This window comes from Spermophilus citellus (assembly GCF_964194105.1).
Source record: "Spermophilus citellus genome assembly, chromosome: 10".
NCBI classification, from domain to species: Eukaryota; Metazoa; Chordata; class Mammalia; order Rodentia; family Sciuridae; genus Spermophilus; species Spermophilus citellus.
Window position 1 is genome coordinate 51,281,162 of NC_138197.1, and position 72,089 is coordinate 51,353,250.

Genomic DNA, 72,089 nt, shown 5'->3' on the forward strand with positions numbered 1-72,089 from the left:
GAGTTTGCATATTGAGTCTAGATATTCTTTGGAAGTTGATATTTATCCTGTATCACAGTTGCTTACCATCTTCCCAGTTGCTTATGTCAGATAGATACTTGGGCACTGTTTTATATCTTCTCTCATTCCCAGTTCCATTGCCCTGTTCAAGCTGCCATCTTGTATTTGCTGACTTATCACAGTAACCTCCTGCTTTAGTCCCTGCCTGTATTCTTTCCCTCCATCAGTCCATTATCTACGCTGTAGCCAGGTAACATGTTCATAATATAAATTCAACCATGTTATATTCTGCTCAAATATTTGTCATAACTTTATTACCTTAAGAAAGAAGTCCAGGGCTGGGGTCATGGCTCAGTGGTAGAGCACTTGCCTAGCATGTGTGAGACACTGGGTTTGATTCTCAGCACCACATATAAATAAATAAAATAAAGGCCAATTGACAACTAAAAAACAATATTTTTTTAAAAAGAATGAAGTCCAAATTTCTTTTATGACATTACAAGGCTCTCCATATTGGATTCACTCTTTTTTAAAAATATTTTTTTAGTTGTTGATAGACTTTTATTTTATTTATTTATACACAGTGCTGAGAATTGAACTCAGTGCCTCACACATGCCAGGTGAGCACTCTACCACTGAGCCACAGCCTCAGCTCCCTGGATTCACTTTTAAATAACAATACAAGAAGAGATGGAGATAGATTTTTTTTTAAGTTCAGAATATAAAACTATTCAGATCGGTGACTGAAGGAGTATAAAATTGTGGTAGGATCCAATGAGAAGATTTAAAAAAAATTGGCTTTATGAGGCACAACACATTATTTTAATGCTTTTACTATGTTATTCCTACCTGTCCCTTGGTGAATCTCTGAGAATGACTGAACACTAGCATTTCACTTTTAAGTCACTTTCTATTTCAGCCAAAGCTCATGGAGCCCTAGATATGGGATTGGTTGCTACATAGCTCTGGATATTCAGAAAAATACTGGGCCACGTTGGTCTGCATCTCTAATGCTTAGAGGTACTCAACCTTGACCCATCATGCTTCCCAGTGGACAGACGGCATCATCCTTGAGGAGGGTTTAGAAAGTGATGGAAGCTCCCAGGCATGATGTGGAGCCATTCAGCACAACCTGCAGCTTCTCTTCCCAGCATGGAGCTCCTGTTTCTTCCTTCTCTTCTTGGGCTTATATGAAAGGGCTGCCTGGGGCCCTTGGGAACCAGAAGTCTTAGAGCATTCCAGTCATGACTCCTTTGGATGCAAAGAGCAGAAATCCCCAATACTATAAAACAGAAAAGTCAGGAACTGGAGCTAGTTTCTCCAGATCATAAGTGCCACATGGATTGTCTCTCGACATCTGCATCTGACTTTGTGCTCTGCTCATATACTCCAGCCAGCTGTCTACTTACTTATCTTGCACAACAGCCAACATGGCACCCTCCAATTCTATACATATCACGACAATTCATCTGACATTTACTAACAGGCTTAATTGCTCATTTCCCCCAATTCCAGATTTTCTAATATGATTGTTCTAAATTGTCATTTGAGCAATAGCCATCTCATAATGGTGTGTGTGTGTGTGTGTGTGTGTGTGTGTGCATGCATGCACACAAGCACTTGCATGCTTAGTATAAGATATGTAGGTGCCAACAATGATAAAGATGGAAATCTGTAGCATAGACTGGGGTAAATGAAGGAGGACTATGGGTGGACTGTTTATAAAAAAACTACCTGGATATAAGGTGAAACCCAGCTCAACTGGGAAGATGTGAGAAGGAAAGCAAATTTAATGATCACACTAAGAATGTATTCTGAACTCTCAGATAAAATTTTGGAGACAGAAATACAGGACAGGTTAGAGAGAAGAGGGCAAAAGGGAAGAGAATGGATGTGACTCGGGTGCAGACACATACCTGATGGTATAGCTCAAGAAGCTCGTGTACCTTTGGGGCCTGGGCATCTTCCATGCAGGTCTGCAACAGGGTTGGACCCTGGTCTGTTCTCCCTGTTAGTGCAACTGGTGCAGGATAAAAACCAGAATGCCTCCTCAGGAATTTAAGTATATTAGACACTTTACAGATTGATATTGGTGCTCACATCTGGACCAGATTAAATCATTCACTCTTCAAATATGTATTTAGTACTTGCTATATGTATTGAACTACACCCCAGACTTTGCTGGGGATGCAGCAATGAACACGTCTATTTGTTCTGATTAGGGTTCAGAGACTCAGACTTACAACCTAGAAGGAGTACAACATTACTCAAAGGTGACAATGACCTGAGAACTTCCAAAGGAGAAGCTTTGGGAAAGAGCTTGAGGACCACAGCTAGTTTAGGCTAGGAGTCAAGGTGGGCTACCTGGAGGAAACCACAAAGGCTGCATAGGTGCATAGGGAACAAGAGTGTCCCAGGAATGGGGAGCCAGGTGCTTGAAGCTTAGTGGCAAAGAGAGCAGTGCCTGAGGAGCACTGGCTGGGGAGGAGGTAGAGAGGAGAAGGTGAAGGCAGAGGGACCAGGACAGAGGTCACGCTAGGGGGCAGTCACTAGATACTAAGGGCAATGGAAAGGGGTAGAAGAGATTAGTGTCTCTTGGGGACTGGATCTCATACTGATGGATTGCTCATTTCTGTTTTGATGGGGACAGGAGCCAGGCACTATGAGGAAGGAGCCATGGCACCATGAGGGCAAAAGAGGATTCCAAAACAAGAAGGGTCTGTGAGCAAAGCCTCATCTACGTCACAATTGACCTAGGGGCCCCGTGTTCCCACCAGTCAACACAGCTATGCCTGAGTATGTTCAGTTTCTCATGTCTACACCTACATAGCATCAGAAGCATTGGTTCTGCTATATAGACCTGGTCTCAAATGCCCCCTAAGAGGCCCTACCAAATGAAGCCAGAAGACTATATGACGGCCATGAAAAACAACCAACCAAATTCCATGCCCCTTAGTGTCAGGCTGTCTGTTAAAGGAGGCAAGAACCCAGTCCAGTTGTGTACCACTCAGTAGTTACTTACAACTCGACATGTATATGGACGGTGTTGCAGAATCTCTGATGATATTCACACTTAGGTCATTGAAACCCTCAGATAATTGATCTTATTTTTAGCCAGGCTTTTAAAATTTATTTATTTATTTGCAATTCCATAGTAAAATGTTTACTTAGGCTGTTGACTTTTTGTATGAGAAAGTTACTATTAGTCCTTACTGGGACAAACTGTGTGCTGTGTGCTTTTCTGATGGCACAGAGAAGACTGCTCTCCTGAGTCCTCCTGACTTTCCCACAACCTGTCTTGGAATCAGAGAACCAGCAAGAGAAGGATGGAGTTGGGAAAGGTTGATGAATTTATGTTTCATCTTCCTTCTCCGCTTCTCCTCCGGGAGGTGTGAACAAATAATGAAACTGCTAAAAAGAAAGGCAGCATGAAAGATAAAGAGGCTGCACAATTGGCCCTTGAAAATTCAAACTCCAGATCATTAGCTGTGAATCTGAGAGGAGGTGTTGAATATTCATTCACACGATCGTGCACATTGCAGCCAGATTTCTTTTCTTGACACAATGAACAGTGTCCTGACACCTCTAGACCATTAGGGTGCTTGCAGAACCTTGCCAAGGTGACAACAAGGGAAGGGACTTTCACTTCACCTCCCGTACTACCACCAAAGTGGCGCCACCTTGCAAAATCACATGTGCCATCATCTCCTGCCACAAAACATAAACTAACCACTGCATTTAAGAAGTTCCATTCCACCCCTCTAACTGTCCCCTGTGAATTCTGAGTACACAATGAATTTTCCTCCAATCTGCAAATGAGCCTCAAAGTTTACTGTTTAATAACTAAGTGACTTAAATCAAGATATATGTTCTGCAGTACAAGAAACATAATTTTAAGATACACAGAAACTTGAAATGTACTGGAAGTCTTTAGAGAAGAATGGGGAGAAAATCAGACATTTGCATTTTATCTTGTTGAGAATCATACAGCATCTTCCTCTTGGTTTGGGACTCAACAGATGTGGAAGAAGTGTCACTCCAACACTCCAAGCTAAGACATTTGTCAAGTGTCCTTTGCATGAATAGAGCATACTGAAGGTAAGCAAGACACTGGAGAGATATTCAACAGAGTGTATTACTCTGAAAGGAAAGAATTTAAACTTTCCAAGAAGGAAACAACCCCCACTCTCTGCCAGGTCATTCCAAAGTATGCACTGGTCCACCTTCCAGAACCCTCCACGGTTGGGCTGTGCTCCAGGGAGACATTGTTAGAGGACAAGGAGCACAGGCTGAAAAGAAGCAGACTGAGTCTCCGGAGCTGCACAGAATCTCAAGCAAGCTTTACATCCGTGCTGTGTGTTTCAAGGAGATCTATTTTCACTCTCACTTAGGTTATATCAGCAAAGAAACCATGATCTCTGTGAAAATCTTTTTCCTTTTTTAAACTTTAGTACTCATCTTTTTTTTTTCCTTTTCTTTTATCCAAAGAAACCATTTTGTCTAAAGTTACTCAATATCCATTGGGGAAATTTTCACTTGATCCACTTCTTTGTTTATCAGAATTCTGTTATCTTCTATTTGAGGACATGATAGCAGCAAAAATACTGTTGTAAAAAAAAGTTAGTGTTTGAAATGGACCCAAGTCGATAGCTCCCTTATTGCTGAAGGGAGGCTGGTCAACAGTGGTAGCCCTCTTGCACCGTCGTATTTTTAAGAACATGTAATATTATAGTTGTTTTCTCAGTGGTGGCTTCAAAAGGGTCTATAGTGAGACTACATTTGAAAACCTCATTTCTCTTGGTGCTATGGGTCAGCTTTCAAAAGGCAGTTAGGTAGGAAATGCAATCCAAAAGCGTATGATTGTGTAAACAGACACTAATTATAGATCAAAGTTTAGTTACAGGTTTTGCTTTGTAGGATGACCTGAGCCAAACTCGTCTAGTGAGATAATCACCTGACAGACACCAGTAAACTAACCCAGGCATGTGGACGTCCTTCACTGGAGCACCTGTGAATAGACTATCACCCAGTATGACCTGGAAGTACAAAATTGAAGACTGTCCTTAAAGCAATCAGAACTTAGATGTAGAAACACACATTGTCCCTTTCAAAACGGACAGAGTTGTCATTGCTCAACGTACATTTATTAACTAGTTTTTGAGAATTGCTTTTAAATCCTTTGTGACACATTATTTTTAATATTCTATGCAGAAGCTAATAATATTCTCAAAGGACAGATTTAACACTGGGAACAACTGACAGTTTTTTGGAGGTGAGTGAGGCCTGTGGCAGGAAGAGAGGAGTCGATGACTAGGAGTGGCTCACTTGGCTTTGAGTCCAGCCCTGTCACCTGCAGTAGTGAGATCATGGTCAGGTGCAAAGGCTGATCTGGCCTCATCTGAAGCAGAGTCACTCACTCGTTCCACCATCTCCAGGTAATGTTCTTTGTTGAGCAATCACTATAGGAACAGAGAACAGGAGCTGAACGATGAAATAATTACCTCTGACTCCAAATTTCTTCCTTAGATTGATGACCAATCTTTTAAGAAAAATAAACAAAAGTAACAAGCTCAGTGTATACTAGCATTAATTAATAAGTATGATTATTTTGGGTGGCTTTTAAATTACCTTTGATGAAAGCTCCAAAGGTTTGTAAGTCCCTATAGTCTTACTAGGTAAAATTCTAACATTTTTTAATTGACAAAGGTGAAGCACCAGACTCATTTCTGGTGCATTTCTGATACCATCGATCCTAGATTGATTTATTTTCTTGCTTTCTCCTCCCTCCTCTCCTCTCTCCTTCTTTCTTTCTTTAGTTTTTCTTTTCCTTCTTTTCTTTCTTTCTTTTTTAATTTGGGACAATGACTTGCAGTTCTAGCCATGTATCAAAATTACATGGAGCTGGGCATGGTGGCCTAAGCCTGTAATCCAAGTGACTTGGGAGATGAAGGCAGGAGGATTATAAGTTTGAGGCCAGCCTCAGTAACTTAGGGAGATCCTGTTTCAAATAAAAACTTGAAAAACAACTGCTTATGGAATCTTTGAAAAGTACTGCTAGTGGACATCAACCCCCTTCTGGAAGTAGAAGCTCTAGGAAAGATCTCAGTCCCAGTGTTCAAAGTGTCTCATGAGTGATTCTGACACAGCCAGGGATGAGAACAGGAGCTTTCCATAACCACTTGTATCTTCAGAAATGTCTACCTTTATCTTAGCAAATTATACTATCTTTTCTTACAAAACTCTTTTAAGAAATATTATCTTAGAAACATCTTATTATGATTGAGATTGAATTAATATATGAAAATCTGATCCAGAGAGAATTTGTCCATCTACAAGTAGTCTTCTCTTTTTTTATTTTTAGAGAGAAATTTTAATATTTATTTTTTTTTTTAGTTTTCGGCGGACACATCTTTGTTTGTATGTGGTGCTGAGGATCGAACCCGGGCTGCACGCACGCCAGGTGAGCGCCTACCGCTTGAGCCACATCCCCAGCTCCAGTAGTCTTGTCTTTTTAATTGAGTACCCATTAAGTATCTAACTCTGTGTTTGTTGTTTAGGTAACTATAAAGGAAATTCAAGATCAGGCTCTACCCCCAAGGCCAATGTTAGGAATTGGGGAAGATGTTAATAGAATTATGGAAGGGGCTCTTGGAATACTCAGAGCCACAGAAAACCACAGCTATCCTTGCATGTGAATTTCCTGGCGGGGGGGGGGGGATGTGAACATGTAGGGAATGCTGTAAGTCTTCAGCTGGACTTTGGTCCCAAATACCACTGTAGCTTGCCCTGTGCTTCTCAGCTGGATCGCAAAGCCACCCCCAAACCCACATGATAAAATGCATCACAGCTTCTGTTTATCATTCCATACTGTGCTGTACTTGAGGGGATTACGTGAAAGGAAGAAAGTGGAAAAAAGAAGTCTCTGTAAATATGGACATTGGAGAAGTAGCTCCTGACCTAGTGTCCTGTCTTTGTTGATGAGTGAAAACTTGAGCAGAGAAGGAGAAAGAAGCACTCCAGCTTCTACCCACTGTGGTCTTTGGTCAGATTTTCAATTTAACTTTCAATGTGACAGCTGATTTGTGTGGGACCTGGAGTGTCACAAGCGTAAAGCAACTTCCTAGGGGTGGTGGTCAAGGTCTGAGGTGAGAAATGGGAAGCTTACTGCTCCAATGCTTGCAGAGGACAATCTGGAGGGCAAAGAGTAAGGTACACATTTGCTGGATTTGCAAAGCACTGCGTACATTTATAAATTGCAGTTACTTATTTCATTATATTCTAAGAGCCTGTTTTCTGCAATTTGGCTTATTCATGCTTTGTAGAGCTAACACAGTTCCTAGCACAGAGGGTAATCAGTAATGCCTTGTAAATGAATGAAAGACCTTCATAGAAGATAATAACAGGATATAAGACTATATAAATATAACTCGTGTGTTATACAAAATGCTATAGAAGTGCAAGAAAGAAATAGTTCAATGGCCTAGATAGTTAGGAAACTCTTAACAGAGAAGGTGGGCTTGGGATAAACACTTTTGCACAGTAAACGTTTTGTTTATTCAAAAGATGTCTGACCTGTGGCCAGTGCTGTGCACTCTCCTGGGATGTTGGAGGTGAGTCACAAATCAGCTGTCACTTTGAAAGTTACTGTAAGTTAAAAATCTGTCCAAAGACCATGCTTGGTCAACATCTAGATCATTTAGTGACATAGTTAATTTCTCTTCTAGATGAACATCAGCAGAGGAAAAGAGTATGATAGAAATTAGTGAACCAAAATTGCAACAGCTTATTTCATAGAGAGGAAGGGAACAAAAATGCAGCCTGTGGAAGAAATGAAGTGAATTTCTTTGGAAAACTAAGGATAGTTTTGTTGCGGTAGTTGTCTTACATGAAAATATAATGTGCACATCCAAGGAACATAAAATAGGAAGAAGAGGAATATATATATACCTTTAAAGTCCATCCGCCCCTCCTCCTTTCACCGAGTGCCTAGTCCTGGTCTGATTGTACTCCTGGTTCCCACGGGCAATGGACAAAAGTGTGAAACCAGGGGAAAGTGTCTGTAAGGCATAGGAATAGAGGAAGAGCTCTGTGCTGTGTAAAGAGACGAGGTCATTCTGAGATAATGTCCTGATTGAGCCAGTGGGTCTGACCCAGCACATTCCAGAGTCATCTCAGAGATAAATATCCACCAGGTGTGAAAGACCACACTGCTGTGCCAAGTCTGTGGGGTCATCACACCGCACATTTCCCAACTCCAGTCGATTGCCTGTGATTGTGACATGCTGCAGTAAAGTAACTTTGCCCTTTGTGCCTTACTGTACCTACGCACGATTCTGTCCTGGCACGTGTCACAATTTATTACCTCTCCTGAATCACGAGTCTCTCTCTCTCCAGTTGAATGGGATCTCCTTAAGGGAGGTTCCAGGGCCTGCCAGGTTGTGTGGCAATGTCAGGCAATTATTTAATATTTATGAACTAAATAAAGTATGCTGTGCAGGTAGCCCATTGCCGAGAAGAAATAAGTGAGGAGTAGCAGCCTCTAGAAAAGGGAATGTGACCTTTTGCCTTAAGGGGTGGCAAGAGTGTTGACCTCACCAGGCATGGTGGCACATATCTGTAACTCCAGGGATTCAGGAGGCTGAGGCAGGAGAATTGTGAGTTTGAGACTAGCCTGAGCAATTTATTTATGTGTTTATGTATTTGGTGGTTATTTCCTTTTGTATAAATTATTTTTCTCTGATATGCAGATTCTGACTCACAATGGGAGCAGGGTTTCACCAGATTGGACAGGGAAGAGTGGCAGGAAGGGAGGGTGAATTGGAATGTAAAAGACATTCCTATGTCCATATATGAATACACCTTCAGTGTAACTCCACATGAGGTACAACCACAAAAATGGAAACTTATACTCCATCTATTATGATATGTCGAAATTCATTCTACTTTCATGTAAAAATAAAAAGAACAAATAAAAAAATTTGTTCTAATCAGTTATACATGACAGAAGAATGCTCTTCGATTCATTGTACACAAATGGAGCACAATTTTTCACTTCTCTGGTGGTATACGAAGTAAAGTCACACCATTCATGCAATCATACATGTGCCCAGGGTAATGATGTCCATCTCATTCCACTATCTTTCCTGTCCCTATGCCCCCTGCTCTCCCATTCCTCCCCTTTGCCCAATCCAAAGTTCCTCCACTCATCCCATGCTCCCCCACCATTATGGATTAGCATCCACTTATCAGAGAATATATTCGGCCTTTGGTTTTGGGGGATTGGCTTACTTCACTTAGCATGATATTCTTCTACTCCATCCATTTGCCTGAAAATGCCATAATTTTATTCTCTTTAAATGCTGAGTAATATTCCATTGTGTATATGTACCACAGTTTCTATTTATTTATTTGCCACAGTTTCTTTATCCATTCATCTATTAAAGAGCATTAGGTTGGTTCCACGGTTTGACTATTGTGAATTGTGCTGCTATAAACATTGATGTGGCAGCCTTACTATAGTAGTGACGCTATAATAGTAGGAGTGGGATAACTGAGTCAAATGGTGGTTCCATTCCAAGCTTTCTAAGGAAGCTCCGTACTGTTTTTCAGATTGGTTGCACCAATTTGCAGTCCCACCAGGAATGTATGAGTGTGCCTTTTCCCCGACATCTTCACCAACACTTATTGTTGTCTGTATTCTTGATAACTGTCATTCTGACTGTAGCAGGTTGAAATCTTAGAGTAGTTTTGATTTGCATTTTCTAATTACCAGAGATGTTAAACTTTTTTTCATATATTTGTTGATGGATTGTGTAGCTTTTTCTGAGAAGTGTCTGCTTAGCCCCTTAGCCCATTTATTGATTGGGCTGTTTGTTTTTTTGGTGTTAAGTTTTTTGGGTTCTTTATATATCCTGGAGATTAGTGCTCTACCTGATGTGCATGTGGTGAAAATTTGCTTCCATTCTGTAGGCTCTGACTTAGCCTTATTGATGATTGCTTTCTGAGAAGAAGCTTTTTAGTTTGAATCCATCCCATTTATTGATTCTTGATTTATTTTAAATTAATTTATTTAATTATTTTAATTAGGAGTATTTGACAGCAGAATGTATTTTGATTCATTGCACATGATTGCAACACAACTTTTCATTTCTCTGGTTATAAAGATGTAGTGTTACACCATATGAGCAATAATATATGTACCTAGGGTAATGATGTCCATCTCATTATACCATCTTTCCTGCCCCCATTCCCCCTCTTGATTCTTTATTTTATTTCTTGTGCTTTAGGAGTCTTGTTAGAAAAGTCGGGGCCTAATCCGACATGATGAAGATTTGGACCTACTTTTTCTTCTATTAGGTGTAGGGTCTCTGGACTAATTCCTAGGTCCTTGATCCACTCTGAGTTGAGTTTCATGCATGGTGAGAGATAGGGGTTTAATTTCATTTTGCTGCATATGGATTTCCAGTTTTCCCAGCACCGTTTGTTGAAGAAGCTGTCTTTTCTCCAATGTATACTTTTTAACCTGGGAAATTTAGCAAGACCTAATTAGTCAATTAATTGATTTTAAAAGTGTTGAGCTTAGCTTGGAGTGTCCTGGGAAGGTTTTTAATAGGACTTAATCACTAGGACACATCCCAAACATGCAAAGACCCACACCACACTCCAAACACAACTAAACCAGGAATATAAAATGTGATTTAAATGTTTTAAGGTGCTTCTAACCTTCATCCCTGACTGAAGGCCAGTGTACACAAGTCTGTATCAGTACATCACTTCAGTTTTTAGAGTTAGACTAATGACAACTTCCAAAAACACTGTAAATAGACATCATAGAATGGCTTTGTATTTTCCTCCACAATTTGACAAAAAGTCTGTTATTTTCTGTATTCCTTTATTTCTAAAATTGAATTCACTGCTCATTTGTCACTTCCACATGTTTTGTTTTGCTCCTACAGCCCACTATTGCAGAGATAAGGACACTCAAGGGCAATGCTGTGATGTACCTGTGCAGGGGCCCAAGTCTGAGTACCTTCTACTTCAAGAGTCAGAAATAATTCTCTCCAACAAGAGGAGTATCTACTGGCTTGTTTATTTAACCATTTAACAATGTTCATTGAGCACCTACTGTAGGCCAAATATGGTGATGCAGTGGTGAATGAGACAGTCTCCTGCCTGAGGATGTTCAAGGAACTGGCTTCAGGCATAGTTGTTTTCCGATGCTCAAATAATATCATTCTCTCTCTCCCTGGATCCCTACACCCTACACTCATCTTCTTGGCTCTTTTAGACTGTTCTTCTTTGCACATTGACATTTTCCTCTTCTGTCATATAAAGTCCCCCTTTAAGTTGTGGGAATACAAGCAAGCTTACCATGGGCATCCCCTTTCCCAGAGGAAGAGAGGACCACAGCCTCCCCTGTAGCAGCCACTCCTTGTGCCTGATGGATGGATTCTATTCACCTTGCTCTGGATCAGTCCTCCATGTGCCCACTCCTTAGGCTCAGGGTAGGGCAGGGATACCTTTGATGTGTGATCTCTTCTGCTGTCATGGAGTGGGCAATTGTCTCATAGGATCATAGTGGAAGGGTCATTCCCCAGTCTAAGAAGAGGTTTTAGACCTCAAAAAGGATGCCCAACGTACCACGTGCAATATTTTAGAAAGCAAAACATTTGAAAAAAAATGTAAACATTTTTCTGCTAAGATATGATAGATTTAGCTTAATGTTAGATTATCCATATGTTTTTGAAGTGCCAGCAACTCAGTAACTTCTGTGAAATACTTTTAAATCAATTTTAGGAATCAAGAATGAAACCTCTGCTAATTTCAATATAACTGTCACAAAGTACATAGTACCTGGCCTGGGAGGCACTTTTATTTTGTACGGGGAATTGAACCCAGAGGCATTTAACCACTGAGCCACATCCCCAGCCCTTTTTATATTTTATTTTGAGACATGGTCTTGCTAAGTTGCTTAAGGTTTCTCTAAGTTGCTAAGACTGGCTTTGAACTTGCAATCCTCCTGCCTCAGCCTCCCAAGTTGCTGAGATTACAGGAATTCCACTGTACCCTGCTTGTGTGGGGACATTCTAAAAAAACAAAAACACCCTACAATCTGAAAAAATTCTCAATTATACAGTAGGTTGAGGATAGAGAAGGTAGTGGTAAAGAAAAATGAAATGATATTGTGAAGCAAAAAATAAAATTCTATTGCAAAGCACTAATTCCATGGTTGACACTTCAGAGATGAGGCAGTGAGTGTAAGAGATGACCAGGAAGAATTATACTTTTTGTGAAGTATGTTGGAGGAGAAATAATGAGGACAAAATTGCCAAAGAGAAACTGCAGAGAAAGAATGTGTAGAAAGGAAGAAGAGAATAAGAAGAATGTGTAGAAAGGAAGAAGTGAATAAGAAAAAAGGCAGAGTTAGGATAATAACTAACAAGTATTGGTTACTTATTTATAATTGATCCATTATTGATACCAGGAAGTGATCTGTATGCTGTTATCAACTTTTATTTGTATTGCATAGCAACCTTCTAAAGTAAGAACTTTAAACATTCACATTATACAAAAAAGAAACCAAGGTCTGGGGGAGGTCCAGGAACTTGTCCATTCCTAGTCACACTGCTGCTAAGATCAGAGCTAAGAATGGCAGTCTAAAATCTGTGCTTATCCATATAACCACATAAAAAGGAGAGAACTCAGAAATGAATTTAGGGAGGAAAAGAACAAGGCCTACAGGGTTTATCTCAGAGCCAAAGACGTCTTGAAAAGTGGTGATGAATAGATAAGGAATCACAGACAGTGGCATAATAGGATCAAAGGTGTCCTCTGGGCTTGGACACAGGTAATGACTCAGCCATTCACTGAGGAGGAGGATTAGAGGTCAAAATGAAAATGTTATCATTTGCATAGAACACATAGGATGTTTAAAATGACTCTGGTATGCTGGCACATCTGCACACGCCTGTAATCCCGGAGGCTTGGGAGGCTGAGGCAGGAGGATCACAAGTTCAAAGCCAGCCCCAGCAACAGAGAGGCACTAAAAACTCAGTAAGACACTGTATCTAAATAAAATATAAAATAGGGCTGGGAATGTGGCTAGGTGATTGAGGGCCCCTGAGTTCAATACATGGAACAACAACAACAAAAGACTTTGGTGTATTTTAATGTTGTTGTTTAGAAAATCTGATTATCACTCATCCAAAGTGTCTTGGTTGAGTTGTTCCTAAAGATTAATAATAAAGGAGAAATAAAATACAAAATTCAGAGATCTTAAAAAAAATGTCATTTACAGAAGAAATATCTGAATCCAGATAACTTTCTATGACTATTTAGGATTTATAAATATTTATTAGAATCATAAAGTGTCCTGAGTGCTGAGCCAGGTACTCTAGGAGTAGATATGACTGGGAAAGCATGGCAGCTGCCCCCACAGAGCTTATGGCCAAGACTCCCCTGGGTGTCGTTTTCCACTGCAGTGGCACAGGGCAGGGACATCTGTGCACAGCGCACTTACTCCCTTAACACACGTGGCTGCCTATATGTGCAATGTAGGAATAAATTTTTTCTGTACAGTGAAAAATCCAAGTCTTTCGAAATCAAATATACGTGGAAAGAGCACTAAATTTGAAGCAAGAAAACCTTGGTTAAAAAGCAGAAGACCTTGGATGAAAATAGCTGAGAACAAACTACTAAAGGACTTAGGAGAAATTCCCACCTCATAGGGTTTTAGTGAGATTGAAACAGATGATAATATTTAAGAATACTTTGTATCCTATACAAACACATAAACATCTCAAGCATTATTATTATTATTACTGTAATTGTCAGAAAATCTTGGTTTTGCCTAGTTTAGAGAAAATTTTCAGAAAATGATGTCATGACATTGGAACTATGTCTTTACTTATGATATCTTGCAATAAAATGTGCTGTGGCATTAGACGTGAAAGCAGAATGGCTCTGGAGCTAAAGTCTGCAGTATTTAGAAGAAAAATATCAATAGTACATTCATTGTATACATACCCCAGGCTACAGGTCAAGGACTCTCTCAGCTGCCTTCCCACCACCCCTGCAGACTTATCTGCATCCATTCTTTCTTTCTACCTCGGCCTGTGACAAACCTTTCCTTCAACAGCTCACCTCAATCAACTTGTCTGATCAATTGTTTCCTCCCCGAGGGAATCTTTATTAGCTTCTTTAGCACACAAACATATTCAAGTGTCTTCCACGAAGAAAAAGAATAAGAGGTGTGTTAGATTTCCATTGCTGTGACAAAATATCTGAGAAAATCAACTTCAAGGAGCAATGGTTTGTTCTGGCTCATGATTTCAGAGATGGTATAGTCCCTAGTGCTTTGGGGCTGTGGCAGCACAGTACATCATGGTGGGGAGTTTGCTCACCTCGTAGAGGCCAGGAAGCAAAAGAAGAAGAGAAGAGGGATGGGGTCTAAATTCCTTGAAGGGTAGAACCTCAGTGACCTAACTTCCTTCCACTAGGCCCCATCTCCTAAAGGTTCCACCACTTCCCAATAGTGCCACAGGCTGGGGACTGTGCCTTTAGCACGTGGGCCACTGGGGAACATTTAAGATCTACACCATGGCCAGGTGTGATGGTGCGCAACTATAATCCCAGCAACTGGGGAGGCGACGCAAGACGGTTACAAATTTGAGGCCAGTCTTAGCAATTTGGCAAGACCTTCAGCAACTAACTGAGATCCTGTCTCAAAATTAAAAATAAAAAGGACTGGGGATGTGGCTCAGTGATAAAGCACCCCAGTACAAGACCTACACCATAGTAAAAAGTAAACTTAATCACTGTTTGTTTGTTTTTTTTTTAATTTGTTTGTTTTACTGTTTTCTCCCCTTCAGAGGTTAGTGTCTCCATAGATTCCTTTACATGTATTCTTTTTTTCTGCCTCCAGTCCATTCTTTTTTGGGTGTGTGTGTGTGTGGTGCCAGGGATTGAACCCAAGGCCTTGTGCATGTGAGGCAAGCACTCTACCAACTAAGCTATATCCCCAGTCCCTCCTGTCCATTCTTGATCTCATAGAAATCTTGAAACTGCCAGATGGGATTGATCTGGCAAAGGTAGCCAGTGATCATCTTGTCACTGAAGACTTTGGATACTTTCCTTTTACTTGATTTCTCTGTGAGTTCAGGGATAGAGTGAGTTTAAAATACATCTGGGACTTTTAAATGGATATGTGAATGGGTATCTGCATTTGCAGAGGTAGTGCTAAGAAGAGCATTCTGGGTTCCTAAGATAGATTTGGTAGTCTTGAGCAAAGCCATAGAATATGTGGAATAAGAAGAGATAGAGGATAGGAAGGGAACCTGAGGAATAACCCATATTTAGGAAATCATGAAAGGAAATTTAGTCTACAGAGACACTTGAGATGGAAGGCATGATGGTTTAAAAATATCTTTAAGGGTTGGGGTTGTAGCTCAGCAGTAGAGTGCTTACCTCAAAAGTGTGAGGCACTGGGTTCGATTAAATAAATAAAATAAAGATATTTAAAAAAAATCTTTGATGCTCCTTGATTCTTTGATAGAATTCCTTTCAAAAGATAGATTTTAGTTCTTTTCACCTTCATTGTGGGCTAGACTTAGTCATAGTGACTCATTTCTCAAGACTGGAATGTAGCTCAGGTGTTACTGGGACCTCTGAGGAGTATCATGCAAAGGATAGCTTTTCATCTTGCTTCCTCAACCTCTGAACCTCTGCTTCTGGTTGGAGTGAGCCAGCTGCCAAGTTGGGAGGTGACAGCTGCAGCCCTGTGGAAGGCCCCCTGGAATAGAAAAGCCAGCCAGCCAGGTGAATGAGCCAAGCCACCCTGAAAGCAGAGCCTCCTGCCTCAGTAAAACCTTCCGATAATTCTAGGCCTCCAGATAACAGGAAAAAACAAACCATGCTGCTCTATGTCTGAATACTTGCCCCATGTAAACTATGGAATACTAAATAATTATTACTATTTCAAATTGCCAAGTTTTAGGGTGATTCATTATGCAGCAATAGATAATTAATACAGAGGAGTCACCAGGGCAAGAAAGAAGTGAGGAGAGTTTAGGCCAGAATTTAAACTTATCGCCACTTATGGAACTGTTAATTGCTGATGGATATCCACCAACTCCCTGTATTTTTTTTCTATTATATATTTTTAAATCAAGATGTAATTACATACAACATGCACAGATCTTAAATGTTCTTCATGGAGTTTTGTCAACGGTTTATACCCATGCAACCACCACACAAGATACAGAAGACTTAGTTCCATTGCTCAGAAAATCTTCTCTAGACCTTCCCAGTCAATTCTTTCATTTCAACTCCATAATCACTGTTCAAATTGTATTACTGTAGATTATCTTTGATTTTTAAATAAATTTATATCAATAGAATCATGCAGGAGGTATTATTTTGTCTCTGGTTTCATTTATTTAGGACACTGTTAGTGAGATTAATCCAAGTCATTGTCTATATTGATAGTTCATTCCTTTTCTTATTGGAAAGTCCTTTTCTACTGTCAAACATATTATAATATATTTATCTGTTATTCTGGCATTTATTAATTAATATAAATTTAGTTATTAATACCTCATCATATGTGGTCAAAACATCAAATTTACATGTTGAAAAATTTGAAATTATAAATACAAGGCAAATTTTGTAAATAGGTAAAATGCATGATGAAATAATTGACAATCATCACTTCTTTAGAATTTCATAGGATGAGAAAAATCCCAAGCCCACTGTTGACTATAAAGAGAACATTGCTTACATGACATTTAACTCAAAAATATAAACTGCCATGCAAAAATTATAAATGGGTCAATTCTTTTGAGAACAAAATAGGCCTAAAGACACATTTCAAATTAATGATGTCAAATATAAAATGGAAAACTATATGATAGTTTTTCTTTTTTTCTTTTCTACATGTATATATGGGCACAGACAAGGATCAGCATTAACCCTGGAGTCAATTTAGATATGGTGTCCAGTGAGATGTTTGGGGATAACGGTGTTGAATACGACAAACAAGTTCCTAATTATTCTCTGCAGTGTATTTGATACTCCTTTAAATCAAATCTAACTGGATGCTTTTGATATACTTAATTACATTTTACAGAAACTTGATATAAGCCTTAGAACTTTAATAATTTCTTTCTGAAATCTTTTTTGTTGTTGTTGTTCTTGGCCAATGCAAGTTATGTGCTCAGAAATGTTAGTTTAGATTCTTTTTAGTTGGATTTCCTAAGGACATTTTGTTAATGATGTTACTTTTAAAAGAGTTGTCATCTTCCCTAATCTAAGCTTCTGAGGCAAAAATACTTCAAAATAATGCTAAATTTGAGATATACTACAAAGATAGAGGTACTAAGTTTAATTTAAATTTTTTCCCTGAGAATCAAAATAATCTCAAACTACGTGTTAACTACTCTCCTGCAATTTCTAGTTTACAATCTCTATAAGTTTTGAGTTACGAGAATAACCAAGAATATCTGAAAACACTTTGTTTCTACTTTGCCTTTTCTCCCAATAATATAAGTGCATGAAGAAGCTATTACATACCCTACAAAACAGTGACATCATAATTTATGAATACTAAAGAAGCCCCAGTTTATTTCTGTGAAATCTATGATGAACTGGAAATGTGATTTTACTAGTAGAGAGGAGAGTTTTCTCATTCTGTCCTTAATGACCATCTAATTTCATTTCAAGCTTTGACTGCTCTCAATCACTAACCACTTGACAACAACTCTTCTCACCTTCTTCTTTGACTTTCCTATAGCATTCAAATGAAAATGCCATCCTCACCACTATTATCTTGTGATATTGCCAAGGGTGATTCCCCTCAAACACGGGTTTATCCAAGCTGCTGGAAATCTGAGCAGGAGTGAAGAACTAACTGTACATTACTGCCTCCTTTGCTAGAAGCTGAAAACTGAACTAGGCAGTTATAATCAGACTCAAAGGATTACAATTTATCTGGGATCTTGTTCACTGTTACTGGTTTCATTTGTAGCTAGTCTCAGCTAGGCAATTATAGTAAGTCTTTTTTATAAAACACACAATTATCCTCCGAATCCACAGTTTTGCTTTTTGAAAATTTTAAGTGGAAAATTCCAGAAATAAACAATTCATAAGTTTTAAGTAACTTTTATTGCAGTAATTATCTTAATCATTCTATTTTATTATTAATTTACTGTGCCTCATTTATAAATTAAACTTTATCACAGGAACGTATAGGGAAAAACAGTGTGTGTGTGTGTGTATGTGTGTATACATGGTTTGCTACTATTTGCAGTTTCAGGCATCCACTGAGGGTCTTTATATACATCATCAATAAGGGGGGACTAGTATATACACAACTTTAAATCATTCTAATTCTGAAACTTAGAAGACATGTACAGGAATACCCTATTTTCTTGTTTAACTACTATAACTTACATCAAACTTAATGTTTTAAGGAATAGAATAGTAATATTTTATTCCTAGCTAAATGCCAACCCAGCATTATCATCAACAAATAGAGCCTGTATCTAGTCCTCAATTGTTAATAACAGGAGTAATGATCTCCACCGATGTGTTAGTCAGCCTCCCCTTACTATAACAAATGCCCAAGATAAATCAACAGAAAAAGAGGAAAGGCTCAGAGTTTTGGAGGTTCCAGTCTATTCTGGATTGGTATCATTGCTTTGGGCCTGTAATGGCACAGTACATCACAGCAGGAGCACCTGACAGAAGACACCCATTTACCTTAGGATACAGAAGTGAAAGAGAAGAGGCCTGTTCCTAAATCCCCTTTCAGGGCACAACCACAATGATCTAACATCTTTGACTAAGCCCCATCTCTTAAAGCTTTCTACCACTTTCTAGTTGCACCAAGCTGAGGACCCAACATTTAAACATGGGCATTTGGGGAGTATTTATTCAAACCATAGCAATCGACTATTGTATATATTATGGTAGTACTTCAAGGTATTTTTGTAAAGTACTCAGATAGCCTTAGGCTCAAGATAACAGATGATTCTATGATAGAAAGAATAACACCTATGATAATTAAGTTGTTTAACGTCATAAACAATTTAAATAGTCCACCCACTTGTTTGTCCATAAGCAGTGTACATACAGGATTGATTAACAAAATAAGTACTCCACAAGGCCACTGACTTTGGATTTCACATTTGGTTTTCCTGATTCTCATCCCTACCTAGGTGAGTGACTTCTCAATGAGGTTACTTAATTCTGATAATCAATATTTTTCATCTTTAACAATGAAAACTATAATCATAAAGTGCTTATAAGGAAGTAATATGAAACACTGAATGTGCTTGCTACAGAATATTCAGTAATTGTCCCCATTTATTATTATTATTATTATTATTATTATTATTATTATTATTATTATTTGCAGGTGTTGGGGAGTGAACCCAAGGGTACTGTACCACTGAGCCACATTCCTCATCCTTTTTATTTTTTGAGACAGGGTTTCACTAAGTTTCTGCGGCTGGCCTCAAACTTGTAATTCTCCTGTCTTACCCTCTCCAGACTCTGGAATTAGAGGCATACTCCACTGTGTCTGGCTAGCTTTATTATTAATAAAAATGAATAATTAATTATAGGTAGTCAGTTGGCTTTCTATGTTCCATGGACCATATTTTTCTCACTTGTCCAAAAGGAAGGTATAAGTAAAACACTGAAGTTAATAAAATAAGTAAGGGTGAAGAATATATTTTATCTTCTCAAAGGTACTTTCGTGGGGAGTTGGCAGTTTATAAGGAGAGCTGATAACAATTTAATAATTTAATAATTCTGAGGAAACAGCAGGAAATGAGACTTTCTTTAAGCTAGTTGATTGAAAACAATTTACCTACCATCTTGGCAAATCATTTCTTTTTGAATACAGGTTTCTGGATGTTAAAATGACCATACCATAGGCATATAAATACCTGGAAGTGATGGTATCATTTCTTAGTGTTTTCACTGAAATTTGCTGTAAGCACTACTGAGTAGAGATATTATAATCAGCTTTATTCATTTGCTTTGTGACTTTGGGCCAACACCCTTCTATCCTAGCACATTGTAGGTGCTTAAATTTAACTTTTACTTGTTGTCTGGCTAAAACTGCCCCTCTCTAGGGTGGACTCTCCCCCTAGGCTCTGCTGTCTAGTTAAATGAAGACTGCCTGAGAACTCCATCTATTTTATTTTATTATTTTACTTTATTTTTTGAGACAGGGTCTCACCAAGTTGTTTACGGCCTCACCAAGTTGCTGGGGCTGGCCTTGAACTTGTGATCCTCCTGCTTCAGTCTCCCCACTTGCTAAGATTACAAGATTACAAGTGTGCACCATGGCCCTGACCCATGTACACTATTAATAGAGCTTTTAAAAATAACGGAGAATTCACCATTATCCCACCATCTCTACAAACAATTTTTCAAAAAGCAAATACCTCAATGGGGAAAATACCTTTATTTTTTGGTTGGATTATAGAATTTAGAAGAGCCCATTGTTGGAAAATAAGAACAATCTAACTTCTGGAAGTGACTTCACAGCTTGGAGTGCAGCAAAGCCTATTTCGGATTAAACTGTCTATTAATTAAACTCAAATGATTTAAACATTCATCACTTTGCATTGCACCTCCCAGAAAACAAAAACACAACAACAACAAACCTAGGGTTTTGAGTGAGGAAAACGGCCCCTGCGCGCGCGCACACACACACACACTACACATGTACACACTCCGCACTCACTCACTTACTCCACTCCTGTCTACAGTGCTCAGATTTTAGGAGGACTGAAGATTCGCGCAGGCTCCCACTGGCGATGGGAAACCCGCCCCGGGGCCCGTCAGGCGCTGCATCTCGGACCGTTGGCAGTTGGCGACCCCCCTTGAATCCCCCTCTGCAGCGGGCTCCCCGCGGCCTTTGGAGGCTCCGCGAGTCGGCTCCAAATGTTTTCCATATTTGTTCAGCCTCCGTAATTCGAATACCAGGGCAGGTTCAGCCCGCCCTGCGCCGCGCTCCCGGCCCAGGGCGCTGCTCACGCTCCCACCCCGCCACCCACCCCCGCGGCCGCCATGGGCAAGGACAAGCAGCCCCGCGGCCAGCAGAGGCAGGGGGGGCCGCCGGCCGCGGACACCGCCAGGCCCGACGACATGGGGCCGAAGAAGGGCAAAGGGGCCCCCAAGGAGTGCGGGGAGGAGGAGGCCCGGACGTGCTGCGGCTGCCGGTTCCCACTGCTGCTAGCCCTGCTGCAGCTGGCCCTGGGCATCGCCGTGACCGTGGTGGGCTTCCTCATGGCGAGCATCAGCTCCTCCCTGCTAGTCAGAGACACTCCATTTTGGGCTGGGATCATTGTAAGCATCGAGTCTGTTTTGCCTAAGCGCGTTTGCCAGACAGGAATGCAAAGCCGCATGGTCGAGTTCAGACTAACCCAACTGCATGCGCCCTTCCCAGCTCCACTCCTCTAACTCGCGCTCTGCTTGGTGACTAGTGCGGGGCACACTTGGCTTTCCCAGGGGTGAGGCTGGACGCGATCGGAGCCGTGCCCTTCTGCAGGTCGCTCCCAATGCCTCCAAGGGGACTGATGAACGCTCTGGAGCTGGGCAGGCGCTCTAAAGGCTGCGTGTTGTGGCCAAATTGTGGCTGTTAGCCTCAGGAGCTAACAGCAGATTCACTTTGACTTCTTCCTTATCTGATTCCTCAGGTGCCACCCCTGTCCCTAAATAAGTAGCAAAAAGTGAAGTTCATCTAACTAATCAAAGTAGATTAGTGAAAAGGCTGAAGTTGCCACTTTGGGTAGTATAATTGTGTTAAGTGAGGTTCCATTAGTAGGTTTTATGAAATAATGTTTCAAGGCAGGAAATGCGAATGCAACAAGAACAGCCTTAATCCACTGGAGTCTAACCTAGGGTAAGCAGGGCTCTGGCCCTGGCAGAAGTATATTTGGGAGTTTGCTAATGGATGTACTGTTCTAAGCAGAACAGTGCTCAGCTGTTAGGAGTGAGTGTTGAAACACGTAGCATACTTGGCTTCATTCAATGAATTCCTTAATGTAAGATGGGTGCCATTTATTGAGCACCAACTATGTGCCTGCCCTGCTGGAAGCCTTTTAGATATTATTTCTAATCCCTACATCTTCCTTATGGGGCAGTTATTTCTCAAATGAGGGAACCCAGGCGGGACTGGCCCAGGTTAGTGAGTCGACAAACATTCAGCAGATTGATTCCTTTCTACACCCGACTGTCTGCAATTTCTAATTGAGATCTGCTGCCCCACATTTGATTTGCAATTTTAATACCATGTTATATTACAGTGACTATGGCCAACTAAACTTTCATGTGCATTTATTTCATTTGAGCCATTAAATAACGTTTTGAGGTGGGAATTGTTATTCCTCTTTGGACAGGAGAAAACAGGCTAAGAAGTTAAACACATTCTCAAATCCAGAGAGTCAACAAGAGAGACTAGAATCCACACTTCTGATTCCTAGTTTCATCTTACATCATTACTGCCATCACTGACCATGAAACTATAACTCATAAAACAACCTCAAAATAATTTTTTATCAGAGACAGACATTAAAGTCACCTGATAAATATGCATCAATGCAGGTACTTTCTAATTAAGATTATTTGAATTAACAAATTCTTGCAGAGTAATTTAAAACTTTTAATTTGTGTACTAAGAATTCCCATGAAATTAACATGATTGGAGTTTTCTAAATCAAGTGATTTTAAAAATAGCTCTTCACTATACTGGGTATTTTCATCACCTCAATGGCTGTCAACATACTGTGTGTGGGGGGGAAGATCTGTTCTTTAAGGATAGGCAAATTAAAAGAAAAAAGGAACAAAATCCTTTCACTGAGTGTTTTTTAGTATTGTGTTTTAATGTGTCTTCTGTCTTTTATTTCAACTCCAAAAAGTCCCATACCAAAGAAGCAAATTAGATGGGGGAAAAACTTGTTGTAATGTTTATGGCATAACTTACAAAATATGCAATTTCATGAGTTAAAGTTCCTATGAGATATGATGTGCTTAATTGTCCTGGAAGCTCCCTGAGTGTGGTCGGAGCATTGCATATATCCCAGGTCTCTGATCTTTCTGATTTTCTTTTTTTATAATTTAGGATTCATTTGAAATTTGCTCATAGCATGTGGCCCAGATGGTACTTGTAATCTTGCGTTTTCTTTCAACAGAGAGACCTGAGACTAGTGAGGAGTTCTCTGAGAAATCAGACTAGGAACACCTCTCATCCCTCTGGGGCCAGAGCTATAGGCTCTGGCATTGTCTCACGCATGTACAGTGCTTGCCCTCACCACATGGGCTGTGGTTTGGTCACAGGGCACTCTTCCAAGTTTTCAGGGAAAGGGAAAGAAAGGGAGGCAGATGGTAAAGTGTAGATGTATAAACACTGTGCACAGTGTTGAGCCCCAGCTCAGACACTATTTGCTGAATCACTTTGGGAAGTTACTTAACTCTAGGTTTTCATTTCTTATGGAATCAGAATGACAATGGTAATTTCTACCTCTTAGAATTGTCCTGAGGATTATATAAGATAATGCATGTAAAGCCCTTGGAATAGTGTCAGCTGATGGTAAGCATACAACGAGTTAGCTCTTTTTATTAGCTTTCAGTGAAACAATCACTGGTAGTGGCATTCTTCAAAGTACAAGTGGCTGTATTTCATTTCTAGTCTAACAGAACAGTCATTTCTGACTTGCTCCATTTCTCAGACCCTTTTCGTCATCTCACCCTTCTCTGCTCTCAGCCAAGTTACTATTTAGCAGGTACCATGGTATTAGATTAGTGCAGTACTTTCTGAATCTCTCTGGAGGTTTCTAAAAATGAACTTGGAGGAGAGGGGCATCCTGAGGGTCATTTTCCCTTTGGAGTACAGGATGACTCTGATCTGGTATATCCTACCGGGACAACTGAAAAGTTTGCCCTATTGAGGAGACCCACCACACCAGAGCCAATCCATGAAGCTGAGGCAGAACCACGCCCACCTCCTGGACATAGGCAGACTGCTAGATCCACCCCCTCTACACTTTGTGTGCTTCACTCTTGTTGCCTCTTAATTGTGTGGCCGTGGCTTCATTTTTCAAGTGCTGCCATTCCCTTAACTTGGGATTTGGAGACTGCCATTTCCATTGTGGAAACTGGAAGTTAAGTTCACTTCGGTGACTTCTTTCTGGTTGATCAAAGCCTGAGTGACATGAATGTTCTGGGAACTTCTGTTTGTAGTCTGATAAAGCCATTGTTGATGTATGATCAGAGTTTTATGTGTAGTGAAATTTGAGGAAAACGATTAGGTTATATCTTATCTATCTTCCATATTTACCTATCCAAAATGTGACTCCACTCACTTGGTGGTGGTGGGGTGGGTGTTTGCAGGGGTGATTGAAGTCTTTTTACCTCACTTACAGAAGATTTCCATAAAAGAAAAGGGGATAGAGAAATGTGACCTGCACAAGTGCTGGTTTTGTTTGTTGTTTGGGAATGAACCCAGGGTTAATGATGATGATGGTGATTTTTATCACTGAACTACACCCTCGATCCTTCTTTTAATTTTTTATTTATTTTGAGTCAGGGTCTCTCTAAATTGCTAAAGGTCTTTCTAAGTTGCAGAGACTAGCCTGGAACTTGCCATCATCCTGTCTCAGCCCCACAGTCACAGGGATTACAGGCATCCTGTACTGTTTGAGGGTTGTAAGTAATACCACAATGATAATACAAAGTGAAAGAGCGTCTCTGAGGATGAACTTGGCTAGGGGCAAGGCATCCTAGGAAATAGAAATTGGTTCTGTATTTTTTCTTTTAATGGCTTGAATATCTGGGTCAGATAGGCATTCAAATTTGCTCATCATTTGGGAATTCTTATTGATAAAAAATGTATATGGATTTTAGGAATCTAAGAATTTGTGGCACTTCTTGTTCAAATGAATACTTCTGTTTTAGGTGAAGCATGTTTAAACTTGAGCTTATTTTTCTTCACTCAGAAACATTTTGGGGGGTGTCTGCTGCACTAGGCATTGATCTAGAAATAATGAATCATGTACCTGGAGGAGCTCTCCAGCTTCTGATGGACAAGTGCCCTTATCATACCTGACAGTAATGAATATTACCGATTAAAAAATTTAACCTACATGCATATTTTTAAAGACCATTTACCTTTTAAAGTAGTCACTTGCAGTGATTTATTTGCTTTGGCATCTCTACTCTGAAGTCAATTTAAGAGCAAATTCATGCTCCTCATCTCCAGTGGGGACATTCAGTATTTGTTAATATCTTGACCCTCTAAGGAGTATTCACATGGAAAGTGGGAATTTTCCTTGACTTCTGTTTTCTTTAAGCTTTCCTTCCTTTCCCTCAGTTGCTAACATATCCTAGCCAATGGAGTAAAAGCCCCATGAAATATACTTTATTAATCACATTAGAAAGTTTAAGTCAAGGACATAGGAAAAGGAACAGTATCCTTTATTTAATATCATTCACAAAATTATTATGTGAATCTACAATGATTAAAAGTCCTGTCAAGAATTTCAATAATATGTTAACTTACTCTAAAGAATTCAAAATGCAGATGTATTCAGATTTTGAAAATCTATTTTAAGTCTTAATAGAAGAGAAAACTGGAGTGGTTATTAATTTTGAAACCATACATATTGTGAAATTTACAAGTTGATATATGACATATAGAAAATAAGGATCATATATAATATTGTCCACAATTTATAAGTAAAAAAATGATTTATCAAACTGATGTGATCGTGGTTATAAAGAGAAACTGGAAGAGAGAAAGATTTGGCATTGAGGTTTTGATACACCCTTCAATAAGTCAAGAAGCTAAAAATGGTGTCAGTTTTCTATATAGTAGTTTTGACATTTGAAAAATTAAATCTGGAATTATATTTTTAGGAACACACTGCATAGTAATTCATTATTTTTCATATTGGGACTGTAATATGCTTCCAAAACCTAATGCAACACCTCATGTGCCCACTGGGGAATAAGTTTTATGATAGCGACTGTCATAGGATTGTTAGGAACTAAGAAGTGGTAATTACATGGCCTGATTCAACCTCCATTGAGTATGTATAATAGATAATGGCAGGAAAATTATCTTATAGTCACATGAATTTCTCATAGTAAGTATAAAAATGGAATGTAATTGAATTAATTTGGAAAAAATTAATTTTAATAAGTGCATGAAAATAAAATGGAATAGGCAAGAAGTTGGTGAAATGTTTTCCGAAGGAATTTCAGGAATAAAGAGTAAGGAAGATTGTGCTAAAGAGAAATGAGAAGGGTATGCTAAAGAGAAATGAGTTTTTAACCTTTTCCTGTAGTTTTATACTAGATATGCAAAGGCCAAAGAAATGAGGAATTTTTCTCTAAATATTCTTTTTTTTTAATAAGGAGAATTAAAACCCTGTATTAGAGTTATATTCAACTTAGGAACTTGATTCAGAATGCTAATCTCTGGAACATTTGAGATGTTAATCATTATTTTGGTGTAATTCTTTTGAATAATAGGAATAGTAATACATAGAGTTTTGGGATAATCAGATAAAAATAAACAAGGTATTCTTCTATTTTATGTGTACTTACTGCAGAGCTACTGTATATCCCCTGACACTTTGGGATACCAAGTGTGTTGAACTATCTATTTACTTCATACTTGACATTATTTGCATTTACATTTGAACTTGCATATACCCCATTTAAAGTATAAATACAGAGAAATTTAGATTTATTCATAACATATAACATATAACATAACTGAATAATAATAAAGAATATGTTGTTATTCCATTTTGGCTTTGGAGTATTTAAAATACTTAAATTTTACAGAAATTTTTTACAGAAGTATTTAAAACACTTTAACTCATCATTATCAAGATCTTTTATTGCGTGTTATGACTATAGGACTTTAAAAAGAGAGAAGCAGAGAAAAAAAGAGGTCATTTGACTGATTTTACATTCCCTTAATTGGAATAAATTAGGACATAATAGATGTAGCCAAATGCTAGATGTTTATATTACAATCATCTACCAAGGAAGCCATGGCATTAAGTTCCCTAATATAATTTCTGATGTGGGGTACACTTTCAATTTTTTTCAATTGATCTGAGGAAATGGATGGTGTCTAGACTTCTTTCCTTTCACCTTGTCCCTGACATTTCCATTAAGAATCTTCTTTAACTGTGTCCACTTGCATGTGCTGGGCTCTGGAGGGCTAGCATCAACATTAAAAGGAAGTACAGAAGGGTGTGCTAAAGAGTCCAGCAAGCATGTTTCTATGTTACTGTAGGACAGAAATGAAATCTACTCATTAAACTTTAATTGGGTCTCATTTTACTGCAAAATACTGTCATTTTTAGGGCCTAAAATCTGGCAAACTAGAGAAGTACTGGTCACAAGAGCCCATCAAGATCTGGGGCGGATGGGACCTCATTAAGTCATATTCTAACCTTCTAGTTATTACCTGCTCTGCGTGTTCAAGTCCAGGGTTATTATAATGCGTTCATAAACTGATAGTGAACTCTAAAAAAATAGATGTCAGGAATTGGATTTTTAGCACAGATTACATAAAAACCCATTTTGGAGGCACACTGTCTTTCAGATAGTTCAGATGTCATCTCAGATCTCCATGTATTGAGATCCACCTTGGCAGAGGGATCTGTAAGATGCCTCAGCAAGGCAGCTAACTCACACATCTTGGTTAATTTTCAAATTCACATGTGTACATCTACACGTGTTGTATTAACTAAAATACATTTTTGTTTATGTCTTAGTCTTCTTGAGTTGCCATAATAAAATGCATAGACTGGGTGGTTTAAACAGCAAGCATTCATTTTCTCACGGTTCTGAAAACTTGGAAGTCTAAGGTCAGGGTGTCAGCATGCTTGGGGTCTGGTGAAGGTTCTCTTCCAGGCTTGCAGATGGCTGCCTTCTTGTGTGCTCACCACAATCTCTTTCTTGGTTCATACACTTGGAGAGAAAGGAGATATTTATCCGCCTTTGTCTCTGTCTCTGTCTCTATCTCCCTCTCTCAAGCCATCGATTTGTCAGATTAGGATCCTACCCTTAAAACCTCCTTTAACCTTAATTACCTCCTAAAAGCCCTATCATCAAATACAGTTATTTTGGGAGTTAGGCTTTAACATATGCATTTCAGGGAGACACAGTTCAGTCCATAGCACTTTCCATGAGGGCTATACACTTGTACAACCACCTGTGATTCTTAAGCCCATTTCCCATCTTATTAATGAAAGCCCTCTGGCTTTTTGGGAATGGCTATGCATCTGAATGTTTCTGATGAAGATTCTGAGCCTATAAACTGACAAGTGGCAATACATCGGGAGGGGTGGCTCTGTGCTCATACCAGTAGTGAAACATTTGTAGGAGGATGCTTTCACTGCATCTACAAATTGCTTAAATTGCTTCTTTTGTCAAATTTCTGTAAAAATAAAATCAAGAAGATCCAGGTAGTCAATGCAATTCTAAGAGTGGCTTGGGAATTTTATTGACTGCATTAGCTTTTCAAGGCTTTAGCTTTTTAAGGTTTAGGAACCACAGAGTAGTAAATTCCTGCCTTCCTCCCCTGCTCCAGGGACTAACTGGCTGTTAAGATACAGCTAAATGACATCTTGGTTCTGAGGCATGGGTGGTTGGCTGACTGATACTGCTGGCAGATGCTCATATTTTCAACAGTTTGACCAGCCTGCTGTCCTGTGAGAGGCAGTGATTTATACTTGGTGTTTCTGGAGCTCAAAGGAAGCTGCCTTTCACCTCTTCTTTGTAATATTCAGCCATCATTTTCATTTTTGATGCTATGTAAAATTAGATAAATATTTTTTGTTCTGTGGAACGTGTCAGGATAAAACCCTGGATGTGTCCCACCCTGAACCTCATTATGTAAGAGCCTTTTGTACCAGAGGTACTTCCTTGTTAGATCCATACTTAGAAACTTGTTCAAGGGCTTCTCATGGGATTCTGTTGGTGCAGCTTAGAAATCCCAAACTGGGCTCTGCTTTTCCTTTACCCAGTGCTGCACAAATCCAAGGCATCTCAGAGGGAAAGGCAGGGGAGGTTGCTTAACACTGTCAAGTATGCAGCCCTTCAGAACAATTGCCCCATCTAAGTTCCAAAATGAGTAGCCAACAGAAAGCATGGTCACTTCTAAAGAACCAGAAGAATCCCATTATATCTCCGGTTTTATTTTTGAGCATAAAGTTGATGCTCTCTGTTCTAATATTGCTAGAGCCACAGCCCCTTCTTAGTAGTCATGAATGGGTTTCAGCTGTGGGGGCTGACAAAAGGCCAGCATGTGACTGGGCATTAGAAAGCAAAGGGTTTGTTCCCAGATGAGCATTCTCAATTTCTGCTGAAGATTCTGTTGGACTTGAGTCTGTCTTGCAGAAATGGCCAACTCTCCCCAGGTTGGGAGTGTCCTGTTGGTGGGAGAAGCTGTGAGCAATCTAGAGGAAGCTCTTTTAATGGCATCCCACTTAGTTGTTGTTTTTAAAGTGTTAGATCCAGCATTCATTATTCCAAGTTTTTAAAAACCTCCTTTAAGATAAGAGATATTATCAAGGCCTCTCTCTTGTATGGAGGATAATGACAGGAGACCAGAAAACAGGAGGAATTGTTAATGTGTTAGCTAGGCCCTGACTAGGAAGACAATTTTAGCTTTATTACAGGGAATGGGAGGATGACATAACACTTACTGGTCAACTTCTAAAGTATCAGGTGTGGGTCACAGGCTTCCTGAGGGTGGTACTTCATCTTCATGGTTGTACTTCAGGGCAGGGCCAGGTACCATTCTCAGGCAAGTGGATGGCTGGGCTACCCTCACCAGAGTGCAGAGCACCCAAGACTAGAGAAGAAAGCATAAACAAATTAGAATGAAGGAAAAAGATCTTCTTTCGACCACATACAGATGCGAGGCTGAATTTGAACACTGCAGTTTACAAGTTCTCTGCTCCATAAGTTTATGCCCTTCACTCTGCTAGTCTGATTCTGAAACAGAAGGACCAAAGCCACTCAGGTTGGCTTTGGCTCATAAGCTTTTCATTCGCAAGTAGTCTGGGATGCCTATTAAAGGGTTTCAGTCTGTACTAAGTGCTTTGAGACTGGCTATAATTTTTTAAATGAACCTTGGATGACCAAAACTATTGTGTCATAGAGCCTTCGATAAATAATTCTCATTCAGTCACCGAATCTAATGCGTCACAAATTTTTCCACCTTGAGACCTCCCTGAAGCCCTTCGCCCAGTCCTCACACCCACATCACAAAAAGCTCAGTGTTTGGCTAACCCATGTTGCGTGGGAGGCACACAGGACAGGCTGCAGGCTGCCTGGGGACACTGGCCTCCTCACACTGAAATGATAAAACGATGTTCAGATGAAAAGCAATATTTCTATGTATTGCTTAATGTTCCTTTATATCCTGTTTATTTTTAAAAGTACTCTCAAATGGAAAAGCCACTTGATAATATTTTTTAAAGGTTGAACATGATGGTTTCCTCATTTGTGCTACTGTTACAATGTTATATAATAGAATTTATATTGATTTACCATAGTTTCTATACACTGTACTAACACATTTCTATTTATTGTACTATTTCACATATATGAGCCCTGGGGCATTAATGGGAAATTATCTCTGCAGTCATTTCTAAAGCAGGGCCTATTTTGAGAGCCTCCTCAATTATGCCTGAGTAATGAAATCCAATCTATGACTGTACTTGGAGTAGACTAAATTCACATAACAAGATCCCTCTCCTTGTGAGGGCTTGAAAAATACCAAAGGGAAGCAAACAAACTATAAGTTATTTATTTTTTTTCACCATAAATACATAAATTTTGCTCCTCCTCTTGATTCATGAGAAAGACTGGGAAAATAATCTTTGTTTCGCCACATTCTTTGGCAATGGATTATTTTGCAAAAATAGGTATTTATTGATAGAACTTGGTGATTAGTCTCTGCTAAGTCACTGCAGGAGTGAGTTAAGTAATTGATAAGCAACAAGTCAGAAGCCTATAAAAGAAAGAGTACTTGTTAGTAAAATAGAAACTTCTTAGATATAGACACTCTCCCTCTGTATCTCCAGATGGCATCCCCTGCCCAGGTGTTTAATCTCTGGGAAAGGCAATGCAGGAAAAATAATTACATATAGTTTAAAAAGCCAGGTGTCCAGGCTGTGCCCTAAACCATGTTCAAAGGGGCAGGCATGAGCAACCCTGCAGGGGAGGATCAGCAAAGGCAAGGAGAGGAGAACTGAAATTGTAGGAGAGGCTCCAGCTTTGGAGTAAAAAGAGTATGGGAAGAGACCTGGCTCTACCAGTTTATAACCATTTTCCAAAACATGTTTGGTAATTACTTTTTATTTTCATTTTTATGTGAGTGTGAACAAGTACACACAATTCTATGACATTTTCAGTTTTGTATTGACAAGTAGAAAATAATAAGAACCATTTATCAATTCCTAACTTTGTCAAATTTTAATATTTTTATAATTGCTTTAGTGTTTTTTTTTTTTTTTTTAGAAAGAAACATTATGGTATACTGAAGTCCTCTGTGTTTCATTTCTTAATCACATTTTCCTACCTGCCTGTCTTCCCCAGAGGTGTCTACTGTCCTGAATTTGGCATTTGTCATGATTATGCTTGTCTCTTTTCATATTTTACAGCATGTACATATCCATAACCAATAATTATCTTGTTTTAAATTTCATATAAATGGTATTGTTTTTGTTGTTATTTGAGATTTATTTATAAAGATATTTGTTGTTATTTGAGATTTGTTTATAATAGTACATGGATACCACTCATTCATTTTTGCTACACTATATTTCATTTTAGGAATATATAATTATTCATCCACCTAATGATAAAAATTTAGGCTGTTTTCAAAAATGATTTTTTTTTCAGTTATGAAGTTTAACTAGACATTCTGGTCCATGGCTCCCTTTGCCTGTATTTCAGTTTCTTTAAGGCATATTCCCAGAAGTTAAGTTATTGGCTTGTACAATGTAGGCACCTTCAACTTACTAGAAATTGCCATGTCACTCCCAAAATCCCAAACTGTGCTAATTTATACTTAAATGAATGATAAATCAGAGTTTCTTTTCCCTGTCTTATTTGTGTACAGTAGCATTTTGTTTTAAGTTGCATTTTTTTCTGATTACTGCTGGAGTTGGACATATTTTATGTTGATTGGCCATTTATGTTTTTCTTCAAAAATATTTTCTATGGGTTGTTTGTTCCTCATTTCTTGACTAATAGGACTGTTTTTTTTTTTTTTTTTTTTTTTTTTTTTTTTTTTTACTTCTGTTACTTAATCTTTCTGGTTTTAAGTACTGAAAATATCTTTTCCTACTTGGTATCAAGTTTTGTTTATGGTGCATTTCTTATGAAAAATATTTAATTTGTATGTTTTTATAATTATCAATCTTTTTATGGTATGTTCTTTGATATATTTTAGAAAAGTTTCTCCTTACTCCAGGTCATAAGACATTATTCTATACAATTTTCTAAAAATGTTAAAGTTTTGCTTTTTCTATTTATATCTTTAATCTGGATACACTAACATTTTGCATAGGATATTAAGTAGGGTCCATACAGATGGCTAATTATTTTAGTACCATTTAATAAATGGTATTTGAGAATATTACTTGAGAATCAGTCTTTTAAATTCCAGGAAAAATACTGTGGTATTTTCATGGGATTTGTACTTTCTATAAATGAACGAAGAATAGCTTTCCATTTATTTGGGTCTTCCCTAACATTTTTTTGTGTGTGTGTGTGTGTGTGTGTGTGTGTGTGTGTGTGGTGCTGAGGATTGAACCCAGGGCCTTGTGCATGCAATTTGATTATTGATTTCAAACAAATTGGTTTGTGTTCCTTCTTAGGTAACATGCTCCTTCTTTATGATTGCTTTCCACATTTACTCTTTGTTTTGCAGTTTAACTACAGTGTATCTAAATATGGATTCTGCTTTTATGTATCCAACTGGGGCTGGTTTTATGAACCAAAGATTTTTGTTTTTAATCGATTCTAAATTCCAGCCATTTCCTTCCAAATCATGTGTCTGTCTTCATGTGATTCCCCAGTGTGGGACTGCTATAAGATGTATGTTTACAACCTTCTTCTATTTTCCTTATCTCCTAACCTTTTATTAGGTTTTATCTCTCTACCTCTCCATGCTGTGTCTTGGGTTAGTTCCTCAGATCTTTTAGTTCACGGTTTCCCTCTTCAGTTGACCTCAATCTGCCTATTACCTAGCCATTGAGTTTCTAATTCCATCAGTTTTCTTTTTCATTTCTGGAACTTCTATTTTGTTATCATTGTTAATATTTTTATATCATATATTCCTGCTGTTTTTACAAGTTCCCTCTTCTTTATTGATGTTTTCATTTCCTTCTTTCTTTATTCATGTTTTCAATTCCTCCTTTCATGTCTTTAATTGTTTAGAATATTCTTTTTTATAGTTTCTGTGCATTAGTTCCATTACTTGGATTTCTTAGGGCTTTAATTCTTAGAGAATGTGTGTTTATACATGTACATGTTGGCCTTCATTAGAGAATTAATTCTTCATATGTTTGCTCATTTTGATGTGTGGGGTCATCTTCCAGGAGGCCTTACAGATGGTTTTGTCTTGCCATGTGTCCCCTTGGTATCATCAGCCTAGAGCCACTTCTTTTTTTCATAGTCTATTTATCATAGAAGATTTCTTGCACACACAAAAGCAGATAAAATTGTATAATGAACCTCTGTGCTATTCCCATCACTCACCTTCAATGATTATTGTCTTGTGATCAACCTATTTCATCAATATGTTCCTATACTTCCTCCATACCCATATATCACACGCTGAATTATTTTAAGTAAATCCCAGACTTCATAACATTTCACTCATAAATATTTTCCTATATAAGTTAAATAATAAAGACTATAAAATAATCAAAATACCAATATTACATCTAACAAGTTAATTTCATCACAGGATCACACGAGTGTTCAAATATGCATTATTTACTCATGATTATGTCTTCACAGTTTGTTCCAACTCAGGATCCCAGTAAGATCCATATGCTGAAATTGGTTCATATATTTCTTTATTTCTTTATTTTTTTTAGTTGTAGTTGGACACAATACCTCTATTTCGTTTATTTATTTTTATGTGGTGCTGAGGATCGAATCTAGGGCCCCACACGTGGGAGGCAAGCACTCTACCGCTGAGCCACAACCCCAGCCCCTCTTTTGTCTTCTTTACTCAAGGATTTTCACTTTCTCTCTCCTTTCCATTATCTTTCTATTTCTCCCCACCCCCTTATTTTCTGACATAACCAAGTTTTTATACAAGGTCACTTTTATGTAACTTTCTCATCTTAATAGGATCCAGTATTGTGCAAATAGTTAAAATACCCCCAAACCCCTGAGCACAACAAGTTTTGTTGACATCCAGTGTAAGTGGGTTAATTATGTTCTAGTCTTGTAAGTGTGTGGTCATTTAAGAAGTCTACACAAATGCCATAGTCTTGGTTCCAACTATCTATCTGTAGACTCAGGTGTATTGTTGGCCTGTGTGGCCATTAAAACCAAGACTTTTCTGTTGTGAAGACTGACTATCATTCTCCCTGCATGCTACTCCCACCTTTCTTTGGGATTTTTGCTTTGTCAAATTTTTTCATTTTTTGGAAATTTTGATATTAATAAAAATGTGTTCTACATCTTATTCAGTATTTTACATCGCTTTATAAGGAGTTTTCTTATAATTTGGTTCTTAAATCATGCAGATATAAAACATCTTCTTGCTTTTAAAAATATTTTTTAGATTAACTTATAATTTTCTTAACCTTGCTGAGTCAAAATATTCTATATAATAGATGATGTCTTTTTATTTATTGTATAGTTTTAAGTAATAAATGAGCTAATATAAATAAAGTAATACATAAAAAAGACCTTTTCTGGATGAGAATATATTTGAGCAGGTTTAAAGAATGAATATGACTGAGTTTAAGGTACTTGAAGGAGGCACATTACACCAGGTGGATAAGAAAGTGAAGGGACATTTTAGGTCAAAGGGGCAACTGGTGACCTGTTAGCATTTAACTCAGTTTTCATCCACAACCAACATTACTGCTTCACAGTTCTGTTGTTTGTGTTGATTCAACCTTTTGAGTATATAATTGCAAAAATTCTCCATAGTTCCTATAAAATAAGAAAACTTAGATACACAAAACTGTTATAATATTAAAATGAGACCCCGCCCTCCATAAAGGATTCTATTTGGATGTTACAATAAATGAGGCACTGGGATGCTGTGGGATTGCTTTTCTCAGTTTTCTGTGAGTTGATGAAATATTCCTTAGGATTTATTGGCTTAAAATGATGAGTTATTTGCAATTATTTCCAATCAAGGATTTAGGAAGTTGTGAATTGTAGCAACTTGGTGCCCACACGCCTCTTGAACCTCTTCTAGCTCTCCACCAGAAAGTTTACTTTGGCTGAAACATCAAGGAAAGTGTACTCTATCCATAGGATTTAGGGGATTCACACTCATCTGATCCAGCTGCTGTTCACAAGTTCCAACTCATTTTTATTAGTTCCATTGAAGTACTTTTCTGATATAGTAGAAGCAATATACAAGGTTCAAGTGAACATCTGGACAGCACACTGTGTGCTGGGAAGTGGGACGGTCACTTAACAAACACGTTTGTCTTCCCATGTTTCTCTGCTTGTACAAAGATCTGGCTGAAGTACACAGCAACACAAAGTTCAAAGCAATACTGGTGGAAAAAATATTAGGGAAAATACATAATTTCAGTTATTGGATTGTTTCAAATCATGATAAAAGCCACCACTTTGAATTAGGAAGAATGTATCTAACCATACAAAGGATTTTAGTCTGGTATAGTTCTGCATGCTTCTTTCCCATCCAATCAGAACTTTGATCACAACAGAGGAAGTGAATGCACTCTCATGGCTGGAAATCACATGAGCAATAATTTATTTAAGAATACCTCACAAATTCTTAGAAATTTTATTTATTTCCAATTGATTTTGCATCTAGATTTAACAAAGCTGACGGTAAGGATCAGCCCACTTTTATATTTTAACATAATTAGCACATAAATCATTACTTTGGTTCAATTGCAATGTCTTTGCATACTCATCTATGAAGAGTTCATACATTATAGTAATTCAGACATACATCTGTCAAATATCAACTCCACAGGTAGAAGGACAATTATAACAACAATGGGGGAGAATAAAATTGACGAGATTTTGCAGACAGAGTAAACATAGGTATTGTTGAGCAAAGGTTTCTTCTCTTTAGATCCTTAAGAAAATTCTTTTCTGTGGTACAATTTATCATGTAGAATTGACTTCTCACTGAGAAACTTTGACCTAGATGTCTAATATTTGCTTCTTTAAAAAATAACCTCTTGGTGCATCTTTGCAAAGTAACTATTACAAATTCTTCGTTCAGTTTCACAGAAAAATATGGCAATGCAGAATTGAGGCTGTGTGTCAAAACCTGAACTCTCCGTGCACAGGCAGAACTTCGTTCTTTGGTAAAGAGAGGATTTCTGTGCTAGAAATTTTCAACAGCAGATTTTACTCTTAGCAGAAAAATTAACAATAAAGAGTAAAACTCAGTGAGGCTCTGGGATTGTAGTAGATTCCTAAGGCACGTGACAAGGCATCAGATATCTTCCTGATATATCACAGGCCAAATAAAACACTCATAAGCAGAAGTTCCTAGCTATAAAAAACTTTGCTAGCTAGAGTTTTCTTCATAGTGGAAAAGAAGCTACTATTTTGAGCTTAGTTTAATAAAACCAAGAAAAAATGTTTCAAGATTATAACTACTTTTAATTTCTGTACATTCATGTGCAGTGTTGAGAGATAGATTGTTACTCCCTTCCCCCTCATCTTCTGCCATAAAACCCTGGGTTGATTTTTAGTCTATATTTACACCCCTATCACTTCTTTAATCTGCCATGAATATCTTTTACACTGTTTGGCTGAAAGCTTCTTTTAAAAAAAAGTAACATTGACTTTAGATTTGTTAAGGACAGAATATATTTTTCAGTGAACAACTTTCTTTTTTTTTCAGAAATTGAATGCTTGTCTTTGTAAAACCACAATAGGGTAACTGAAGAAATATATATAGCTTGGCATGGTCACTAAGATTGGCATAGGTGGTGTTGAGCAAGGATTCCTGGGTAGTAGATAACAGGTATGAAGCAGAAATTTAAAAAAGCAGCAAAAGAAGTTATATATTTTATATATTTCTCAGGTATTTTCAAACTATTGTGTTAACATTACTGGAAAGATGCTTTAAAAGTGGAAACTATGAAAGCAAAACTAACCCAAGTAATGAGTTAGTTTTTAATCAATTTATTCAGTCAACAAATGTTTGTTGACTGTATATATGTGCTGGGTGTTATACTAAGCCCTTTACATTTGCTGTCTCATTTAATCCTTATGGCAACTTATGAAGTAGGCATCATTGATATCACCCTAGAGATGATGAACCAAGGCTTGAAAAGTTAACTTCTTCTCAATATCTAGAAAGATGGAGAGTTGGGTTTTGAACCCTTATCCAGCAAATCCAGAGCTAAGATGCATTGTCTCTATCTTTAGGTATGTGGTATGGCCCATTTTGCTGCAAAATCTTGCATAGTTACCCTTACTTGTCCCTTCTTCGGGTCTGTGTATTTTGCATCTGGAGCTGGGAGGTCTTATATGACATGGGTGGTGGGGGGGATACGTGTTGTTGAAATAATAGAGCCAGCAAGGCACTCTCAGAAACAACTGTGAGTTTGCTGTGCTGTTTCTTTCTTTTTGGAAGGACATTACCCAATTTATTTTTTTCCCAGAGGGACTTATCACTTTAAGGACTTATTGTTTGTGTTTTGCTAACCACTCTATGTCATGTTTGTTGGGGAATAAGTTAGGATAATAAGCGCTCCGTTCTCCATAGCTTGTCTCGACAGCTGACATCATAGATCTGCTTATTTTGTTCATGGTCTGCCTTTCCATTTGAAAACATGAGCCCTACCAAGGCTAGATTTTTGTCTCTTCTCTTCCCTGTGGTATTGCCAAGCCTCAGAGAGTACGTGGCACATGGTAGGTACACAATGAACATTTGTTAAAAGAACAGAATGAGACTATTTCCAAGATGTGATAGAGTGCTTACATTTACATATATTATTCATTTTCAGCTCAAATTTCAGAGTGAGTTACACTGGCACAGTTTGAGGTCATATGAGATGGAAAAAAATACCTACTACAATTACAGGCACATAACTTAAGATCCTTAAAAACAAATTATAAAGTAAGTATTATTTTCTCCATTTTGTGCATGATAAGACTGAGTCTCAATGACTGAGTCGTGGTCCCGCACCTTGGATGCTTGTTTGGACTTTAAGGATTTCCTCTTCACACTTTGCCTCAGGAGTAGTGCTTCAGCCATTCAGGAGAGGAGCAGAGGCTAGAACATTCTCCAAATCACTGCAGTTCTTGCTTGGAGTGCTAGTCAAGATTCCTCCAAGGAGGACTCCATGTTGTGTAGTAGCTAAAAGCCAGGTTCAGTACTCTGACAGGTATGGCTATCAACTTGGATATATATATATATATATGTTTTCTCTGTGAGTTTGGAGCATAAAACCTTTATGGCTCTTGTTTCCTTATCTATCAAATGGAATTAATAATGGGAGTATCTTGTAGGGTTTTTTATGAGTAAGGACTGAGATAATTTACACAGGATGCTTAGTAAGGTGCCTGGTATTAAAACTTCTCAATATTAGTATAAAAATGTCAAATAATCTAGACTTGGTGAGCTTTTCTTACATAAATATACAGATTACGCCAAGTGCTCACTTGTGCTAATACTAAGTAAATCCCATAATATTTGTAATCCAGACAGTATCAATTCTAAATATGGTTATGCTGATAATATAGTTAAGAGTCTTTAAATATACTCTAAACTTGGTCTACTCTAATAAACATATTAATTTCATTAATAATGTTAGTAATTACTACTAGTTATTCTGTACCTATAAGGTAGATATTATCCTAAACATTATCCTTGTTTATATTATCATTAATCTTCTTCTGATTAACCATTAAAACATTATTGTCTTCATTTTATAGGTAGGGATACTGAGGCCAAAAAGAATTAAATAACTTTGTCCAAGGTCATCTAACTTGTAAAGAAATAGAATCAAGATTTAAATTCTAAAGTCTGAATTTTTTTTCATTATGCAACTGTCTCCTTAATTATACTTATGGTTCTACACTTGATTTTAACAGAACCAAATAAGCATGATGTTTCATGTTTTTGAATGTTATTTTTTCCTTATCTCATTAGGAGAAAAGGTATGTTTCTGAATCTGTTTATTTTAGCTTTTACTTAAAAACATAATGAAAAATAATAATTAATAATCATGAATGTGGGAAGGGAATGTCCTTCATAATTTTAGCATATTTAAATCCTACTTGATTAACAGCAAAAATTTTGTCTTTTAAAAATAACACGTACTTAAAAAAATAATAAGAAAAAACCTAGATGATTCAGGGCTTCTTACATTAAAAAGATCTGGGTGGTTGATCAGTGAGGGGAGCCGAGTGAGCTGCTCTTGTCTGCTCATCTCACACCTGGCCCAGGTTGCCAAAGGATACTGCTCATGGCAATCAGCTTTTTTGTACCTCACTTCCTCTTCTGTAAAGTGGGCATTAAAGTATAAATTTCCATCTTCTTCAAACTCCCAGTTTCTATAACAATAAAGCTTTTAGTGATTTTACTTTTATTATAATCCCCAAAATCACTTGGGGAGTAATTCCCATATTGGAGTGACCATTAAATTATTATATATTCTGTATTAATATAAAATAACTTAGGGCGCAAGGAGTAGATACCTAAACGTTTGTATTTGTAAAGCCTCAGTTTTCTCTCCCTTGTGACAAGCCTCTGGAGGAATATATATAGTATTTAGTACAGGGCCTACCACTTTGTAAGTACCCATAGGTATCATTATTATTATATTATGATTGTTTATAATAAATAGCTCATTATAGGATACTCAACTAGTTATAGTACCAGTCTGGAACCCTAACCATTGTGATAAACCTCAAAGCAGGCATCAGCATTTGGAAGACTATGTTTATAACGTAGGTCAATGGTTCTCAAAGTGTGGCTATAGGACAAGCAACATCAGAATTTTCTAGGAATTTGTTAAGATGCAGATTTCTCAGTCTCTACCCCAGACCTATTAAATCAAAAATTCTGTGGATAAGACCAGTTTTGACCAAGACCTTTAAGTGATTCTGAAACACTGCCTTAAACCTTGTCTTCCTATAAGGCAATGTGATGAGAGTCTAGTAAAAATCTTAAATCATGCTAACATATTCTCTACAGTCCTGAAATCTTGATCACATAAGCAACCTTTAATATATCTTCTTGAAATGTTCTGTTTCATATTATTTAATTTTCTGGTACTTTATGTGTTAACAAGTCTCTTGAGTAAGACTACATTCAATTAACAGACTGTAATATGTTTATCATTTGTTGAAAATGATTTCTAATATTTTACCTTAAATTATATTAAATAAATGAAAATCCATAGAAATTGCCTTAAGAAATATCCATCAAAACATTTACAGTTCTACTACTTCCCTGGGTGATCAATTGACTGTGCAAACATGAGAAGAGAGTTCATCTTGTTACGATATTGATTGAATTAAAGCACTTTAAATACAAAGGTGGAAGTTGATTAACTTACAGAAATAGAGTCACATTTCAGGTTCACAAAGGAAAGGTAGGCATGGAAGGACAAGAGGATGCTGAAAGGCATTTGACAGGGGAAGGTTGTATTCCCTGGATAACCCTGTCAAGCAGCACCGTCGACACCAAAAAGAAGAAAACAAATAAATTGGAGGTTGTGTGAATGTCACAAGACCAGAATATAAATACGTAAGACATGGAAAGAAGTAAAAAACGATAATGCTTATTCTTAGAGAATGTTTAGGGGGATAACTTCTAGCTAGAACAAAATGAAAAGGAAAAAAAATGTAGATAAATCTCTGAGATACTGATCCTGCATCTACCTTATATTCACAATAAACCCACCTTTAAGAGATACCAGTGCAGGTGCCATAGGCCAAATCACAAAACAAAGTCAATGTGTGACAAAACTCAGGACTCCTGCATCTAGAAATGTACTTAACATTCTGAGAACATTTCAACCCTGTTTTGCTTTCCACCTCACAAGAGAGAATGCAGACTTCAGCCTGTGTAGACAGAAAATATCAAGACAGAATGTGGAATTTAGGACTTGGGTTTTCTTATTACACTGAACAAATGGTAGAAACACACATCTAAAAATTTCATGTTAAAATGATGTTTATCTTTTTTTTTCTCTTTTCCATTAAAAGTCACTGTAATATTTTCTTATCAATATAATATCTACCCATACATGGACTAAACCTTACTATGGTCTTAAACACTAGTTGTCCTGTTGCCTTCCCATCCCGGGTTTTCAGTGCCACCCATTTTCCACTTGGCATTATGCTCTGTGACACCACCTGTCCACCTCAGGCCTAGGTGTCTGGTCCAATGGATGCCTTCCTGAAAACCCCACATAATTGCCTGTTTCCTGTTCCGTGGGCTTCACCTCTATCTAATGGGAGTGCTGGCCTGGATTCCAGGAAAGTTGTGCCAGAAAAACCTGGCGGGTCTTGCTGCTCATTAACATCAACTCCCCCTTCCTTGCCTGGGAAACCAGAACACAGTGTCTTCCTGGCACGCCCATGTCCTGCCAGCTCAGGAAGCAAGACCCTTAGTCTGGCATGGAAAATCTGGTTTCCTCTCCATGGCCATAAAGCCTTCAGTTTTTAATGTTCAATAAATATCAATCTTCTAGAACATTCTTACACTCAATACAAATGAACTCTCTGATTTAAAAAAAAAAAATCACTGTTAAAACTTCAAAGCTGGGGTTGGGGTGATGGCTGAGTGGTAGAGCGCCTGCCCAGCATGTGCAAGGCACTGGGTTTGATTTTCAGCACCACATATAAATACATATAATAAAGGTCCATTGACAGCTAAAAAAGATTTTTAAAAATTTCAAAGCTGTAGGAAAGAAAATGAAACAATATCTAGAACCTATCAAGTTTTGTCATATGATTAAGAATTAAAATATGTTGAATTAATTCAATCTTTATAGCCAACAGCCGTTACAAGGACCTAGATAGAAGTGAAACTTTCAAAAATCTGAAAGGATAATCAGTTAAATAATTTTTACACATGGCATGATGTACAATCAAAATTTTAACAAGCATATTTGAGTTGTTTTCTGCTCAAAAGATTCTTCATAACTGGGTAACTTCCTGGGCCCTTTTGTTTCCACTAGTCTCTCTAGATGGGCCAGTGTTTCCTATGGCTTCATTAGCTTCACATAGGCTGATGACTCACAAATTCTCCATCCCAGACCTCATTCCTACACTGTAGGCCCACATGGCTGAGCTTCGAATCCATGTGGTATCATCATTTCCCACTTCCGTTCTGCTCCTCCTCATATGTCTTGTAGCTCATGAAATGTCAAAACCTGGCAGCTCAAGTCAGGTAAGCAACTGAGCACCTCCCTAATCCTTCTCTCCTTCAGCCCTAATATGGAATCCATCTTTAGATCCTATGGATTTTGTTTCCTTACTGTCACTCAAACTTACCATCTCTCTATCCTCACCTCTACCTAAGCTCATCAATTCCTTGCAGGAAAAGAATAGCTTCCTACAGGTCTACCCTCCACAAATATCATCACCCCCATTCATTTCATTCTTCGTAGTCAGGAGGACAATTCTAAAATGCAGAGTTGACTGTGCCGTAAGGTGCTTACTGTGCATTTCTCCATGCTTTGGTACCTACTAGTACCCTTTCTGCCCAGAATAGCTTTCCTCACATCCTCCTTCTACCTAATTCCTGCTTATCCTTTGAAACTTATATTGCTCCAGGACATTTCTCCAAGTCTCCTTCAGGTTAGTCACCCCTTCTGTGTATTCTCATAGCAGATGGGGTTTTAGTACCTAGATTATATTGTAACTTCACCCTTTTCTATTTTCCAACTGGAATAAGAGATCCTTGGAGGCGGGATTGTCCTTGGAGTAAAGAACTATGGTTTTTCATCTGTCAATTCTTAGTCATACAATAGCACAGGGTCTGCTATTGTAAATCCTCAATAAGGTTCTTCCGATTGAAGAAATGAAATGCTCTAGAATGAGGTCATGGGTTTCTATGCAACATCTTACTGGAAACCAGGTTAAATGAAGGCTACAAAGAATTAGATACTATTGAAAGGGGAAATTTTGTTCCAGCAGAGGCATTGAATCTGATTTTTAAAGATGCTGGTCAGTTAGGCCTGATTATTGGAAATGTGTCTCTTGTAAAGACAAAGAGGAAAGTCTTCGCAATTGCCAACCTCAGCACTGTAGTCTCTAGGGACCAAGACAGTTACATGAGAAAGATGTGCTTGTCCCATGCCTCTGCAGACAAAAACTATCAAGGGAGAACAGGAATATACTTTGGGATATAACAATCCCCATACAAGCAGTTTTAGAACCTTCAATCTGATTTGTTGCCATTAAACAAAAAGGAAAGAAGGTCTCTCCTCTGTTGTGTCAATTCTATAAATTCTTACTATGAGAATACATAGTACATCCACAAGGCTTTATTAAACATGTACCTTAATTTCTAGTTTTTTTTTAAGAGAGAGTGAGAGAGGAGAGAGAGAGAGAGAGAGAGAGAGAGAGAGAGAGAGAGAGAGAGAATTTTTTTAATATTTATTTTTTAGTTCTCGGCGGACACAACATCTTTGTTGGTATGTGGTGCTGAGGATCGAACCCGGGCCGCACGCACACCAGGCAAGCGCGCTACCGCTTGAGCCACATCCCCAGCCCAATTTCTAGTTTTTTAATGTGCTTAAAAACATTAAAACCCACCTCATTTCTGACTTGGAAATGTCAGCACATTATAAGCTACAAAACAACTTCAGTATCATTACCTGTTCACCTGCCAGCCCTCTGCTGAAAAGCTGCCTCCCTGGATTCTGCTTTGCTTTCCATCCACACCTCTCTAGTGCATGCCATGTTCACGTGCTTTAAGGCTGTGTCTCTCCACTGGAAACTTTATCTACTACTATTAAACCATGCATCGAGTCCTAATAACAGAAAACCCTGGAAACAAGTTGTATTAAAAGAAGGCTGGGATTTTGGCTTCATGGTCTAGTAGAAATCTGAACAACCTTCTACTTGGGAACAGATAAGGGCACAGGCAATTTATTGATTGTGTTAACACAAGATAAAAATAGAAGTGTTACCTTAAAGTGCTGTTGGCTTGCTTTGTAAGTTCCCAGTTCTACAAACCCAACAATCGTAGGGTAGTAGAGCTGGTAACATACAAAGCCAACATACCATTTTAAGATTTGAAGCTGGCCATGGTAGGGATTGTGAATATTACCAAATCAGTTGTTTACTTCTCAATGACTCTCAGCCACCCCTCCAATATCCATCTCTAGGAAAATTGTGCCTATTAGAAATGCAATTCTATTGTGTTATGTTTCCTATCTTCAGCAACATTTTAAACTTTCCAAAATTGAATGTGAACAGATTCACTTTGATTAGAAATTTCAAATCACAGTTTAAAAAATTCCAGTTCACAAAAAAGAAAATACAGTTTAACTAACAGAATCAGTGCATTTTCTCAAAGCCGCCACTCCTCCCACCAGCCTTTCTGTGAGGCACATCTACCTTCTGTCCATCATCTTCACTCAAGACCTTGGAAGTTGCTTTCCTCCCAGCATTCGTGCAATACATTACTACACCTTTTCCCTCCACTGCTCTATCTGAAGAAGTTGCCTGCAATCCCCTGAGCTCTGACCCACCTGATATGTTAATCTTGCTCAAGTTAGTAAAATAAAATCCTGATGTTCTCTTCCAACCCACCCAACATCACTGTTCATTTTCCCAGTCTCAAATCATGTCATTCCCTGTTTGAAAACTTTCAAGGAAGCTCCACGACTTACTAAACCAGCCCTGCATCCTCAAATCTTGGTCCTATTTTTTCTTCTCTACGTTTCATTCATTCAACTGTGCTCTTCTTTCAAAGTGCATGGCGCAGGTGCAGCTCCATGCTCCTGTGGCTGCTTTTTACCCGGCCTACCTGGTTTGCATCCTGGTTCCATTATTTACTTGCTTTATGCCTCTGCTTCCTCATTTACAACATACAATAGTACCTAGATTTTATGACGATTACAGGAGGAAGTACCTACAAAGCCCTTAGAAGAGCTCTAGCACATGGTGTTTAGTAAATGTTAGTGACCATTATTGTTATGTCTTTCAAAGGCCATTTTCAAATCCACTTGTTGAGCGAAACCTTTTGTCTTGCCTAACTCAGTGTAACTTCTTCCACTTTTTGTACTTCTCTGAATAGCATTTGACATATTAGGCCCTGCCACAGTGTAGTGCATGTATTTATTTTGGCCTGTACTGAACTGTACGCTGATTAATGTTGAGAAAACTTTATTCATCCTTGTACATGGGATCATCAAAAGGATATAATAAATACTAGCTTAATTGAAATAAATTGATTTTATTGTGTTCCACAAATTAAGCAAATACATATAAATAAGTAAAATGAAATGAACAGCTTGATAACATAGATGTTACTAGTGAAAGACACTGAGATGTCAGTAGAACCATGACTTGCCCCTGATAACATCCTTTATTCCATGTTCTGCATTTCAGGTCTGCTTAGTGGCCTATCTGGGCTTGTTTATGCTTTGTGTCTCATATCAAGTTGACGAACGGACATGTATCCAGTTTTCTATGAAAGTAAGTTGTTATTTTTCTTTTCTTTATCATCAATAGAAATACAAGTATAAAATAAAGGAGTGCTTTTTAAAGGGTTGCATATCTGATGTGTCTAGAAATTACATTTTCAGGCAGGCCAAAAAATGTTTTAGGAGGGCATTGATCCAGACCCAAAGGTAATAGTAGTCTTAATTTCCATGAGCTGGGCTGGCATGGAGTATGTGAAGTGTGTCCTTTAATGCCCTTAAAAGGAATATTGAGCATTCATCAGCTCAACAAAACACTTGGCCAGGGAAAGGTGGCTCTTTCAGTACCCACTTCCATATCTTGGGGGTTATTTGGAGTATTTTAATGAAGAAGCAATTTAAGTGCATTTCCCCTTGTAGGTGGGATCACTGAGACAGAAAAAGTACATTGGGTGCATCCAAATGATCTGTGCCAGGAGTCTGAGGGCAATGGTTGGGATATGCATGGCTTGGCAAGTGTGTGTTTCTTTCATTTATGTGAATTTTTTCTCTGTTAAGGACAGTGAATTTGCTTGGACTCAATTCAAATGCACAGCATTTTCGATGAACAGAATATTCTCCAAAGGGAAACACAGATACCTCCTTTTCAGAGTTTAAGGACATAAAACATTGAACCAAGTAATCAAAGTTAGTAGAAATCAAATTCCTACATTTTCTCTCAACTATTATAGCAAATAATAAAAAATTATCAATAACTTTTTTTCTATTCATACTATTTACTTTTCTTCTATAAGAAAACATAAAAACTTTATAAATATGTAACATCATTATATACAAATATAATGCACCCATAAAAATGTAAAAAGAGAAAAAAACATAAAAACTGGATGTTCTTTTGTTCACCTCAACTAGAATAAAATTAAGTCAACAATATTATTTGGAAATTATGAAGATGAAGACCATAAGATGTATTGGAATATTGTAGTATAATTGAAGCTGTTAATATAAAAGAGCAGAGTGCTGATGCTTTTTAAAATCATGCTGTAGTTGGATGTGGTGGAACACACCTGTAATTCCGTGACTTGGGAGGCTGAGGCAGGAGGATCACAAGTTCAAGGCCAGCCTGGGCAACTTAGTGAAATCCTATCTCAACATTAAAAAATAAGAAGGGCCAGGGATGTAGCTCAGTGGTAAAGCCCCTCTGGGTTCCATCCCTGTACTGCAAATAAGCAAACAGATAAATAAAATTTAAAAATCATGATGTAAAAAGGAAGTTAATGGAACAAAGAAAGTTTACATTTTATTAACTAATGAAAAAAGCTCGTTACAAAAAAATTATCATATGATTTCACAGAAGAAAGACTATCTTTCATTGTGCATAAAAAATAGTTACCCATGAGTGCAGGGATAAAGAGCAACATTTTGTAGTTTTCTCCAATTTTGAAATGTTCTCCAATAGTGAGATATCACTTTTCTAATTAAAAAGTAATAGATGCTGTTTTAAAAAAAATTGTGAAGAGTTAGAATTTTGGTACAAATATCTACATTTGAAAATTTTACTTTTTGTGTCTAAGGACTTTCCTTAAAAGAAGAAGCCTAGATAGAACAAAGCCTCAGTTCAAGTTTTTTTTGTTGCATTCTGACTAAAAGAAGGCTTGGTGATGGAAGGAAGCAAGCAAGCAAGCCTGGTAAAAATGGTCTGTTAAATAATAGGAACTTAATTCAGTAGGTGAAAAAAACCCTAAACTAGGTTTTCATTAATTTATGTGCAATACCCTCATTTTCCCTCACAGATGATCTCAGAAAACAGCAGAACGAAATGCCTCACTTTCAGAGAGACCCCTAAAGGCATCTCAATGTCTGCACCTTAGTTAAAATAAGGAGCAAGGTAGAAAAAAGGGAAAGAAAGAAAAAAGTCACTGCCAATGTCAGCCAGGTTGAGAATTTCCCACTAGGAAGATCTCATTAGTTACCTAATTTTTTCACCTGTGACAGACATTGATAAATACTGAGGCACTTTTCTCTTCCCCTGAATGTGACCTTTAGTGGTGCTTGCTGCCAGCAATCTAAGGTGCTGGCTTATAGTATCTTCAGGTCCAAAATCAGCTTCACTCATCTCCAGGTTTTCTAGTGGTCCAACAGGGCACAGTGATTTCCCCTCCCTTTTAGGAGGGGGCAGGAATGAAATGCATGTTAGGTGTTTCTTACCAGCACAATTGCATTTGAGTGCCCCCATGTTGGCACCCTGGCTTAAGCATTGTCTGAGAATTTCTTTCCTCCTGTTGAATGCTCAGATAGCCAGGGCAAGCAATCGGGCCATGATGACAGTCTCCTTGTGGTCAGAGAGAGCGAGAGCGAGGGAGAGCCAACACACACACACACACACACACACACACACACACCTTTTTCCTTTGGCAGGTCTTGGGTGCCACCAGTACTTTCCTCTTTCTCCCTGGCTTCTAACCCTGGGCTTGGTGTCTCTGGCTTCTAACCCTGGGCTTGGCGGTCCATCTTACTGTGGATTGCGCCTCCTGCCTTTCCCCGTGGCCCCTATTTCTGGGGGCGCACCTGAATTTTCAGAAATATGTTGAGTTCATGTGCTTGCGGGAACATTCCGGGGCACAGTCCCTCGTGCCCACATCTAGGAAGCCCCGGGGCTGCTGTGGCAGCCCGCTCTTGCGCGGTGTGCAGAGGGGACTTTACCATTCAGGCCACCGGGGAAGGTAATTAAATTGAAACAGAACCACCTTCTCCCGAAGTCACCGAATGTGAAAGCCTGAAAGCCGCAGCCGGGTACCAATTAGAGAGAGGCAGGGAACGGAGGAGCGAGGGAGCGAGACCCGCCTGGCGCTGCTGTTACATAAGCACCCGGGGCCACCGCGCCTCCGCCCGCCGCCCGAGCGCCAGACCGCTGCGCTGACACCCACAAGACGAATGCCTCCCGCGCGGGGCTGTTATCAAGATATATTTGCTCGGATCCCCAAGGTCATCGTACACACTTTCATTGATAGTTATTCGTGCTGTGTAGGTAAAACAAGCCACTTGATTTTAAATTATGGATTCTAACCCGTAAGCTTGTTGCTGTCAGATGAGTTTAAAGCCATGAAGGCAAAATGCTACAGCGTTGCAGATAAAGCCCACAGGCTTTGGCCGATTAAGTCTATATTTATGACCTAAAATGGATAAGAAACTCGATTCTGTGGCTTCTTCCTGTTTACTGATGCTTTTCTGAGTGGGAGAAGCGGAGGCACCTTTACGTGTATGTGAATTTGTTCATATTCAAAGGAGCTAAGGGGCATGCATAGCTTTTCTTGTACTCTTGCTGGCTTCTAACATATTTAAGAAGCTCAATTAAAATTGTTACACTGTTCTTGTGTAAATGTTTACATCCATTCCACAAGCCAAGTATGTATTGTTACTCCCACATGACAGAGAATAAGACAAAGACAATACCATTGATATGCTAAGGGTCCTGTGGACTGGCAATCCTTCCCCTTCTCTACTAATTTGTTTATTTATTTCACAAACACCTAAACAGCACTACTATGCACCAGACTCTGTTCTAAGCCCTTTGCAGATGTGAACTCTTTTGATTCTGATAATATTCCTATGAAGTCAGTGCTATTACGATTGTCATTCAAGTTTACAGATGAAGAAACACAGGTGCACATCGATTGATTAATTTGCCCAAGGACCACAGCTTTTGAGGGGACAGCCAAGTTCTATCTCAGACAGTCTGGCTCCTTGATTCATGCTCTTAACCATCACCCAGTACTGCTGTGCAAATCTTTTAATTTCTGAGTCAAGAAATTATCCGTTTTAAAAATAGGAAAAACTGTAGAGCATGGTGGCACACACATATAGTCCCAGTGACTTGGGTAGCTGAGACAGGGAGATCACAATTTCAAGGCCAGCTTCAGCTATTTAGCAAGATTTCTCAGTAACTTAGCAAGACCCTTTCTCAAAATAAAAAATAAAAAGGGCTGGGGATATGGATTAGTGGAAAAGGGCCCCTGGGCTCAATCCTTTACCCAGAGGCACTGAGAAGAAAAAAAAAAAGTAGATAAAATTTTCAATTTTAGCAAATGGACTTTTGTCTCCAATAAGTATTGCAGAAATCTACTATTTAAGGGTGTATGTCTGTGAGCGTGTTGAGGTAATTATATAAGATCTGCCCATTCCATTCATTGGTGGCAATAAAAAGAAAACTCCATTTGAGGTCCTTCTACTAGGCAGATGACTAGCCAGTAGGAAATTATCACCTTAACTTGAGTCTTTTCTGCTGGTAATTATGAATGAAGTACTGATGTTCCCAGAGCAAATAGGTCCCAGCTCTCTGCTGGCTGCACCAGAAACAGTTGCAATGGTATGCTCACACAACATGGCCAACACAGTTTGGCTCTTGGCATCAACTGTTTAAAGTCGATCACCAAGTCTAAATATTTCAGAGCAACCCAGAACATTTCAAGTATTCTGTTCCATTAGCTGCACACAATAAACCCATACTTTTAAACCAAAAGACTCCATTTTTGTATAAAATATAGTCACTAAATATACTGGGGACAGGAATAAAGCACTGCTTTCAATACAGCAAATTACATATTTCCTTTTTAAATTTTATAATACTGCCACTTTGTATTTATCTGGTTCACTTCCTCCAAGGAACACTAAACACAGTGACTATAAATTATCCTTGTTATGTGCCTGAGATATAAGATGCTTCTATAAACTGTTTCACAGATGAAGATTAACTTGGGCTACATCTGAAAACCCTATGAATGATTTGAAAAGATTATCTTTGATGAGAAGATTCAAAAAACTTATGTACTCCTTAAGATATACTAAGACAAAAATGATTTTAACCAGTTCCGCTCTCTTCCAGTGATCTCAGATATCCAATCAAGCTGTATGGAATCTAGGATAGATTTCTTCACAGGCAAACAGAAACACATGGTTAGGGCACCTGCAACCATGTGTGTGCACACACACAATACCTTAAATAAAAATTTTATTATTCCATATTTAAGATTTGAAAACACTTGAAATTGTCACTATGTGGGAAATCACTCATTTAGATGACTTTCATACATATATTTTATATTTTTATGTGTGTTTTTATTTTAATTGACATGTAATTGGAGGTGGAAGAAGGGCATAATCTTTTCTGAGCTACTTTAATCTGAAAAAAAGAATGGAACTAACCTTACCTTGGGGAGTCCCCATTCACCAGAACTAATCCTTTTAAAGAGTGACTTTGGACTGTGGTAACATAAATCTTAAACTACAAACTGTGGATGCTAGTTCCCAGGTCTGCAAAGTCTGATCCTTTCTAGATTCTCAGCAGGTGGACCACTAAGAGAAACATTACCAGTAGGTGAGTCTAATCACAAGAACATTTCTTGTCCTGTATGAGAGATTTTGCTGTGGCCATGTCAATGGGAACCAATGATTTTTGATCAAAACATTTCAGATGTAAGTAAGCCAAATGTTCTGAGGATCCACAGTTCTTTTGCAGAAGAATTAAAACTTAAACCACTTTCAATCCTGAGTCTAACAAGTAGGTTAACAGTGCTCAGAGCCTTGGGGACTGGGGAGCTATTTAGAGTTTATTTTCACTCCCAGGAACTACATGTTTTTAGCAGAATATGAGTGATGAAGCTAACATCAAGTCATCTGCCTTCTGGAGCCATAATTTTCTTCTCCCAGTAAACTCTTGCTTGGGTCCCTGGCTTTTATGGACATAGTTTGGCAGCCACCACATGGAACAGTCTTTTTTCATTAACCTGTATTTTTAGTTGATCAATTACTGATAATTTTGGCCCACACAGTGTTTGCCTTACAGAAACCCGTTCTTGACTTCCTAGTCTTGTTATCAGCAGCTCTTGATTTCAAAATAAGCCCAATATGTCATCCAGGAATGGCTATCTGATTTGGAATTTATTTTAAATGGCTTGCTACATCTAGACGTCAGCCATTCCACAACGAAGCTAATACAGCTGGCTCAGTTCTGTACGGCAGAAAGGGCTCAACATCTGTATGGCAAATGGTATTAGGATCAGGGTTTAAGGACTGCTTGCTAATAAATAAACACGAAAGTTATTTCCATGTCTTGGGTGCTGTGTCTCTGAGGAGATAGCCCTTCCATCGGAGAACTTCCTAAGAGAGAAGAAAAAAGAGTGGTGTTAATTAATTAGCTTTGCAAATAGTCATCCCATGTTCTTTGTAACCAGAAAGGTTTCATTCTGCTTTCTTGCAGCTGTTGTACTTTGTGCTGAGCGCCCTGGGCCTGACCGTCTGTGTGCTGGCCGTGGCATTTGCTGCCCACCACTATTCGCTGCTCGAACGGTTTACCTGTGAGACTGCACTTGACTCCTGCCAGTGCAAACTGCCCTCCTCGGAGCCGCTCAGCAGGACCTTTGTTTACCGGGATGTGACTGACTGTACCAGCGTCACTGACACTTTCAAACTGTTCTTACTCGTCCAGATGGTGCTGAACTTGGTCTGCGGCCTTGTGTGCTTGTTGGCCTGCTTTGTGATGTGGAAACATAGGTACCAGGTCTTTTATGTGGGTGTCAGGATGTGCTCTCTGACAACTTCAGAAGGCCAACAGCAAAAGGTCTAATAGTCTTGCTCAGAGGTGGAAAGAAAACAGCACATGGAGTAGCTGAGGGGGCAACAAAATTGTTTTTTTAGAAAGAAAGAAAAGTTTGACGATAAATACTATTCGCTATTCTAAATGAATGTTTTTATGTTTTTCAGGAAAACAAAAGAGCATTTCTTCAGGTTTCTATTGCATTTTTAAAATTCATTTGAGGAAAAACAAATCCAGATTGAGTTTTGGGAATATTAGAATTTAAAAGAACACTGAACCGGGAAAGAAGGGCACAGATCTTTTTTTGCAGTCTGGCGTTTATTCCTGACACTCATTTTATCCCTGACTTACAATACAACCTTCTTTCCTGTTAGTCCAGTTTTGGTGGTATGAATTGGCACTTTGGGGCCACTTGCTAGATTGTGTAGTATCTTCTGGTCCTTGCCACCTTGCACCACAGTTCTCATGGTATCTTAGAGAAAGGCAGGGTAGAGGAAGAGCCAAATGTCCAGGCTAAATCTTTTTATTTTCCCTGGTAGAGATGTCTTCAAGGCATGAAAGAGCTTTACAAAATCAGAGCAGAAAAGGAAGAGACTTTGCAAAAGGCTAAATAATTGTAACCACCTGGGCTGGGGCGGCGGCCTTTTTAGTTCCCTGGGTTTGGCTGTGTGAGTAGATCACTCTCCGAATGCTTTGGATGATCATCTGTTTCTCAATAATTGAAAGGTGGTGGTAGTTGTATTCTTAATGATGTAGAAGTTTTAAAAATAATTACATTATGCTTCTATTCTATCGTCTAAAACAAATCATTAAAACTAATTTCTAGCTAATTGTTAATTATGATTATGCTCAGAAGTCTATTTAATGAGCTGTACGTAGGTAGCACTGTCAGTGTTAAGAGAAATTACTCTCACAAGAGAAGACGCCTAAAGATCTTTTTTTTGGAAGCCAAGCATTATAAAAAAAGAAAAAAAATATTAATAGATTAAAAGCACTCAAACAAAAACAAGAGCATTTGTCATAGAAAATGTTCTACAAATGGCACATTAGTGATATGTTGAAAAGTATCTCTCTTGGCAACTGAGTACCTTTGAGGAAGATTGGGTACTGCAGATGAGTTCTATTCATAAAACTGTAGTTGATACATAATCCTATTATTGATTTATATGCATAGTGAACTTCAAGACTCAATGTTTTGAAGTGCTTATTTGAGAAATATGTCCAGTGATTTTTTTTGTTTTGTTTTGTTTTGTTTTTGAGGCAAGGTCTCACTATTTTGCCCAGGCTGGACTTGAACTCCTGTGCTCAAGTGATAGCCCATTTCCACCTCCAGAGTAGTGGGTGTTATAGGCATTTCCCACTGTAACCAGTTGTGTTTTGCTTTGTTTTTGACTCACTATGATTAAAAACAAGTAGCCTGTGATAGGGGACTTTGCTCTGTTTTTGCTATTATTATTATTATCATCATCATCACTATTATTAACTTCTGAATGATATAATTGTTTCAAAAAGGAGTTCAAAATGGAAATTCATGCAGCATAAATGCTATCAAGAACTTTCTCTATTAGTACACTCTGTTGAAAGAGAAGTGCAAGGTAATGATTGCGCTCAATATGCCTCTCTGCATTGCTTATTGATATACTTTAATAATCACAAAATTCAACCCCAAAATCAAATAGATTCTTTGAGGATAGATGAATAATTTCATTGCTTATGATAATCGTGTCAATGTCTGCATAACATAAATATCCAAATAAAAAAGTCACAGAGGATTGTAAATATATTTTTATATTCTCTAGATAAATCACTTGATTAACAGATGTTAAAACCTTTTTATGTTTTGACCTGATTTACAAATGGCCTTCCTACCCAGTAGGTCAGGCCAAGGAGGAACATTGGAGAGCTTAGTGGCCAAGAGTCTGGAGCAGGATTGACTATATTCAAAAATTTCACTGACAGAATACCAAGCCTCTGAGGATAACATGAAAAGTCCTTTGTGCCCTGTTAAGAAAAATCTCAATAACTTAATCCATTTTGGTTTTTGATAATGTTTGCTGCATGAAGAAGAAAATGACAGAGAATCTAGAATGTCCCAGGTTGCCCTTAAAAGAGTAAGAAAGGACTGAGTTAGTGCTAGTTACCATGAATCAGGCACCCCTGGAAGCACATCCTGAATACCTTTAGCAACTTTTTATAGCAAACACTACAGGTTTTTATATTAGGAAATTGAGATTCTACACATCAATTAAGGTGCTCTATGATTTCAAATGATTCACAGGGTATTCCAAATGGTAGAAAAACTTTAGCTTTTTTTTTTTGCTTCCTTTGTATAAATAATGTAACCAATAAAAGCTGACTTGGTAATAAGCTTGATATTAGTATGTTGAATACTCAGGAGATGTGTGTGTGTATGTGTGTGTGTGTGTGTGTGTATGTGTGTGTGTGTGTGGTGTAGTGGGGATTTTGCTATTGTGGAATAAAATCATTCCTAAATCCCCAGAGATAAAAATATAAATGAAAAGAAGGAACAAAACCAAAAAAAAAAAAAAAAAGATTCCTTTGCTGAGAGCTTGCTGTATATTGATATGTGTAAGAATTGTGTTGCATGAATAACAAACTGCTTTGGGCTGGATTTGAAGTATTTTGATGTTATGTTTTGCAAATATTGAAGTTACAATAAGGGCAACAGGAAAGGAACAGACACACAGCTTTATACTTAGCAAAATGTTACATTGAAAATCTGACAAGGAGCCAAGATGGTGACTGTCTCCTCTTTTAAACCATACAACAGTAAGATTTGCGCAATCCTCCTCCTCTCCCACCTCCTTCAGGAGTATTAAATGAATCAAGACTTTGGAAAGAAAGGGAAACAGCCGGGACTTGGCAGTACTTGAAATAGGAGGAATACAGCAGCCTAAATGTACAGACTTTGTCACAGAGCCCACTCGATGGGTCTGTGTCTTCACGTGACCGCCATCTGTGCCTCCCTTGCGCCATCCAAATGTGTGTAGGCAGAGACTTGGAGCCAAGCCTAAAAATACAGCTACACCAGGGCCCTGGAAACTGTAGTGAAGTAACAGGCCTAACTTTTTTTTCCTCGTTGGATTAAAAGTGTGGATGATCTCTTTGGAGGGGATTCCAGCCACACATATCAGAGTGTTGTTCTGACAGGAAGAATCCATTATATAGGCATTTTCTATTCCTGTCCAAGGCATGAGGATCTTTTGATATCCTTGTACTTCTCTTCTCACGTGCAGTATATTTGGCATACATTAATAAAATTGTAGTAAAGGCTAGGATAGAGGGTGTCCAAGGAAGATTCTCAAGGACAACTATGGTTACTGAAAAATAATAAAAAATCAATTTAAAAGCTGCCCTGCAAAACGAATGGCTTCTGTACCTAAAACATGCCTTTATATTTTCTAGTGATTATCTCTGAACTATAGCCATGTGGCCATCATTTCTGTAAATCTGCTGTCAGTTCTTACCATACTCAAAATTCTTGTCATGTTTTTAGGTGTGCACTGTATATTCGGGATATACGATGGACAAATAGTTTCACAGTGGAAACATTCATTTGGATCTTCGTCTTAATGGTTTAGCCTTTGACATAAATACCTTGATTTGGTTTTTTCCCCTGATTTTCTAGTACTTTATTATTCAAGTGATTTTTATCCCCTTCAAAAATAATGGTGTCTTACTTTGGAATTGTGGTTTATTCTTCTGGTCTTGATCACATAGTGAATAGAATACCAAGTGTTTCTACACATTTGAGGTTGTGGTTTTTAAAGGTGTTGTGTATAAGCAGATTTTCTTTATTAATAAAATTTCCATAGTCCTTGGACACACTGCATTGAGATGTGCTCTAAAGTGATTGGTGCACACAAAATCTTTCAGGTTAGTGTTTACTTAAAAAGTCTGACTTGGGAATCCACAAAAACCAGTATCATTTTGACTCTTTTGTCCCAGGGACTGTCCCTATTTGGGGACTCTGGTCCATCACAGATGTCAAGGTTATAATGACTCTCCAGGCAACGAGTCTGAACCGGGAAAAAAAAAAAATCTCTTGAAAGGTACCTGGAATGTTGCTTCTTGGTTTGTATGATCTAATGTCAAATAAAGCCTGGACTAAAGAATTAGATACATGCTGAGAGTTACACATTTGAGTCTTTTCCATTTCAAGTTGGAATTTGAAGACCTCTGCTTACCCACTCTGAGGCCATTGAAAGAGTTAATTATGTGGTAAGATGCAGTGGTTCTTTTGTTTAGTTTGAAAAACTTGTAGAATGCTTGCAGAGAAAGCTAACAATTTAGGACCTACTCTGCAAGCTGGATTGGCTGTCCTTGAGTTGGGGCTGTAGATTCCAGGCTGGGAAGCCTGGCTGCCATTTTCTTGCCTGTGTGACTTTGGACAAGCCATTGGCTTTTAGTTTCCTCATATGTAAAGTAGAGAAAAATCTAACTGCCTCACAGCATTACGGGGAAGGTTAAATGAAATAGCACTTAGCAAAAAGATGGTCTCCTAGAGAGCTCTTAGTACACATTTGGCTTCTTCCTTCTCTAGCGGATTCTATGTAGTGTGCGAAGCTTCTCCTCAGTGATACAGGTTTCTGCTCCCACATCAAACTAGAAAAGTAGCTCTGTTTTGTTGTCACCTTTTGTGAAATCATTTTAATACACCAGAAACAGAAAGAAATTTTGCTTTTAAAATAAGATAGCACCAACTTTTATTGCTAGACACAGAATGCACATAATTTTGGGCTGGTCTGATCCCTTTGTTGTTTTCTGTATGCGGATGTTTTTGAATGAGTTTATCTTTTCTCAGTTCTTCTCCCCGGCAGAAATAAAGCCTGATACATTTCTCTTATTTTTCATCTAAATTCTAACATAATGCAATAGAAATGTGTTTAACCCTAACTTGGTTTTTTTTTTTTTTTTTGGCAGGGGGGAGGGAGTACCAGGGATTGAACTTAGGGGCACTCGGCCACTAAGCCACATTCTCAGCCCTATTGTGTATTTTCTTTAGATACAGGCTCTCACTGAGTTGCTTAGCACCTCACTTTTGCTGAGGCTGGCTTTGAACCTGCAATCTTCCTGCCTCAGCCTCCTGAGCTGCTGGGATTACAAGCATGTGCCACTGAGTCCGGCTTTTTCTTTATTGAGCTTTTATATATTACCAGTCCACTGCATGTTAGGTCCTAGTGTACAATCCCTCATAGATTTAAAAACCAGCAGTCAAGCTTGTCTCTGAATCACCAGTTCTCATTCAAGAATCATAGAAGGTTTACTTCTGAGCATAGACAGAAAAAATGAAACGGGTCTTTATTCTCTAAGCTAGATCTGAAAACATTGATGCCAATCTTTAAATTTGAGGAAATTTAATTATTGAAGTTATACAGCCAGTAATATACTTTTTCCCTTGATAAAGTCTATCCATCTTAATAGGTCATGATAAATTATTATTTTTTTATTTAACACATTCATATCTTTTCTAAGTTTTTTATAAAGTATAAGACTATTAAATATTATGTTGTATTTTTAAAAATAAAAATTGAAAGTGAAAATAAAACTAACATGGGGATGACAGCCCAGAGACAACAATTTTTTCATTTTCCCCAACAAATATTTATATATTTATTGGTAATCCTTTTCAAAGCATGGGTGCTCAGAGGTAATCCTTTTTGTTTGGTAAATTGATTAGAAAAAATCCTTTAATCAATGGGATGTAGGACATATATTCATTGGTAATGGAAAAAGCAGATACCACCAGTAATCCAAAGGCAAAAGTTTCAGAGATAGGAAGTCGTTGGTTTAACAACCTTCTCTGAGGTTGCAGGGAATGAGGCCTGGAGTCTTCTGGAACCCATACTGGAGCTCTCTTTTGCACATAGAAGCCTGCTGGAAAGGGAGGGAGGGCCCCTGCAATTGGGTGAAGGTCCACCTGATGCTGCCAGGAATTGTAGGGGAGACTTGGGCAACACCCCAAGAGGGGACTGAATCATAAGAGGTCAGGTGGCACTGGAGACATTGGAGTACCCCTTTCTGAGCAGGGCATCCCAGCTACTCTATTTGACTTCCTGCCAAGACCCTTCTCCCCAGAAATTCTCACTGTCTTATCTCTGACTGCTCAGGGGGTGACTGTAGGGAGTGAGAGGATAACTCAAGAACCACAGAGGAAGGGGCAATGTGAACAGAGAAAATAACTGTGATCTTGTGACATCCACCCCCAATTGGTCTCCTACATCTTCCTAAACACACAGATCTGTTAGACCATCAGTGTCCCAGGGAAGACCTGAAAGTGATGTGCCAACCAGAGTGGACTGTCACAGACAGAGACCAGAATGGAGAAACGTGAAGTTCAAGTCATTACTGACCTCAACAGATTATTTTAAATTCCCTTCCACTCAGGATAGAACTCACATATCATTCCCTCAGATAGCTTTGCCTCAGATAGCTTTATTCTTCCATTAATTTCCCCTCTAGAGAGCAATAAAGTGACAAAAGGTTGGTGTACCCTTTCAAAAAGAGAGAAGGCTTGCTTTGTTTTAATACAGGGAAGTTAAGAATCTGAGACTCTGAGCTTGACTGTTTAACCAGCGGCTGGGAACATGCACTTAGACAACTGTAGGGAGGAGTGACATCATGAGCAAATTTGGGGGCTGGGTGAGGTGACCACAAATGAAAACCTGGATTCCATTGGGCCTGGCTGGGTTGGAGTAAGAACAGCCATCCTGGTGCAAACTCACACCCACTCGCCACCTGATTTTAAAGTTGCTCCAGACAGCTCTGGGAAAAATCACCAATCCAGTTACCAACACTTCCAGATCTATATCTTTTCCCTCTCTTGGGCAATTTCTACTCTTCAGAAGAAGAAGACCCCCGCCCCCATACACACACACACTGCAGAGTCACCCTGCCCCTCCCTCCGTTTTCATTAGACTCTATTAAGGTACTGCTAATTCAAATGCTAGCGGTTAACACAGATACCCCGGTGGGCACTGGTTTCACTTTACTAGGCCACAACTAAAGATCAGGAAAGCTTTCAGATTCACAGAAATCAGGTGGAGACTTGTCCAAGAGTCCTTCATACCCAGCCACGTCGCCACCTACTCCGATTGCCCAGGGTTCTCATATAGCTGCAGAGCCCATGGGACTTGGAGGACACTTCCCATTAGCCTAGCTCTTGCTTTTGCATCTGCAGCTAAGTCAGATGCTCAATACATTGGAGCAAACCTCAGCTCAGACTGGTGGAAGGGAGGCATCCAGAAACTCAGAGGGAGGGGTTTTCCCTCCACTGTTTCAAAGGGCATTTTACTGTGGAAGGCAGGATGAGCAGAGGGAAGAATCCATGCAGAACCTCTTGGCCCCGGCGCCTGGCTCCCTGAGCATTACTCACGGATACAACTCACCAAAGTTGAGAAGCTTAGCTGGGACCCCCAGCTTTTCTATTCACCCCCCACAGAACACCCTCAGACTTTGGCTTGGCTTCACACTGCGGCCCAGAGCACGACGTGTCTGCCACTAAGCAGGGTTAATGCTCATTTCTTGCTGAAAAAGTCACAAAATGTAACTTAACAGGGTAATCTTTTTGTTGTTGTTGTTAATTTCCAAAATGTGTCCCCCCCCATCTCCCCAGTCCTTGAGCACAGACCTGTGGTTTTGTCTCTCCTGGTTTTACAGTCTATCTGCCTCCAGCCAAGAGACTTGGCTGTGCTGCCCCCTGAGTCACAGTCTCGGCTGGTAGCTGAACCCAGGAAGCCCTGGCCCATGTCTCTCCCTGGAACCACCAGACCACACAGCCTCCAGTGCTCAACCCTTTGGCGGGTGTCCTGCCTCCTCTTTGTTTGGAAAGAGACTTCTTACGTAACTCCACAACCTACTAAATGCTCCATTGTCTTCCACTTGGGACAGCTCGAAATAACCCATTAGTGACTTATGACTTATCACAGAGATAGAATCTCGTACCCACACACCCACAGCCCCCATGGAGCTAGTCTCACCTCTCCTACCTCATCAACAATGAGACTGAGTGCTTGTGGTCTTCGGAGACTTGAAAGTTCAGTACAAGATGCAGGGAATACAAAGGTCAGTTCATCTATAGGTCATGGTACTTTGCTCCAAAGGCACATGAAAGTCATTTGTAATTCAAGACTGAGGCAGACATAAACAATTCTGATCTGATTATCCTTTTACTAATCTGATTTTGATAAACAGCTGATGAAAATGGGAGGTGTCTGGTCATCAGAGGAGAGATACCCAGGCAGTGAAATCAGTTTCTCTTATCTCACTGGGCAGGGATTTATTTCAAGACTCCTATTAATAGCCTGCAATGCCAAGAACTGTGATCTCTACCCTGGATTTCAAGAACCTTCTGAGCAGAGTGGCAGAAACCCATTGGGTAAGGTCTTCTCCTCCATCTTTATTTTCTATGAATCTCTGATTAGCCCTGTTGGGGATTCTAGTAATTACTTAAAGCTGGCACCTCTATAAAAAAATATACCTCTTAGGATTCAATTAAAAATTAAAAGAACCACTGCATGTTGTTGCCAGGGAGCTTTCACAGTGTAAGACAGGGGTGTAGACCAGGACGAATAAAACACTTCTGCGTTAGGTGACATTTCCATCTGGCTCTGCTGCCACAGCAGCTCTGGGGAGAGCAGCTACAGAGAGGAGGGGGACAGCCTGTTCTGTCCTCCCCATGGACCTCATGGTCTTTCAAGGATTCCTCAGGCCCTTTTCTTATTTCTTCCTGCCACAGACATTTTCTCACCTGGGACCAGCTACGTGACTAGGTGAGGTGGGGTCACATTTCTTTGCCTGCTCAATAATATGTGAGTCTTAGGAAAAGCTTTCAGAAAGGGTCTCTGAAATTGGTAAAGTGCAAGTGTTTCAACATACCTAGGCAGTGTGGAGACAAGAGGCAAGAGGCTGTGTCTCTCTTTGTCCCTGCTCTCCCTCCCACTTCCCTTAATGCCTCCGTGTCTTAGACACCAATTTACCAGATTCAGTGCATGTATCTTTGGACAGCAGCTGCCAAACTCAGAAGGCAAGAGATTTTGTTGTGCTTAGTTTTGGGTGAAAATGTGACTCAGGTCTCATAATATTCAGTTCACTGAGTTTCAAAAAGCTGAGTATAAAAGGGGCTTTCTATTCTGGCTTTTAAAGTAGGGATTTCTGCAAGGTTATTTGAAGACCCCCTTCAGTCTTTGGGTCCAAGCTTCTTCTAAGGAGCTACTTGTGTATTACAGGAAAAAATTTTAGGTCTTGTAATTTGGAGACTCCACCGATTTTTAAATAATGTGGAAAAAATCAACTTTTGATTTCTTGTTCATAGGAAACAAACTGAGATTCAAGTTCACCTAAAATGAGAAGATTAGATTCCTTGTGAAGGAAATACAAGTTTTAATAAAACTTGCATCCTAAAATGAACAAGAGTTGCTTATACTTACTGCAAGGACAATAGCTCAAAAGCTCAACACAGGCATGGACTTGACATTACAAATCCATTTTCTTTCTCACTGCAGACTGGTTATAAAGGAAGGATTTGGAATAGACTTTAGGAAGAAGTTCCTAACTATAAATGTGTAAGATATGAAAGAAATTACCAAGGGAACTTGTAAAATCCTTTTTTTCTGCAGAATAGAAAATAATCTTCTCTGAAAACTATTGATAAAATAGTGTATCCTCTCTTTCTACAATGGCTTCATTCAAACACTACCCAAAAGCTCTTATGAAAAAAAAATTTCTGACTGAAAATCATGGGAATTTACCAATCCAATAGAGACTTCTAATGGTGTCATTGTCCTTTCTTATGGGTCCTCTGTCCTCTTCTCTTTCTAAAAGCACTTCTGATTTAGGAAATTTTGGAGACAGGGTGAAAAATAGAAAAGTTAAGTGACTAAAGAAAGGAGTAGAATTGAAATACCTATAAATTACCACTTCAAGGTAACAATAAAAATAAAATTTAAGAAACCTCTTATGTATAGTCTACATATTTTAATACATAATATAATATGCAAACATGTGGTCCTGTTTAATTACACTTGGGAAATCCCAGAATGATATTTTAAGGAGCCCTTGAATTCAGAGTCTGTATGTATTTGAGAGGCTACACATCATGATCATGAAAGGTACAATTCTGGAACCAGGATGCCTGGGTTGAATTCCAATGGGGTCTTGGGAAAGCCAAAAACTTCCTTTGTGTCTCCCCAACTCAGTTGCCTCTTTGAAGGATAATGATATGGTTTTTGTGAAGAATGAATGAATTATTAAAAGTAAGAGATTTGGAACAGTGCCTTTGGCCTATGCTACCTCTAGGGAGGATGATGTTGATGATGATAAACTATCACATAGAAATTCAGGAAACCGGGAAAAGAGTGGTAGCACCTAAAATCCCTATAGCAGAGCACTCTGCAGAAATACACAGTGGTTTCTGTCTTCTGTAGACGAAGGACAACAACAGTCCCTCTGACCCCTGCAAACATTGGAAAGTGCAATGTCAATTGTTTTCTTATGTTTCTTCCCCAGTCATGATCTCTATTCACTGGGAAAACTAGATTAGAGCTTCCAAGTCCTGGCATCTGGGAATCCTGAGGCTCAGTGACCTAGAGGAATGATATGTCACAGCCAGAATAAGATTTTTAGAGCCCAGAACCAGTCTGTGGCCATTCCCCTACACTCTCAGATGTAGGTGCTTTCCATGATAATAAATACTTCCTGCGACCTTTAAGGGAATGAAAAAGGAAGCAAATGCTTTGAAGAATGCTTTGTTACACTGGGAAGGGCAACCCCACCATCTTTGCCTTGGAGACTCTGAATCACATGTTTGTACAAATTCATGTGACTTTTTTCTTGGAATCCAGCTGGCAGAGTTATTTTCTTTCTACGTATCCATTAGCTCTGTCCCTGAGCCTTGCCCAGCACAGTAATTCAGATTCTATGGAGGGGCAGGACCCTGGCAAAGCTCTGGTAAGGACCTTTGTGTGAAAATAGATGGCTCATGGCAAAGTGATACCCTTGAATTTTACAGTTCCCTGTCCACACAATCAAGGTCAGCTCTGGCATCCACAAGATAAAATCTTCAGAGATCTTTTTCAAAGCTGTTCTTACCAAGCCACACTGCCTGTCCCAGGGCCCCATGGGGTGGTGCTAGAAGTGGACTAAATATGCAAGCCCAGTCTGTCCCAACCTAAATGTGGAGTTCTATAAATTGACATCCTGGGTACTCTAAAGAGCTAAGATAGATGAGATTTAGCTTCATAGCATGCTCATGAATTAAAAATAGACCTTAAATACAGACGTGACCAAACTATCCTGTGGGGGAAGAGTTGCCCCGCCTCCTTGATGAGTAATGTCATGGGCTCTGACTTGACCTCGAGCAGACACTCCATCCACAGTCAAAAATCTCTGAGGTCAAAATAGAGATGGGACCACGGCCCCTCAGCCCACACCTCCTCCCCTCCTGGCCCAAACATACTCACTTGCTCTGCAGTTCTTTCATGAGAAGAAAGAAGAACCCAAACCAGGGGAGGGGCCAGGGAGATGGCATGGAAACCTCTGATACCTGCTTGCAGGGCTTTGTGTACACTCCTCCTCTAAGAGGAAAGCAGCTTCAGGATGAGAAAGAGCAGGAAGGTCAGAGTGAATGAACATGTGAGGTACTTAAAGATAAGAACCAGGGTTTCCATACTGTTCCATAGAAAGCTAGGTTTTACTAAAGGTTCATGCACTCTTTTTTTTTTTTTTTAAATTAGGAATTAGGTGTTAGATGAGGGTTTTATAAATTAATGAATTTTTAATATTTTTTGAGATAGTATTTCTCTTCTACTACCTCCAAATTGCCTTCCATGCTGTATATTTTGTGCTATTCCCTGAGTGCATTTGGGGCCCTTAGACATAAAGCAAAAGGAAGAAATCATTTTCTGCTAAGTTTTAAATTTTGGCATTTGTTACCAAGAGTAAAAAATTATTTTCTTTACTATTTCATGTAAATAAGAAAACGTATGAAAGGGAAAATAAAATTTCACTGCAACCTCTTTTAGTTTACTCTTGTAATTTCTCCTTAAAAGAAAATAGTTATTTCTTAACTTAAAATTATTGTGTCAGAGCTAGAAGGAATCTTTCTAATTCATCTTATGGAAGAAAGAACTGAAGCCAGATGAAGTTAAATGACTCCCTCAGGGTCATTCAACTCAACATTCTCTTTTTTACTCCTTTGTAACACAAATTTTTGGCTTTTCTTTCCCTCCTTTTCTTGATTCTTTATCATATGAATTTAAAAGTTTGGGGTCCACAATTGTGCATGTCCTAATTTCAACAGGGTGGAAACCCCTGTTCAGTATTCTCCAGGAGGCTAGGCAAGAACTCGTTGTTGGTTTTTGTTTTTGTTTTCTGGGTGAAACCTCCACATTAATTTTATTAATATGTCCCAGGATGTTTTCTCTCTGTTTCTTTTAAAACGAAATAAAATAATAAAAGTCGCTCATCTTCTCCCAACCTCGATGATCCAGAGTGAGTGGAGGAAGTACAAGGTGATGGTAGCTCCCCAGAGCCTATGTACAGAGGAGCTGGCTGAGAGTGTGACCAGGAAACACTAGGAGCAGAGCAAACAGCCTGTTGTTTGAGAATATACCTTGGTGTTGATAGACAATGCTGGCAGCTGTACTCCCCAAGGGAGCTTCCTCTCTGACTCAGTGTGGTTCAGTGGTTAAAAACAGACTCAAGGTCAGTCCCTTTGCCTGAGATCCAAGTCTAGGTTTTGCTACCACTTATCAGCTAGATATACTTGGACAAATTCCTTGACTACTCTCTTCCTAAGTTCTATCACCCACAAAGGGGAGTTACAGAACACCTCCCTCACGTGTTCCTTGTAAGGCTCACATGCATTAGTAACTATAATGTGCTGGGAAGAGTGTTTGGAGCACTCAAAGGCTCAACCTATACTCCTTATTACTACCTCCTATCCATCCTATTTCCTTTCTTTGAATCTGAAAATAAAGGCCAGATGTGCAAGAGGAAAGGTGTTGTATTAGTCTGTCTGACTAGCTACCCAGATCAGCAATGCAGTTACGACCTCATGTGACAGTGAGGAGTCCTTTCTGTAGTCCTTTCTCATCCATCTCCACTCAGCTTACACCATTAAGGACACAAATGCCTGCAGTTCACCTTCAATTAGAGAGCAATTTCCAGAATGTGCTATCTCAGAGAAATTTCTGGTAGATTTCAGACTTTTAACTGAAGTCTGGTTTCTGGCTAACACAACAAATCCTCTCTGAAACTCGTGTGTACTGGGCTTTCTCATTGTTGCATCAGATCTGCAATCAGAAATGATAGTCCTACCTATTCCAGGTCTTCAGATTGGGATTGGTTTTTAGACTCTGTTCCTAACGTCTCTATTGCCAATAAGCTTGGGCTATTCCTGCCCAGTCACCTGCCTCTGCTTTCAGTGGTCCTTTTCAAAGCTGGACTGGTCCTCTGGAGAGAGACATGCTATACTTCTAAAGAGCCCCCAAGGATTTCAGCCCTTCCAAGATGCACCTAAAGGTTTGTTAGGCAAATAATGGGATTCTTCTCTTCTCCATCAGGTCCTCAAGCCTTGCAGCACGGTGTCGATCCCTTTGCCAGTACTGGGGTGCAGTGGACCACACTGGGAGTGTCCCATGATGACTAACACACAAGAAAAGAGTAAAAAGGGAATCTAAAGAAAATTTCCAATGATAGTTAACTAGTCTGACACCCATGCATTCTGAAGGCTGTTTTAGGCTGGGAAGAAAAGCAGTGATCTCTGGGTTCCTACCTCACAAAAGGAACCATGCAGCAGAAGTACCATCCCCGTTTCTGAGATTTCTGTGTCTTCCTCATAACCACCAAGGCAAACACAACCCCCGCCACAAATGGAGAACCTGGTTTGTTGCATAAGCTCCTTCCTTCCAGAGTAATTCAATCTCATCCCTCCCCACCGGATCTGAAAGAAGGAGCAAATGTGCATTGGATTTGGGGGCTCGTGGTAAAACAGAAATATGCATCATCATTGACCAGCCACCAGCATGCTTTGGAACATTCCCCACCTGCTCCACTTAAAAAAAGACCTGGCCCTAGCTTATCTTAGTAAGTGACTAATGTGCACTCCACCCGGGAAGGCCTGCCATGGCCTCAGATCTTCTCTGCCACTCTGCACAGTGCCCTTGGCAATACCACAGCAGGCCACAGAAGCTGGGTGAGGCCAGGCCCAAGGAGAAGGAAAGGATAGCCCAAAATAAGATGCAGCTGCTGAACTTTCTTTTCATTATATCAATTTCTAGACTTCTGGATACCTTCTGAAAGGGGTGGGAAAGGACTAAAGGAGACAATCTGTCTGCTTTAAACCTAACTGAAATTGAGCAATAATGAAAGCCATTCAGCCTGGGCAGAGACAGCTCTCCATGATCACTGCTCTCCACCACTCAATTCTATTTAGTTAGGAACCTTCATTTCAGCTCTACCTTTGGGGCAGAAAAACACAGACCCCTGAGGCAGGCTGTGCCCACTGCAGTCTCCTCTGGCCCTGCCTTCTCTCTTACCTGGAGCCATTCACCATACCAGCCCCTTCCAGGTTGGGAACAAGGGCAGAGCATTTGCAATATGGCTGTAGGAGCAGCACCCTCTATTCAGCTTACTCAGTGATGCTGCGCCTGGAGTGCATCTATGAGCAATGGGCCACAACCCTGGACCATTAAATCATTCATGTGTTTCATATTCCAGTGTATGTTGAGAGAAAAGATGGTCAAAAAGATGTTTCTTAGCTTTGCCAGACCTGATGGGATTGAGGTGGGGGGTAGGAAGGTGGTGGGCCAAAGAGGAGGTGTTAATTTTATTCCCAAGTCCTCCATTCCAACCATTTCCCTCATTTTCTGCTTGAGGACCTTTTATTATGACCTAATTCATGCATCTTTGAATGATCTGTGCTTCTCCAGAATATCCCTACATCTTAGTCCCAGGGTTAAAAAAAATGAAGACAAGAAAGAAAGAAAATGTGAAAGATTCAATACTTCAGTAATGTCTACAGCACATTAGTCACAATTCTAGGAGCTGGATGCACAGAGATCAACAACAGCAACAACAAAATAAGCTTACATTCATGAGGGAGAGACAGATGATCAAAAGATAAGAAAATAAACAGAACACAATTTTATGTAGAGGGTAAGAATTATGGAGAACACAGTTTTCCTGCTGGAGAGAGTGAAGGGCAGGAGGACATTGGGAAGGGTGGGGAGGGAAGGCCTCTTGCTGAGCATGCCATTTGATCTGGAACCTGAATAGCTAAAGAGAGCCAGGCAATGATCTGGGACAAAAGCATTCCAAGCAGAAGGGACAGCAGGTGTGAGGTTAGGCAATAGAGGGGAGAGGAAGAGGGTGAGCATACGTTGATCAGAGCTTCTGAGGGGCAGGCTGCTGCTGATGGGAATGAAGTGGTCAGTGTGGATCAGATCACAGAGGCATTTGTAGACCATCATAAGTAGTGGTGCCATTGGAGTGTTTGTAAGCACTAGAGTGACAGGAAGTTCATCCTCTCTGTTTGCCTCTCTGTCATTCATAAGTATGCATATACACTTATGCATAAGCACAGAGAAGATATATGGTTGAGGGTCAACTGAGTTAGGGTTGCGAAAATATTGTGTTTCTATCATACTTCCATTATGTTTTTACAATTGTTCATAACAGTTTCATAACTGAGGACTTCAAAATTGACATTTAGAAGGATGAACAATTTCTCAGAAGTACAAAATTAAGGAAAATAAAGCAAATATATATTTGAAGCCCTTTTATAAAATTAAAACCTAATTATTATAACCTAATTCATGCATCTTTTAATGCTCTGTTCTTCTCCAGAATATCCCTACATCTTAGTCCCAGGGTTAAAAAAAAAAAAATGAGGACAAGAGGGAAAGAAAATGGGAAAGATTCAATACTTCAGTAATGTCTACAGCACATTAGTTTAAATGGCACCGTCCACACACATCAAGCTGGACATTAGTCTTTCAAAGCCAAACTCCAAGATATTTTGCTGTGGCTACAACAGAGACACAACCGGAAAGAAAAAGTTGTATGACTTTGCACGGAGCCTTCCTCACATATCCAGTGAGAAAAAGCACAGCTTGGTTTAAGGAATCCAAAACCAGTAATTTGCGAGTACCAAGGTTTATCCATATTTGCACAGGGCACTAGGCCTCCCTCTGAGATCCAGACGAGAACCCTCAGTTTCACCCACTTGTTTAACCACAATGGCCCCTCTCTGTCCCAGGACATCGGTGGCACCTTGGAAGACTCAGTCAATGAAAGAACTTGGAGCAAGAAAATGTTTTAGGGTGTTGGCAAACTCCTTCAAGTACTTTTCTACGTGACTTTCTTCCATTCTTTTCTTTCAAGAACTTCTGAAAGGAGAGAAAAATCTGAGAGAAGAGATGGGCTGATTTTCATTATGAATTCTGATTATGTCTAATATGACAAAAATTACATAATATTGTTCTTGTAATATGATGGAGTTTTAGACACCTGGTGATTAAAGGCATTCTCTCATCTATAAATAAGCAGAAACTTTATATCCACACTTCCTTATTGTTTAAATAAATGTGTACAAAAAGTAAATAAATCTTATTTTAAAAAAGCAAGCTGGACACTGTGTTGCACATCTATAATCACAGCGGCTGGGGAGACTGAGGCTGGAGGACGGCAAGTTCAAAGTCAGGCCTTAGCAATTCGTCAAGGCCCTGAGTAACTTAGTGAGACCCTGTCTCAAAATAAAATATAAACAAGGGCTGGGGGTGTGGCTCCGTGGATAGCACCCCTGGTTTCAATCCCTGGTACTAAAAAAAAGTAAAGCAAGGCTGAGGTCTGAATAAAACTACAGTAGACTTTAACAAAGTAGTTATTAGCAAAGAATATATGAAAGCATGAATTACTTATAGATATATTTTTATTCAGTTTATCCTATGTATCCTTTGATAACTTAAATACATAATAAAACAACATATTTAAAAAGAGTAAAAAAAAGAAGCCAAATATTAAATAAAATTGAGAAAGTATACATAAAGTAGGAGAAGCTATTGTAAATAAGAAAAATAAGTTAGGTTTTTTTCATTCACTTTAGAAATATTTCCTTCATTTAGACAGATTTTGGAAACTAGTTCAATGATTAAAAACCTGAAGAATAAAAGTAGCATACACTGAAGTTTGGTTTCCCCAAAGATATCCTTGTTCGAATTCCTGGATCCTGTCAATTTTATTTTAGATGGCAGAAAAGGGTTTTGCAAATGTGATTAAGTAAGTGTCTTGAAATGGGCAGCTTAGCCTGGATGATTTGGGCAGGTCCTAAGTGCAATGACACATGTCCTTGTGAGAGAGACACAGAGGGCGAGGTGACACTACACAGGAGAAATCTAAGACCTAGGATTTTCTGGTAAATACCTGAGCACTGTCTCTCTCACTGTTTTTAAAAATCTATTTATAAGTAAAAATAAACTGAAGATTATTGTATAAAGTTTATGTCCCTGGAAAATTCCATCAGTAAACCAAGCACCGACTTAGATAGTCTCATGAAGAAGAGGACCAGTTTTGAATTAAAACTCCAAATTCTTTTTTTTTTTTTTTTGACGCAGAGAGGTACTAGGGATCGAACATAGGAGCACTTTGCCACCTAGACCCTTCTATTTATTTATTTATTTACTTACTTACTTACTTATTTATGATACTGGGAATTGAATTCAGGGGCACTCAACCACTGAGCCACATCCCCAGCCCTTGTTTGTATTTTATTTAGAGATAGGGCCTCATTGAGTTGCTTAGGGCCTCTCTTAATTGCTGAGACTGGCTTTGAACCTATAATCGTCCTATCTCATCCTCCCAAACCACTGGAATTACAGGTATGCACCACTGAACTTGGCTGGACCTTTTTATTTTTATTTTTTTAATTTTTTAAAATTTTTTTATTTTTTAATTTTATTTTTTTTATTGGTTGTTCACAACATTACAAAGCTCTTGACATATCATATTTCATACATTATATTGAAGTGGGTTATGAACCCCCAATTTTACCCCAAATGCAGATTGCAGAATCACGTCGGTTACACATCCACATTTTTACATAATGCCCTATTAGTAACTGTTGTATTCTGCTACCTTTCCTATTCCCTACTATCCCCCCTCCCCTCCCCTCCCATCTTCTCTCTCTACCCCATCTACTGTAATTCATTTCTCTCCTTGTTTATTTTCCCATTCCCCTCACAACCTCTTATATGTAATTTTGTATAGCAATGAGGGTCTCCCTTCATTTCCATGCAATTTCCCTTTTCTCTCCCTTTCCCTCCCATCTCATGTCTCTGTTTAATGTTAATCTTTTCTTCCTGCTCTTCCTCCCTACTCTGTTCATAGTTGCTCTCATTATATCAAAGAAGACATTTGGTATTTGTTTTTTAGGGATTGGCTAGCTTCACTAAGCATAATCTGCTCTAGTGCCATCCATTTCCCTGCAAATTCTATGATTTTGTCATTTTTTATTGCTGCATAGTACTCCATTGTGTATAGATGCCACATTTTTTTTATCCATTCATCTATTGAAGGGCATCTGGGTTGGTTCCACAGTCTAGCTATTGTGAATTGTGCTGCTATGAACATTGATGTGGCAGTATCGCTGTAGCATGCTCTTTTAAGGTCTTCAGGGAATAGTCCGAGAAGGGCAATAGCAGGGTCAAATGGTGGTTCCATTCCCAGCTTTCCCAGGAATCTCCATACTGCTTTCCAAATTGGCCGCACCAATTTGCAGTCCCACCAGCAATGTACAAGAGTACCCTTTTCTCCACATCCTCGCCAGCACTTGTTGTTGTTTGACTTCATAGTGGCTGCCAATCTTACTGGAGTGAGATGGTATCTTAGGGTGGTTTTGATTTGCATTTCTCTGACTGCTAGAGATGGTGAGCATTTTTTCATGTACTTGTTGATTGATTGTATGTCCTCTGAGAAGTGTCTGTTCAGGTCCTTGGCCCATTTGTTGATTGGGTTATTTGTTATCTTATTGTCTAATTTTTTGAGTTCTTTGTATACTCTGGATATTAGGGCTCTATCTGAAGTGTGAGGAGTAAAAATTTGTTCCCAGGATGTAGGCTCCCTATTTACCTCTCTTATTGTTTCTCTTGCTGAGAAAAAACTTTTTAGTTTAAGTAAGTCCCATTTGTTGATTCTTGGTATTAACTCTTGTGCTATGGACCTTTTTATTTTTGAAACAGGATCTCACTAAATTTCTCAAACTAGCCTCAAATTTGTGATACTCCTACCTCAGACTCCCGAGTCACTGAGATTACAGGTATGTGCAATAAACCTACTTGAAACACTCCTGAATTCTAATCCTGCCTCCTCACTGTCTAGCAGTGAGAGTTCAGGCAGATGACTAAATTATGAAAACTTGAGGGATTATCTTTCTAAAAGCATGGTGTCCTCATCTTTAGAATGCTGATAACAATACACGACTGGTATTTTTATACAGGGCAACTGAAATGAGACAGTATAAAGTTCTGTGTCTGGCACCTAGAATACAACACCTTCTTAGTAAATGAGAACTATGATCATTACTATTTTAGTCAGAAACTTAGCTGGGGTTGTGGGGTAGCTCA

The 72,089-nt window shown here is 38.9% G+C and overlaps 1 protein-coding gene across 1 annotated transcript; it reads left to right on the forward strand.

Moving 5' to 3' along the window:
* Positions 1 to 20,947: 20,947 nt before the first annotated feature.
* SSPN (sarcospan) lies at positions 20,948 to 54,822 on the forward strand. The gene is made up of 3 exons (XM_081310059.1): positions 20,948 to 21,360; positions 45,826 to 45,912; positions 52,114 to 54,822. Exons 1-3 carry the CDS (start codon positions 21,082 to 21,084, stop codon positions 52,477 to 52,479), a joined length of 732 nt encoding a protein of 243 aa, XP_081166185.1. The 5' UTR covers positions 20,948 to 21,081; the 3' UTR covers positions 52,480 to 54,822.
* Positions 54,823 to 72,089: the final 17,267 nt, after the last annotated feature.

Coding starts and splice junctions, on each gene's coding strand:
- SSPN (XM_081310059.1), top strand. CDS start 21,082: ATGGGCAAGGACAAGCAGCCCCGCGGCCAGCAGAGGCAGGGGGGGCCG. Junction 21,361..45,825: donor CATTTTGGGCTGGGATCATT/GTAAGCATCGAG, acceptor TCTGCATTTCAG/GTCTGCTTAGTGGCCTATCT. Junction 45,913..52,113: donor GTATCCAGTTTTCTATGAAA/GTAAGTTGTTAT, acceptor GCTTTCTTGCAG/CTGTTGTACTTTGTGCTGAG.